Below are 72,089 nucleotides of genomic sequence, written 5' to 3' on the forward strand. Positions count from 1 at the left end.
TATATTATTTTAAGCATATTACTTTGTTTAAGCCCATATATGTATCGGCCCATGTTCATTTATGTTGTTATTATTTTTAGAAGATAGGCTTAAGTTAATTGATTCAACTGATGTGGTAGCCATTGTTACATCTTTCCCATTGATTCAACTGATGTGGTTTCCATTGTTACACCTTTCCTATTGATTCAACTGATGTGGTAGCCATTGTTACACCTTTCCTTTTGCGTCTTCTTTTCGTTTATAAAATTCTTGACGAATCTTCCTTGATTCTCTGATCTTCATTCTTTATCTGTTTAACATTGAGTAACGAGGCTTGATTTAATGGCGAATTTGAAAGTTAATAAAAGAAATTCCGTTGCCAGGACTTGAACCCGGGTAAAAGAAATTTCGTTGCCGAGACTTGAATCCGGGTCTCTCGGGTGAGAGCCGAGTATCCTGACAAACTAAATTACAACCGATTTGTTTATCAATCGAAATCGTATTTTATTTATTGCCACGTAAAATACAATAGTTTATATCAACATCAACAAAATTAATAAGTTGTTACTTCGAACTTAATATCTTCTAGAATTGGTGGAGTAAACGAAAGTTAAATATTTTATCTTAGGTTAATATTTCATTTTTTAAAAATAAGAGTAAACTAACTACTCGGGTGCTGTAGCGAAACTGATTGCAAAAGAGGGTAAATCAGCAACATTAAAAACACCTTTTGAGAGGTCCGTTTGATATCAAAAAACTGCTCAGCAACATGCGAACAAGTAGGGAATGTCGGGGTAAACCTGAAAAGTTTGGGCAGAGCCGGAGCTAAACATTGGCGAGGCAAGCGTGCGGTAGTAAGAGGGGTAGTTATGAACCCTGTAGACTATCCACATGGGGGTGGTGAAGGGAGGGCGCCAATTGGTAGAAAAATCCCCTCAACTCCTTGGGGTTATACTGCACTTGGAAGAAGAACTAGAAAAATGAATAAATATAGTGATAATTTGGTTCTTCATCGCTGTAGTAAATAGTCAGTGGAGCGTAGAAAAAATAGAATTTGTTTCTTTGTCTTTACAAAAGAAAAGAGCAATTTACTATGACATTATATGATTTTCTTTTTTTAGAGATTCTACATTTTATTTTAAAAATTTTGAAATATAAATATAAGAGAAAAAATTCACTTTTTTACAAATTATAAGAGGAATAATTAACAACTATGACACGTTCACGAAAAAAAATCCTTTTGTAGAGAATCATTTATTAAGAAAAATAAAGAAGCTTAATACAAAAGAAGAAAAGGCAATAATAAAAACGTGGTCCAGAAAATCTACCATTTTACCTATGATGATTGGGCATACCATTGCTATCCATAATGGAAAAGAGCATTTATGAGTTAATATAACACATCGTATGGTGGGCCATAAATTGGTAGAATTTTCACCTACTCTAAACTTCGGAGGATTTGCGAAAAATGATAATTAATCTCGTCGTTAAGATTTCTATTACCCTACCACATTCATTTGAAGTTACAAAATTCATATTCATAATTTTTCAATCGGAGGATCAAAAATGATAATATTTACCTACCGTTACCATTCATTGAGTGACTGATTCGGTGGTTCTCAATCAACAACAAGTGTCGACCTATATGTCCTTATCATCCATTGAATCTTCCTTGATTCTCCTTTATTCATTCTTTATCCGTTGAATGATAAATGAGGCTTGATTTAATGGCGAATTTGAAATTTAATAAAAATAAATTCTGTTGCCAGGACTTGAACCCGGGTCTCTCGGGTGAGAGCCGAGTATCCTGACCAACTAGACTACAACGGATTTGTTTTTCAGTCGAAATCTTATTTTATTTATTGCCACGTTAAATACAATAGTTTATATCAACATCAACAAAATTAATAAGTTGTTACTTCGAATTTAATATCTTGTAGAATTGGTGGAGTAATCGAAAGTTAAAATTTTTATCTTAGGTTAATATTTCATTTTTTTAAATAAGAGTAAACTACAAAAGTCATCTCAAATCAAATAAGACCAAGTAAAAAAGAAAATAATTACTTAAGATTAAATGACAATAAACAAGATAAAAGTAAAATAATGAAAAAACTTCGTTCAATCAATAATACAAATACTAACTACAATTTAATGATTTCGTGACATTTTTCTTCTTTCTGCCGTATATTAATTATATTTTTTTAGTGAATGAGTATGTTGATTCTAAAATTTGTAAGTTACGATAAAATTAATCTTTACATTTTTTGAAAAATAGCTAAATAGGTTTTTAATTTATATTATTTTAAGCGTATTACTTTGTTTAAGCCCATATATGTATCGTCCCATGTTCATTTATGTTGTTATTTTTTTTAGAAGATAGGCTTAAGTTAATTGATTCAACTGATGTGGTAGCCATTGTTACATCTTTCCCATTGATTCAACTGATGTGGTTTCCATTGTTACACCTTTCCTATTGATTCAACTGATGTGGTAGCCATTGTTACACCTTTCCTTTTGCGTCTTCTTTTCGTTTATAAAATTCTTGACGAATCTTCCTTGATTCTCTGATCTTCATTCTTTATCTGTTTAACATTGAGTAACGAGGCTTGATTTAATGGCGAATTTGAAAGTTAATAAAAGAAATTCCGTTGCCAGGACTTGAACCCGGGTAAAAGAAATTTCGTTGCCGAGACTTGAATCCGGGTCTCTCGGGTGAGAGCCGAGTATCCTGACAAACTAAATTACAACCGATTTGTTTATCAATCGAAATCGTATTTTATTTATTGCCACGTAAAATACAATAGTTTATATCAACATCAACAAAATTAATAAGTTGTTACTTCGAACTTAATATCTTCTAGAATTGGTGGAGTAAACGAAAGTTAAATATTTTATCTTAGGTTAATGTCGCATCGCGCGAAAAACCGGCGGGAAAAGAAAGAAACAACAGAGCCGCCACCGTGCGTTATTTATCCCAAAAGAGGGAAAGGAAACGCTCGAAGTAAACCTAGGAAAGAACATGGTCTCGCGACCAAAGAGGATGGGTTCGGGAGTCGGTTATGCGAAGGGAAGGTGTTAGGCACCCTACGCATCCGTAGTACTCTACGGGATCCACGCACAAAAGGAAGGAAAATTGGTTGCTAAACACTGCTCAAACACACACACACTGGCTGAAAGAGACAAAAGAGACTGACTGAAACTGACTCGGCAGGATATCGCATCCTGGGCCTACTTAGTCTATCAGGCATAGACATCAGAGTCAAAGTAGTTCGGACCGGGGAAAACAACACATGCTCGCTAGGATGTCGCATCCTATGCATACGTATCTCCTTTGGACGAAGGAGAATCAGAGCATTCGTAGCTCGGCTAACACGCACACAAACAAACGCAGGCAAAGGCAAACGTGGAGCCTGAATGCCAATCATTGGACTTATATCAGCATCCGAACCAAAACGCACTCAAAAGGGCAAACATGGAGCCCGACTGCCAATCACTGGACTTACGTCGGCATCCGAACCAAACACACGCACACTGGAACCCGAATGCCACTCGATGGACTTACATCAGCTTCCAAGCACACAACAAGACACAGGATGTGGAATGCCAATCGCTGGGCTTACATCAGCATCCGAACCGAACGAACTCACACTGGAACCCGAATGCCACTCGATGGACTTACATCAGCTTCCAAGCACACAACAAGAAGAAGGGTCTCGATTGCAACTAGGGCAAGAGAAAGGGGAGGTCTCAATCGCAACGAGGGCGAGAGAAAAGAATTAGTGTTAGTGGTTAGTCAAACTCGACAAGACATCGCATCTCGTGCCTACGTATCTCATCTGGACATGAGAATCAGAGTTGCCGTAGTTCGGCTAAACTATTCCTGTTGGTTTGTGTTTTTTAAGTGGATAACGTCACTACGCAATCTACCGGATGCTCGACCTTTGGAGACTTACTCACCTGTGGTAGAAGGAGTTGACGTATCCTTAAGAGGGGATAATGTTTGTTTGTGTTTTAGGAAAGCTCAAGCAAGAAAGGAAGTCCTATACGAAGGAACCGTGCTACCTTAATTGACATGCAAACGAGACTACGCGGAGTCTAGCAAACCTAGGGGATACAATCACACCACACAAACATATACAGCATGAAATAAACACACCAACAAGGGGCTCAAACATCAGGGTTAGGCTTTAGTCGAGGGGTCATATCAACCTCAACAAACAAGCCTCTGTATCGGGGTCAGGTTAGCTCTTAACCTTGCCATTGAGGGGCTAAGGTGAAGCTAGATGAAAGGTGATGAGGGGTGTGCCTCATTGCTTCTATCTCAAGTCAGAGAGAGCATCAGACAAGGGAGCGTGGGTCCAGAATGGGGGGACCCTTCTACGCTCAGGACATAGACTCGACTGTACAATGTACAAGATCTTGGGCTTGGATCTCAATGCTACAACCATGTAATGGGAGCAAGGAGAAGACTCACAGAATAGTGGGGGATAGATTGCTTATCCCTACCTTCCACCAATTGCCTCAAATGAGGACTTTTCCTGCTTGGGACAAATATAAACATACACAAGCATTGCCTCTTAAGGAGGACTTCAGACAGTTTTGCCCGGCCCGGTAACAGCCGGGTCTCCAGACTACATGAAGAAGAAAGTTCTATACCTCAATGCCAATTGCTTATGCAAAGCAATGCAAGTTCTTAAGAGAACTGAGCAACTAAAGGGTACCTGTACAAAAGTCAAACAGAATCAGTATCTACTTCCACAAACAGACAACAATATAATGATCAATTAACAATCACAATGATGTGCATAGCACAAAGCTCAAGGCTCAAACACCCTACAAAACAAACACATTAGTTTATAGGCCAAGCAACACAATCCCAAATGTGAAACAAATGCCTTAATCCTTAACTTCTTAACCTGAAAAGCCACAATCACATTCAAATGTAAGTAACATGACCACTAGGACTAGCCTAGGGTCAAAAAGATGGAAAAATGTTAAAACAGCAACCAATTCATGATCAAAGTCAAGCTATTTCAACAACAAAGGGATCCCAATTGGTCCCATATCCAAACTATGCACACATTTTAATTTATGCAACATATAAGGCAAAAGGTGCAAATATGAGTCACATACAAGCAACCAGCAAGATCACATCCAAATAAATGCCAAAAAGGATCCAAAAAATCCACAAAAATTACATTCTAACCAGAAGACATTCAATAAGCCACATGTCAATTTCAAGTCATTTGGACTAGTAGATCAATAGGAATTAATTAAACATATCGGAACATGCAAAAACAACATCAAATGAAGTATACAAATGTGCATCAACTTCAATTAGATGGTAAACAGCAATGGTACATTAGAAATACATGGGACCAAAGCTAAAAGATAGCTACAGGGGTTAAGAACCATCCTATCAATTTTCAAGGTCATTGGATTAATTATGAGAATATGGCAACATACTAAAAAATGTGACACTAGCTAGGTTCAAAAATTGTTAGGCAGCAAGCAAAATTCTTAATCAAATTGAAAATGGATTGTAAAAATCCACAAAAATTCATAGGGGATGTTAACATGTCAAACAAGCTTCATGCAAAAATTCAAGGCCATTGGCCAGAGGGAAGCATGGTAAATAATTAGGGGAATACAGCATGTCACAAGGTGTCACATATTTCCACACTCAAGTTCAATAAATCATAGCTAAAAAACCAGAAGTCCAAAAATTATAAAACCTATGTCAAAAATTCCAGGGAAGTGTTAAGAATTAATATCTAAAATTTCATTTAATTTGGATTATGCATGGTGATTATATAATTAAAATGGTACAGCATGTGGAAATGGCATACATTGTAAAGATTTCTATGTCACTTAATTTTTCTACCAAGCACTATTTTATTTTTTGATTCTATAAAAAAGTAGATTAAAAATGGAGTCCATCAAAAAAAGTCTCAAATTATTTGGATTAATATTGATGATTTTGTGATTTTTAGAAGTTTCTTGAATTATTGAAATAATTATTGAAATGTTTATTTAGGATTTACAAAGAATTAATTAATTAATTTATGAATGAATGGCAACACAGTAAGTAACGTAGCCAAGCCAAAAACGCTGTAGTTTCAATTTAATGCGTTGTCGCTCCATGAGTGGATGAATCCGGCGGTAAACAGGTTTTGAAATTGGAAACGTGGTTCAGCGGATCAAACAGCTACCGGTCCAGAAAATTTCTTCTTCTTCGCATGAATGTTCTTCGTCACCTGCAAACTCGGTTTCGAGCAAACGTCCACCAAATTTCACGAGCCTTACGCCGTTGGAATCGTCTCACTGAGTACAACAACAATATGCCAACGAAAATTCCTAGTTCCTATCGTACCGCACAGATCGAGCGAAAGAAGATTTCGCATCAAAGTGTAAATTCAAGATTGCTCTCTCTAAACTTAACGGTTTTCGATTCCATAAAGTGCTGCATGATCTACAAGGTGTACTCTACAAGAACCACAACACGATTTTGAGAATGGCGAGAATTGATTCCTAACCTTCTTGAGGAGCAGTACGCGATTCGTGCGTTTTTTGGCCGTTATTCAATGAAACAGGTGGAGCACATCCGTTAGGAAGATGATCGGTGAAGAGATTTCAGCTCACAAGTGCACGATCATGGAGAAACTTCCGATTGCCATTGAAGAAGGAAGCTTGGACAGTTGGAGATCTTCGCGTTTCTTGATCCAATACCTGAAAACAGAGCTCCACAAACACATACAAAGGATGAATTCACCAAGAACTAGCATGAAATTTGAAGAATTGTTGATGAAAAATTGGAAAATGTCAATATGCTATGTGTAAAAAGTGAGAGAAAAATGAGAGAGTTCTTGAGATTTTTTGTTGAATTTGTGAATTATGATTAGTGTTTGCAATTCTGTTAGAGATTATCTATATATACCAAGCTCCTAATCCAACTATAAACATGATTAATGAAAAAATGGTAATTAGTGAAAATTGGCTTATGTGTGAATTTGGCCCTTATGCCCTCCCTTATAACAGTCCAAATTGCAGCCCAAATATGGTTTCAACATGTCCAAAATACCACTTGTAATGTGTAGAAACAATTCCCACCTCAATTGGATGCCTATTGTGCAATTTCACCATTTGATGGAAAAAGTCCAATTTGTGCACTTTCATTTTTCGAGCCAAAACTCAAATTATGAGGCCTAGCCATGAAATGAGGATTCAAACACATTCTAAATTTCATTCCTGAGGTGTTACAAAAGGTCCCACTCAAAAATTCCAAATATTTTGACGTTTGGACGATTTTGCCCCTGGTCCAATTCAGCTGTCCAGTTGAAAAGTGACTTTTTGCCTTGGCCATTTTTGGAAAAATCCAATGATGCACCCTTGAAGTACATGTCAAATGGAGTTTGTGCATATAAAGAACTTGCAATTTGGACAAAGTATGTGGTAGTTATGGCCTCCTGATTACGGGTCTTTTCTGAAATTCACTGAGCCATATCTTGCAAACCGTACATTGGATTTTCAAGTTCTTGGACTTTTTGGAAAGGTGAGAGCAAGATCTACAACTGTCATGTTGAACAATTTTTCATTTGAAGCTTCCTTGGACTTCTGTTTTTGAGGTCAAAAACTTTCCATTTTTGGAAACTTCAGTTACAGGTCACCTGCTATTTTTGGCAGTTTTTGTCCTGACTTCAATTCCTTCAACCTTGGTCTTTGATATGCCAAATGAGACTTATATGGACATGAATGAGGCCTTTCAAGCCATTTCCCACCTTCCAATCCATAAAATCGGGCACAGTTGACCACAGTTGACCACAGTTGACTTTCTAGGGTTTCTGGCTGAATGAACAAGGACTGGTGACTTCTGAGCATCCAATCTTTGGCCAAACCACTTCAAAATGATCCTTGGACCATATGAGCTTGAAAAATCAACCCTGGGGCTTTGTCTTAATGCAAATGGCACTTGCTTGCTTGATTGATTGATGCTCCTGATCAGTTGGTCCTGATTCATCAACTGAGCTTGCACTCGGGCACATGGACAATGCAATGTTATGCAGTGGACATTGTTAATGCTATGACCTAATATGCAATGAATATTCACAATGGTAGGGTGCAAATTTGAGGTGCTACAGCTGCCCCTATTCAATCAACTGGGAACCCGAATGGATGAGAGCAACGGCTGTCAGACTTTCAGGGTAAACAGGGATTGAATACCGAGTACCGTAGAAATTTGCACACTGCCGGGACTTATTTCTCTATTTTCCTTTTTTCCGAGGTACAACCACATCCAGACATCGACACACGATGAATGGGATCAGAAATCATCTCAACTAGATGCCAACGGACAACTAGGAAAAACTCAACGTTTACCAAGACCAACGGAGAGGTATGTCAACTCTACTGGGACGACCAGGAAAGGATACAACCACACGTCAGCGGACGTATCGGGAAAAACTCAACGTTTACCGAAACCAACGGAGAGGTAAATCCACGTGGGGATAGGTACAACTAGACGTCATAGGACGCATAGGGAAAAACTCAGCGTTTATCGAAACCAACGGAGAAGGAGGAAACTCAGCCAGACGTCATAGGACGAAAGGGAGAAGCTCGACGTTTATCGACACCAACGGAGAAGGAGAAAACTCAGCCAGACGTCATAGGACGAAAGGGAGAAGGAGAAAACTCAGCCAGACGTCATAGGACGAAAGGGAGACTCAATGTTTATCGACACCAACGGAGAGGAGGAAACTCTGAGGGGAATCATCTGGTATTACCAAATGATCTGTGGGGAATAAGCAACTATACGTCATAGGACGCATAGGAAAAACTCGACGTTTATCGACACCAACGGAGAGGAGAAATCTTCTGGGGACGACCCTGTGGGGAAAGATATCAACTATACGCCAACGGACGCATAGGAAAAACTCGACGTTTATCGACACCAACGGAGAGGAGGAAACTTCACTAGGGAAGAGGAGGACGCAACCAAATCATCAACGGATGATAGGGAAAAACTCGACGTTTATCGACACCAACGGAGAGGAGGAAACTCTTCTAGGGAGAGTGAGAACACAACCAAATTATCATCGAATAATTGGGAAAAACTCGACATTTATCGACACCAACGGAGAGGAGTAAACTCTTCTAGGGAGAGCGAACACAACCAAATCATCAACGGATAATTGGGAAAAACTCGACGTTTATCGACACCAACGGAGAGGAGTAAACTCTTCTAGGGAAGGGACGACGTTACGAACATCGAAAGATGATGTTTACAGACACCAAAGAATACCAGACACTACGCATGACTGGGAAAGCACCGAAAGATGGTGTTTACCGACACCAAAGAAACAACACACGCGGGTGCTGACAGGATACTGACATCTACAAGATGACAGGGCAAGGCCACATACTGGCAGGGGGTCTCACTGGGGAGAAACATGCTTTCTTTTCACCAACGGATGAGGAAATAAACCTCTGTGGGGATCATTAATCCTGAATGCTGTCAGGAGCAACTGTAGCAAACGTGCTGTACAAGTTAAACGAACATCCGCCTCTGCCGGGGATACGGTCTGACAGGTTTCGGAACACATGAATGCATATGTTTGAATTTTTCTATGGCGTAATGCTCCACATTGAATGGAAATGCTACGCGTCTTGAGGATGCAATGATTACTACATGCAAAATGCAAATGCACCCTGGCTACGGAGCCAAAAGATCGGGTACTCCAACTCTGCGGGGATATTCTGGCTGAGGAATACTCTGCGGGGAGAGCCTTCATTTGGGGATGCTTTGCGGAGAAAGCACCGACTCCTCACTCATGCTGGAGAAACAAAACTGTTGCCGGGAACGGGATAGGCCTCGCTGGGGACATCCTTCACAGGACTCCACTCCGCTAGGGGATTCCACTTGGGAAGCAAACACTACTCAGCTGGGGAAGCTGACACTAAGCAGCTCTTCAGGGATGATACTCATTGAGGAGTAACAAGATCACTTTACCAGAGATTGATAAAGCGACTTCACTGGGGAAGACTTAACCAAACCTCAGGTAGGACCACTCTGCTTTGGGGAATAACCACTACTCCCCTGGGGACGATCCACCCAATCCACAGGTAGACTAAGCTCAGTTGGGGATGCCAATACTGATCTGCCGCGGGAACCCGTCCAATCCACAAGTAGGATGAACTCTGCTGGAGAAATATTTCTTTGAAACCCGCTCCACTCGGGGAACTTGCTGAAGAACAAACCCACACCATCTGCCGAGGAGAACAACTCTGGTGGGGATGATAACACATTATATCATACTGGAGATAGACCTTCACAACCCTGCTGGGAGAAACACTCACGGCCGTGCTGGGGATAACATATCACAAACCCAACTGCTGGAGAACAACATTCTCATGACCAACTCCGCCGGGGGAACTCCTGGGGAAACGTCTGCCAGGCACTCAGTGGGGATCTCAGCTGGGGAACCTGCCAACACAAGCCTGCTGGAGGTATGCAGTCCTTACATCTGCTGAGGAAAGAAGATACCATCCACAGACACCTCTGCAGGGGAATACAGCTCGGACAGCTATCAAACTTGCTCCGAGAATACCTTGCTGGGGAGATGATCACAGAAGGCGACCTGCAATACAGCACAACACAATGCCCCAAGGGTACATGGACAAGATATGCCCAAGTGTCCTCAACATTCAAAATGATTTTCAAATGTTTTATCCTTCTGCAAGTTATTGTGAAGCCTTCATGTTTTATTATATGCAATGTTTATCAAAAATTCGGACGTTTTTGCAAACAAAACAGTAAAAATAAAAACAAGAGAGCTATTTATCTGAATAACAACTTTTATTGATTGAAAATGTGTCCGAAAAGGCAAATACATTGGGAAGCAATCCCTAGAAAGAGGTAATCGCGCACAAAAGGAAAATAAACTATCCTAATGGCAATGTGAATACGGCATCCACTATTTCCCAATTCTGTTATAACCCACAGATCGTCAGTTTTCCTCCCAACTCCTTGCTTTCTGAGAAGAATGACTGGACCGATCACATCTTTCGAGATGGCAGCCGACAAAGCTTGATGATGTACAGATAACTCAGCCTGTAGCCTTCGCTTTAATCCCTCTTTTGGCTGGATCGCCCTTTCAGGTTTTCAATCCACCAGGATACCCATTTTTGCCTAAGTCGCCCTTGCGGGTTTTCGACTTACCGGGTGTACCAATTCTTTTCATTTATATCCCTAATTTTTGCCCGAACCTTTTCTTTCTGTTTTTTGGTTCGCCGGGATGCCCTTTTTTGCCTGGACTTCTTTTGTTCTTTTTGTCCAGCGGGTCAATTTACGCGAAGTATTTTTTGACTACATCTGAGTTAACAGGGGACGGAAAATCTTCACCGTCCATTGTTGTAAGCATCAAGGCTCCACCGGAGAAAACCTTCTTCACAACATATGGACCTTCATAATTAGGAGTCCACTTGCCCCTGTTATCTGTACCGGGAGGAAGGATCCTCTTCAAAACTAGATCACCAGTTTGAAATGTCCGAGGACGCACTTTCTGATCAAAGGCTCGCTTCATCCTTCTCTGATATAACTGCCCATGGCACACAGCTGCTAGCCGTCTCTCTTCGATAAGGCTTAACTCATTAAACCTTGTACGAATCCACTCGGCTTCGTCCAGCTTGACGTCCAATAACACCCTCAGAGAAGGGATCTCCACTTCAACTGGTAGGACTGCTTCCATACCATACACGAGGGAGTAAGGGGTTGCCCCGGTCGACGTACGCACTGAGGTACGGTACCCATGCAAAGCGAAAGGTAGCATCTCATGCCAATCCTTGTACGTCACGACCATCTTTTGCACAATCTTCTTGATATTCTTGTTAGCTGCCTCTACAGCACCATTCATCTTTGGTCTGTAAGGAGAAGAATTGTGATGTTCGATCTTGAAATCTCTGCAAAGCTCTTTCATCATCTTGTTATTGAGATTCGAACCATTGTCAGTAATGATTCTCTCGGGAACTCCGTAACGACAGATGATCTCCTTCTTGATGAACCGGGCAACCACTTGTTTGGTAACATTGGCATAGGAAGCTGCCTCCACCCATTTGGTGAAGTAATCAATCGCAACCAAGATGAAGCGATGTCCATTCGAAGCAGTAGGCTCAATCTTCCCAATCATGTCAATGCCCCACATGGCAAACGGCCAAGGCGAGTTCATGACATTCGACGGACTTGGTGGTACATGCACCTTATCAGCATAGATTTGGCACTTATGGCATTTCCGAGCGTACTTGAAGCAATCGGATTCCATAGTCATCCAGTAATAACCGGCTCTCAATAATTTCTTCGACATTGCATGACCACCAGCATGGGTACCAAACGAACCCTCGTGCACTTCTTGCGTCAACATGTCTGCTTCGTGTCTATCCACGCATCTGAGCAAGACCATGTCAAAGTTCCTCTTGTACAACACGTCATCCTGATTCAGATAAAAGCTTCCAGCTAGCCTTCTCAGGGTTTTCTTATCATTCTTTGATGCACCTTCAGGATACTCCTGAGTCTTGAGGAAGTTCTTGATGTCATAATACCACGGCTTATCATCAATAGCATTCACAGACTCGGCTGCAAACACATACGCAGGCCTCTCGAGTCGACTCACCTCAATATGTGGCACATGATTCCACCAATGAACTTTTATCATGGACGATAAAGTAGCCAAAGCGTCGGCCATCTGATTCTCGTCCCGGGGGACATGGTACAATTTCACCTTCTTGAAGAACGTCAGTATTCTTCTGGTATAATCTCTATACGGAATCAGATGCGGCTGGTTCGTATTCCAATCTCCATTGACCTGATTGATCACTAGAGCTGAATCTCCAAATATGTCAAGTGTTTTGATCCTCAGATCAATGGCTTCTTCTATCCCCATGATACAAGCCTCATACTCAGCTTCGTTGCTGGTGACATCAAACGTCAATCTGGCAGAAAAAGGTATATGAGCACCTTTAGGATTGATCAGCACCGCACCAACACCATTACCATTCACATTTACAGCCCCATCAAACATCAAGGTCCACTTGTCATCAGGATCCGGTCCTTCCTCGACAAGAGGCTCGTCACAATCTTTCATCTTTAGATACATGATGTCTTCATCAGGGAATTCAAATATCATAGGCTGATAGTCGTCGATCGGTTGTTCGGCGAGATAGTCTGACAAAACACTACCTTTGATAGCCTTCTGAGACGTGTACTGGATATCATACTCAGTTAAGATCATCTGCCAACGGGCAACACGTCCGGTGAGAGCCGGCTTCTCAAAGATGTATTTGACTGGGTCCATCTTAGAAATCAACAAGGTAGTATGGTTCAGCATATACTGCCTCAGTCGGCGAGTAGCCCAGGCCAAAGCACAGCAAGTTTTCTCGAGCAGTGAATATCTTGTTTCACAGTCGGTAAACTTTTTGCTAAGGTAGTATATGGCATGCTCTTTTCGACCAGACTCGTCATGCTGCCCCAATACACACCCCATCGAAGTCTCTGTGACTGAAAGGTACATGATCAGTGGTCTCCCTGGAACTGGAGGGATCAGGATTGGGGGTTTCTGTAGATACTCTTTAATCTTGTCAAAAGCTTTCTGGCAATCATCATTCCACTTGATCGCCTGATTCTTTCTAAGCAATTTGAATATAGGTTCACACGTGGCAGTTAGGTGAGATACGAACCTTGCAATGTAGTTCAATCTCCCTAAGAACCCACGAACCTGCTTTTCTGTTCTCGGTTCAGGCATCTCCTGAATAGCTTTGACTTTAGCTGGGTCAACCTCAATCCCTTTCTCACTGACGATGAAGCCTAACAGCTTCCCTGATCTTACACCAAACGTACACTTGTTTGGATTCAGCCTCAGTTTGAACTTGACCAACCTGTCAAACAACTTCTGCAGATTTACCAGGTGCTCCTCTTCGGTCTGCGACTTCGCAATCATATCATCCACGTACACTTCAATCTCTTTGTGCATCATGTCATGAAAGAGAGTCGTCATTGCCCTCTGATAGGTAGCACCGGCATTCTTCAGCCCAAATGGCATCACCTTATAGCAGAACGTGCCCCAAGGTGTAATGAATGTCGTCTTTTCCATGTCCTCTGGCGCCATCTTGATCTGATTACAGCCCGAGAAACCGTCCATGAAAGAGAATACCGAGGATTGAGCCGTATTATCAACCAATACGTCAATGTGAGGTAATGGGAAATCATCTTTCGGACTTGCTCTGTTCAGATCCCGGTAATCGACACACATCCTGACTTTGCCATCCTTCTTTGGCACAGGAACGATGTTGGCTACCCACGGCGGGTAGGTTGTTACTGACAAGAAACCAGCATCGAACTGCTTCTGAACCTCTTCCTTGATCTTCACTGCCATATCAGGACTCGTTCTACGAAGCTTCTGCTTGACCGAAGGACAATCATCTTTGAGAGGTAGTCTATGAACCACAATATCAGTATTCAGCCCTGGCATATCTTGATAAGACCAGGCGAATATCTCCATGTACTCTCTCAGCATCTCAATCAACCTGTTCTTGACCTCAGGTTTCAAAGCAGCCCCAATTTTGATCTCCCTTCTGGCGTCCTCAGTACCAAGATTCACAATCTCCAATTCCTCCTGATGAGGTTGGATGACCCTTTCCTCCTGCTTCAACAATCTAGCCAATTCTTTCGGGAGTTCACTGTCTTCATCACTCTCCTCTTCGGCTTGGTAGATAGGATTGTCGAAATCATACTGAGCCATAACAGATTTGTTCATAGTGGATGCCATAAGATCATTTCTGCATGTTGATGCTTTATTTTAGAAAAAGAGTTCAAGAAAATCATAAAAACAAAAACATTGCCATTTTTATTTTTTTGAAAAGTGAAAAACAAAAGAGAAAGACAGGGATCACAACATTGTTTGCAAAACGTCCTTTATTAATGATAAACAATGAAAACATATGGCCCTACAATGAACCACTACGTCTTGGGCAGAACGTAGGGTTTTGTGCAGAATGAAAAAACAAAAGAAAATTACTCTGTCTGAAGAGTAACTTGGACCATATCCTCGGCAGTCCAGTTGTTAATCACTTCCCCTGGCGCACTTGGGCGGACCCAGCAGTCGAGATCACAGTCGCTGTCGACATCTTCACCCTCGGTAGCAAAGACATCACCATGATTCATCAGCCCAGCGCTGGTGAAGGTACTTGGACCTGCTGCCCCCTGCTCTGCTCGGAGAGGCTCATAACCGATGCCAAACTTATCTTCTTTGACAGGCAAGTCCACCATCTTGCCCCAGCCTTCGGCCTTACCCGAGTCCACAACCTCCTTAGCTTGCTTGTAGGAAGTGATAGAGGCACCTGGCTTCTTCTGCTCAGCGTAGGCCACCTTCTCAATAGCCACCGTCTCGAACGCCTGGCACAATGTTTCGTGGATCTCGCCATCCACCTCAACATATTTGAATGAGGACAGATGACTCACCAGAATGTCCTCTTCGCCACACACGGTCACAATCTGACCGTTCCAGACGTATTTGAGCTTCTGGTGGAGAGTCGACGAGACCGCTCCTGCTGCATGTATCCATGGACGTCCCAGAAGACAACTGTAAGCAGGCTGGATGTCCATGACATAGAAGACAATGTCAAACTCCTCCGGACCTATCCTTATAGGCAAAGTGATTTCACCAAAGACAGAACGCTTGGATCCATCAAATGCACGAACCACTAGGTCACTTGGCGTCAGTACAACCCCTTCAACCGGTATCTTCTTCAGGATTTGCTTCGGCAGCACGTTCAACGAAGAACCGGTGTCCACCAGAACATGAGACAGCACAGCCCCCTTGCACTCCATGGTGATGTGCAAGGCCTTGTTGTGATTCCGCCCCTCAGGTGTCAAATCAAGATCTGTGAACCCTACACCGTGTCGGGTAGTCACATTAGCGATTACACCTTCCAGTTGATTGACCGAAATCTCCTGAGGTACATACGCCATATTTAACATCTTCAGCAAGGCGTCTCTATGTGCCTCAGAGCACAACAGCAGAGAAAGGATAGAGATTTTGGAGGGAGTTTGATTGAGCTGATCTACAATCTTGTAGTCACTCTTCTTTATTATCCGCATGAATTCCTCCACATCCTTCTCGAACGAGCCACCAGGCACATTCGCTTGAGTAGGAACTTCATCGACCACGGCTTGTTTGCCCTTTGCTTTAACAGATGCCTCAGCATTGGCATCCCTCAACTGTTGAGGCGCAAACAACCGACCGCTACGGGTAAAGCCTCCGGGTCCACCCACGTTGTCCACAGCAGGACTCACAACGGCCGGAGCCTTACTAGCAGGTGCGTATATCGTTACAGGCGCTTGATTTGAAGGCTTGACCCTATTCTCAGCCCTCCTGTTGCTTCGGTAGGCATTGTCATACCTCCAAGGCACAGCATTATTATTCTCGGCCCTTCTAACCGGAGCGACGATGGTTGTAGGAATATTGGTGGAAACTGGTGTGGAGATGGTAACTGGATTACCACTGGTTGTAGGCGCACGCCCTTCAGATGGCTTGAAAAAGATGGTGACAGTAGACACTGCCCCATGATCTCCGTCATCGGCCCTACCAAACTGAACATGGCCCTGATCCATCAAACCCTGGATACCAGCCCTCAGTAGATCACAACCGCTCTCGGCCTCTGCACAACCCACACAGTCTCTGTCACAGCCCGGATGAACACCACTATTCAGCAGACGGTCTTTAACTACCAGCAAAGAAGTCTGAATCTCTTCAACACTGATCACCAAATCCTTGGATTCAGCCCCTTCAATATAATTTACCCTATGAGCACCATGCGCAGGCATAGGGTTGTTCACAACATTCGGCACAGGGGAGAAATTGATCGTCTTGGAATCAATCAAATCTTGGACTTTATGCTGAAAAGCCTGACATTTCTCAATATTATGTCCTGGTGCTCCAGAGTGGAAATCGCACCGGACATTTGCATCATACCCTGGTGGCAACACAGTTGGTGGAGCCATCGTTCTCAATTCTACGAAACCCAATCTGAGCAACTCAGGCAGGAGCTCCGCATATGTCATGGGCAACGGGTCAAACCTTCTGTCAGGCTGCAGCCTCTGCCTTGGCTGATAGGGACGTTGTTGCTGTTGTTGTTGTTGCCTTGGTTGTTGAGGAGGTGGACGTTGTTGCGGTGCAGGGATGGTCACTGCAGCAACCTGCCTGTATTGATGCTGATTTCTGTTCGGCCCTCGGCGATGCTGAACAGCACTGGCTTCACCTTCTTTACGGCGAGGTGCCCCAGAGAAAGGTTTCTTTGATGAAGAGGAACCCACATCGTTGATCCTTCCAGCTTTGATCAAACTCTCGGTTCTTTCACCGCAGATAACAACATCAGAAAAGCTCCCGAATGGGCAACTCCCCATCCGGTCCATGAACACTCCCTGCAGTGTGCCAATGAACATATCAGTCAACTCCCTCTCCAGCATAGGGGGTTGAACTCTGGCAGCAAGCTCACGCCACCTCTGGGCGTATTCTTTGAAGCTTTCATTATTCTTCTAGCACAGACTCTGCAGCTGAGTCCTGCTCGGTGCCATATCCATATTGTGTTTATATTGTCTGAGAAAAGCTTCTCCCAGATCCCTCCAACATCGGATAGAATCTCGCTTGAGTTCCATGTACCAATCCAGAGATGCCCCAGATAGGCTATCTTGAAAGAAGTACATCCACATTTTCTCGTCATCTGTATATGCCGAGATCTTCCGATAGTAGGCCTGCACATGAGTGCGAGGGCAAGAAGTACCATTGTACTTGTCAAAGGTGGGCGCTTTGAATTTGTGGGGAATCCTCAGACCTTCCACTAACCCCATATTCGTGACATCGAACCCAAGAGAGTTCTGGCATTCCATCGCCCGGATCTTTTCAGCCAGGGCATCGACCTTACGATCCCTATCTTCATTTCTAGCAACATCACCATCGTCTTCACCCATCATTGTGAACATGTCCTCTTGTCTATCAACAAAAGGAGCTGGATGACGCGCTGGAGCCCTGGTAGCTCTGGCGTTGACCTCTGCAGCAAGAGGCTGACCATCAACCCTTATACCCCTGAGTTCTTCTCCAGTGGCGTAACCATAACCAGGAGCAGCAGCAACGTTGGCATTTTCGAAACCAGGGGGAGCAATAGGCGAACCATGGTTAGACGCCTGAATAACCGTTTCCTGTCTCTGAACCAAAGCACGGAGCTCCTCCTGACCCTGAGCAACCCCTTGCATCATCGTCAAAAATTGGGCCATGTTCGCCCTCATCTCCGCCATCTCAGCCTGAACCTGATCCATGCTTCTTCGCTGATTTAGTCTCGTAGAATACCGGTGCGGTCTCTGATCAGCTATCCTGCCTGACACAGGAACCAGAGTGAGAAGTCCGAACCAGAACACCTGTTATGCAACATGTTATGATTATGATGCTAATGCATATGATGCACATGATAATGATCATTTCTCAGGCCTTCAAAGAGTCTGATTCATCTTCGAAAAAAAGCAATCTGCAGCAACGGCACAGTATACAAGAGCAATGAGTACCGAGTGAAACCAACAATTTCATCTGTAAATGATCACCCGGATCTATCAGTGCACAGACTCTGGAATGTACCTGAGAAATGATATGCATGCAGGGATCATTTTCTCTTCTCTTTTTTTTTCAATTTTTTTTTTATTGATTCTTTTTTTTGTTGATTGCGTTTCTTTTGAAAAATAAACATGCTATGATGCACATGATGCAGACACGAGTGGCAAGCTGTGCATCTCTGAACACAGGATCGAAGCTTCGGCTCGAATTCTGATCACAATCATCTGAAACCCCAAAGTCAACTGGTCAACTGTCATCTGAGCCCAATCTGAAGAACCAAACCTACATCTGTGCAACCTCAAACTCAGCCCAGGGATCCGAAATAAACGGAACCCTCTGATACTGGCCAAGGTCAAACCTCCGGCGTCCAAAAATAGAGATCCATAAATCCGACTTATAAATATGACTCTGATCAACGAAACCACAAGTCACCATCAAAATCACCATCAGAACATGCATCTGTAAGAATCACCCTCCCCTCACAGGTAAATTCTAATCAGGTCATCCTAAGGCGGATAATAGTCTCGACAATCGGGCAGAGATACTCAATGGGTTTGCCCTTTCGGGTGTGCCATTGTAGCTCTCCTGAGATCGTCTAGACCAAAGATCCGGGAAATGATCGGTCACCAGAGTCAACAGCCCAAAAGATAACCCAACCAAAGTGGAAAATCCCACTGGAAGAGCATTTCTCAGATGAACCTCGTCCGGCTTGTGGTATGTCACGTCGCAACATCATGCCCAACCGACATGTGAGCGACGCGAGACCACGCTAATCCTAGGTGTATACTCGGGCCTGGGTTTTAGCCCCACTCAGAACACCCACCCCAAACAGAGGAACCACCTGCACAGAGAACAGCTCAATGATAGTATGATGCATGCAAACATAAATGCAAACAATAAATGCAAACAATAAATGAAATGAATGCAATAAATAACAGCAAAAAGCAACCGAGGCCCTAACCTAGAGAGCGCTAGGAGAGACTCGCTCAGGGAAGAAGGACCAGCACAGGTCAACTTCGCTAGTTGTCCCCAGCAGAGTCGCCAGCTGTCGCATCGCGCGAAAAACCGGCGGGAAAAGAAAGAAACAACAGAGCCGCCACCGTGCGTTATTTATCCCAAAAGAGGGAAAGGAAACGCTCGAAGTAAACCTAGGAAAGAACATGGTCTCGCGACCAAAGAGGATGGGTTCGGGAGTCGGTTATGCGAAGGGAAGGTGTTAGGCACCCTACGCATCCGTAGTACTCTACGGGATCCACGCACAAAAGGAAGGAAAATTGGTTGCTAAACACTGCTCAAACACACACACACTGGCTGAAAGAGACAAAAGAGACTGACTGAAACTGACTCGGCAGGATATCGCATCCTGGGCCTACTTAGTCTATCAGGCATAGACATCAGAGTCAAAGTAGTTCGGACCGGGGAAAACAACACATGCTCGCTAGGATGTCGCATCCTATGCATACGTATCTCCTTTGGACGAAGGAGAATCAGAGCATTCGTAGCTCGGCTAACACGCACACAAACAAACGCAGGCAAAGGCAAACGTGGAGCCTGAATGCCAATCATTGGACTTATATCAGCATCCGAACCAAAACGCACTCAAAAGGGCAAACATGGAGCCCGACTGCCAATCACTGGACTTACGTCGGAATCCGAACCAAACACACGCACACTGGAACCCGAATGCCACTCGATGGACTTACATCAGCTTCCAAGCACACAACAAGACACAGGATGTGGAATGCCAATCGCTGGGCTTACATCAGCATCCGAACCGAACGAACTCACACTGGAACCCGAATGCCACTCGATGGACTTACATCAGCTTCCAAGCACACAACAAGAAGAAGGGTCTCGATTGCAACTAGGGCAAGAGAAAGGGGAGGTCTCAATCGCAACGAGGGCGAGAGAAAAGAATTAGTGTTAGTGGTTAGTCAAACTCGACAAGACATCGCATCTCGTGCCTACGTATCTCATCTGGACATGAGAATCAGAGTTGCCGTAGTTCGGCTAAACTATTCCTGTTGGTTTGTGTTTTTTAAGTGGATAACGTCACTACGCAATCTACCGGATGCTCGACCTTTGGAGACTTACTCACCTGTGGTAGAAGGAGTTGACGTATCCTTAAGAGGGGATAATGTTTGTTTGTGTTTTAGGAAAGCTCAAGCAAGAAAGGAAGTCCTATACGAAGGAACCGTGCTACCTTAATTGACATGCAAACGAGACTACGCGGAGTCTAGCAAACCTAGGGGATACAATCACACCACACAAACATATACAGCATGAAATAAACACACCAACAAGGGGCTCAAACATCAGGGTTAGGCTTTAGTCGAGGGGTCATATCAACCTCAACAAACAAGCCTCTGTATCGGGGTCAGGTTAGCTCTTAACCTTGCCATTGAGGGGCTAAGGTGAAGCTAGATGAAAGGTGATGAGGGGTGTGCCTCATTGCTTCTATCTCAAGTCAGAGAGAGCATCAGACAAGGGAGCGTGGGTCCAGAATGGGGGGACCCTTCTACGCTCAGGACATAGACTCGACTGTACAATGTACAAGATCTTGGGCTTGGATCTCAATGCTACAACCATGTAATGGGAGCAAGGAGAAGACTCACAGAATAGTGGGGGATAGATTGCTTATCCCTACCTTCCACCAATTGCCTCAAATGAGGACTTTTCCTGCTTGGGACAAATATAAACATACACAAGCATTGCCTCTTAAGGAGGACTTCAGACAGTTTTGCCCGGCCCGGTAACAGCCGGGTCTCCAGACTACATGAAGAAGAAAGTTCTATACCTCAATGCCAATTGCTTATGCAAAGCAATGCAAGTTCTTAAGAGAACTGAGCAACTAAAGGGTACCTGTACAAAAGTCAAACAGAATCAGTATCTACTTCCACAAACAGACAACAATATAATGATCAATTAACAATCACAATGATGTGCATAGCACAAAGCTCAAGGCTCAAACACCCTACAAAACAAACACATTAGTTTATAGGCCAAGCAACACAATCCCAAATGTGAAACAAATGCCTTAATCCTTAACTTCTTAACCTGAAAAGCCACAATCACATTCAAATGTAAGTAACATGACCACTAGGACTAGCCTAGGGTCAAAAAGATGGAAAAATGTTAAAACAGCAACCAATTCATGATCAAAGTCAAGCTATTTCAACAACAAAGGGATCCCAATTGGTCCCATATCCAAACTATGCACACATTTTAATTTATGCAACATATAAGGCAAAAGGTGCAAATATGAGTCACATACAAGCAACCAGCAAGATCACATCCAAATAAATGCCAAAAAGGATCCAAAAAATCCACAAAAATTACATTCTAACCAGAAGACATTCAATAAGCCACATGTCAATTTTCAAGTCATTTGGACTAGTAGATCAATAGGAATTAATTAAACATATCGGAACATGCAAAAACAACATCAAATGAAGTATACAAATGTGCATCAACTTCAATTAGATGGTAAACAGCAATGGTACATTAGAAATACATGGGACCAAAGCTAAAAGATAGCTACAGGGGTTAAGAACCATCCTATCAATTTTCAAGGTCATTGGATTAATTATGAGAATATGGCAACATACTAAAAAATGTGACACTAGCTAGGTTCAAAAATTGTTAGGCAGCAAGCAAAATTCTTAATCAAATTGAAAATGGATTGTAAAAATCCACAAAAATTCATAGGGGATGTTAACATGTCAAACAAGCTTCATGCAAAAATTCAAGGCCATTGGCCAGAGGGAAGCATGGTAAATAATTAGGGGAATACAGCATGTCACAAGGTGTCACATATTTCCACACTCAAGTTCAATAAATCATAGCTAAAAAACCAGAAGTCCAAAAATTATAAAACCTATGTCAAAAATTCCAGGGAAGTGTTAAGAATTAATATCTAAAATTTCATTTAATTTGGATTATGCATGGTGATTATATAATTAAAATGGTACAGTATGTGGAAATGGCATACATTGTAAAGATTTCTATGTCACTTAATTTTTCTACCAAGCACTATTTTATTTTTTGATTCTATAAAAAAGTAGATTAAAATGGAGTCCATCAAAAAAAGTCTCAAATTATTTGGATTAATATTGATGATTTTGTGATTTTTAGAAGTTTCTTGAATTATTGAAATAATTATTGAAATGTTTATTTAGGATTTACAAAGAATTAATTAATTAATTTATGAATGAATGGCAACACAGTAAGTAACGTAGCCAAGCCAAAAACGCTGTAGTTTCAATTTAATGCGTTGTCGCTCCATGAGTGGATGAATCCGGCGGTAAACAGGTTTTGAAATTGGAAACGTGGTTCAGCGGATCAAACAGCTACCGGTCCAGAAAATTTCTTCTTCTTCGCATGAATGTTCTTCGTCACCTGCAAACTCGGTTTCGAGCAAACGTCCACCAAATTTCACGAGCCTTACGCCGTTGGAATTGTCTCACTGAGTACAACAACAATATGCCAACGAAAATTCCTAGTTCCTATCGTACCGCACAGATCGAGCGAAAGAAGATTTCGCATCAAAGTGTAAATTCAAGATTGCTCTCTCTAAACTTAACGGTTTTCGATTCCATAAAGTGCTGCATGATCTACAAGGTGTACTCTACAAGAACCACAACACGATTTTGAGAATGGCGAGAATTGATTCCTAACCTTCTTGAGGAGCAGTACGCGATTCGTGCGTTTTTTGGCCGTTATTCAATGAAACAGGTGGAGCACATCCGTTAGGAAGATGATCGGTGAAGAGATTTCAGCTCACAAGTGCACGATCATGGAGAAACTTCCGATTGCCATTGAAGAAGGAAGCTTGGACAGTTGGAGATCTTCGCGTTTCTTGATCCAATACCTGAAAACAGAGCTCCACAAACACATACAAAGGATGAATTCACCAAGAACTAGCATGAAATTTGAAGAATTGTTGATGAAAAATTGGAAAATGTCAATATGCTATGTGTAAAAAGTGAGAGAAAAATGAGAGAGTTCTTGAGATTTTTTGTTGAATTTGTGAATTATGATTAGTGTTTGCAATTCTGTTAGAGATTATCTATATATACCAAGCTCCTAATCCAACTATAAACATGATTAATGAAAAAATGGTAATTAGTGAAAATTGGCTTATGTGTGAATTTGGCCCTTATGCCCTCCCTTATAACAGTCCAAATTGCAGCCCAAATATGGTTTCAACATGTCCAAAATACCACTTGTAATGTGTAGAAACAATTCCCACCTCAATTGGATGCCTATTGTGCAATTTCACCATTTGATGGAAAAAGTCCAATTTGTGCACTTTCATTTTTCGAGCCAAAACTCAAATTATGAGGCCTAGCCATGAAATGAGGATTCAAACACATTCTAAATTTCATTCCTGAGGTGTTACAAAAGGTCCCACTCAAAAATTCCAAATATTTTGACGTTTGGACGATTTTGCCCCTGGTCCAATTCAGCTGTCCAGTTGAAAAGTGACTTTTTGCCTTGGCCATTTTTGGAAAAATCCAATGATGCACCCTTGAAGTACATGTCAAATGGAGTTTGTGCATATAAAGAACTTGCAATTTGGACAAAGTATGTGGTAGTTATGGCCTCCTGATTACGGGTCTTTTCTGAAATTCACTGAGCCATATCTTGCAAACCGTACATTGGATTTTCAAGTTCTTGGACTTTTTGGAAAGGTGAGAGCAAGATCTACAACTGTCATGTTGAACAATTTTTCATTTGAAGCTTCCTTGGACTTCTGTTTTTGAGGTCAAAAACTTTCCATTTTTGGAAACTTCAGTTACAGGTCACCTGCTATTTTTGGCAGTTTTTGTCCTGACTTCAATTCCTTCAACCTTGGTCTTTGATATGCCAAATGAGACTTATATGGACATGAATGAGGCCTTTCAAGCCATTTCCCACCTTCCAATCCATAAAATCGGGCACAGTTGACCACAGTTGACCACAGTTGACTTTCTAGGGTTTCTGGCTGAATGAACAAGGACTGGTGACTTCTGAGCATCCAATCTTTGGCCAAACCACTTCAAAATGATCCTTGGACCATATGAGCTTGAAAAATCAACCCTGGGGCTTTGTCTTAATGCAAATGGCACTTGCTTGCTTGATTGATTGATGCTCCTGATCAGTTGGTCCTGATTCATCAACTGAGCTTGCACTCGGGCACATGGACAATGCAATGTTATGCAGTGGACATTGTTAATGCTATGACCTAATATGCAATGAATATTCACAATGGTAGGGTGCAAATTTGAGGTGCTACAGTTAATATTTCATTTTTTAAAAATAAGAGTAAACTAACTACTCGGGTGCTGTAGCGAAACTGATTGCAAAAGAGGGTAAATCAGCAACATTAAAAACACCTTTTGAGAGGTCCGTTTGATATCAAAAAACTGCTCAGCAACATGCGAACAAGTAGGGAATGTCGGGGTAAACCTTAAAAGTTTGGGCAGAGCCGGAGCTAAACATTGGCGAGGCAAGCGTGCGGTAGTAAGAGGGGTAGTTATGAACCCTGTAGACTATCCACATGGGGGTGGTGAAGGGAGGGCGCCAATTGGTAGAAAAAACCCCTCAACTCCTTGGGGTTATACTGCACTTGGAAGAAGAACTAGAAAAATGAATAAATATAGTGATAATTTGGTTCTTCATCGCTGTAGTAAATAGTCAGTGGAGCGTAGAGAAAATAGAATTTGTTTCTTTGTCTTTACAAAAGAAAAGAGCAATTTACTATGACATTATATGATTTTATTTTTTTAGAGATTCTACATTTTATTTTAAAAAATTTGAAATATAAAATATAAGAGAAAAAATTCACTTTTTTACAAATTATAAGAGGAATAATTAACAACTATGACACGTTCACGAAAAAAAAATCTTTTGTAGAGAGATCATTTATTAAGAAAAATAAAGAAGCTTAATACAAAAGAAGAAAAGGCAATAATAAAAACGTGGTCCAGAAACTCTACCATTTTACCTATAATGATTGGGCATACCATTGCTATCCATAATGGAAAAGAGCATTTATGAGTTAATATAACACATCGTATGGTGGGCCATAAATTGGTAGAATTTTCACCTACTCTAAACTTCGGAGGATTTGCGAAAAATGATAATTAATCTCGTCGTTAAGATTTCTATTACCCTACCACATTCATTTGAAGTTACAAAATTCATATTCATAATTTTTCAATCGGAGGATCAAAAATGATAATATTTACCTACCGTTACCATTCATTGAGTGGCTGATTCGGTGGTTCTCAATCAACAACAAGTGTCGACCTATATGTCCTTATCATCCATTGAATCTTCCTTGATTCTCCTTTATTCATTCTTTATCCGTTGAATGATAAATGAGACTTGATTTAATGGCGAATTTGAAATTTAATAAAAATAAATTCCGTTGCCGAGACTTGAACCCGGGTCTCTCGGGTGAGAGCCGAGTATCCTGACCAACTAGACTACAACGGATTTGTTTTTCAGTCGAAATCTTATTTGATTTATTGCCACGTTAAATACAATAGTTTATATCAACATCAACAAAATTAATAAGTTGTTACTTCGAATTTAATATCTTGTAGAATTGGTGGAGTAATCGAAAGTTAAAATTTTTATCTTAGGTTAATATTTCATTTTTTTTAAATAAGAGTAAACTACAAAAGTCATCTCAAATCAAATAAGACCAAGTAAAAAAGAAAATAATTACTTAAGATTAAATGACAATAAACAAGATAAAAGTAAAATAATGAAAAAACTTCGTTCAATCAATAATACAAATACTAACTACAATTTAATGATTTCGTGACATTTTTCTTCTTTCTGCCGTATATTAATTATATTTTTTTAGTGAATGAGTATGTTGATTCTAAAATTTGTAAGTTACGATAAAATTAATCTTTACATTTTTGAAAAATAGCTAAATAGGTTTTTATTTATATTATTTTAAGCATATTACTTTGTTTAAGCCCATATATGTATCGGCCCATGTTCATTTATGTTGTTATTATTTTTAGAAGATAGGCTTAAGTTAATTGATTCAACTGATGTGGTAGCCATTGTTACATCTTTCCCATTGATTCAACTGATGTGGTTTCCATTGTTACACCTTTCCTATTGATTCAACTGATGTGGTAGCCATTGTTACACCTTTCCTTTTGCGTCTTCTTTTCGTTTATAAAATTCTTGACGAATCTTCCTTGATTCTCTGATCTTCATTCTTTATCTGTTTAACATTGAATAACGAGGCTTGATTTAATGGCGAATTTGAAAGTTAATAAAAGAAATTCCGTTGCCAGGACTTGAACCCGGGTAAAAGAAATTTCGTTGCCGAGACTTGAATCCGGGTCTCTCGGGTGAGAGCCGAGTATCCTGACAAACTAAATTACAACCGATTTGTTTATCAATCGAAATCGTATTTTATTTATTGCCACGTAAAATACAATAGTTTATATCAACATCAACAAATTAATAAGTTGTTACTTCGAACTTAATATCTTCTAGAATTGGTGGAGTAAACGAAAGTTAAATATTTTATCTTAGGTTAATATTTCATTTTTTAAAAATAAGAGTAAACTAACTACTCGGGTGCTGTAGCGAAACTGATTGCAAAAGAGGGTAAATCAGCAACATTAAAATCACCTTTTGAGAGGTCCGTTTGATATCAAAAAACTGCTCAGCAACATGCGAACAAGTAGGGAATGTCGGGGTAAACCTGAAAAGTTTGGGCAGAGCCGGAGCTAAACATTGGCGAGGCAAGCGTGCGGTAGTAAGAGGGGTAGTTATGAACCCTGTAGACTATCCACATGGGGGTGGTGAAGGGAGGGCGCCAATTGGTAGAAAAAAACCCTCAACTCCTTGGGGTTATACTGCACTTGGAAGAAGAACTAGAAAAATGAATAAATATAGTGATAATTTGGTTCTTCATCGCTGTAGTAAATAGTCAGTGGAGCGTAGAGAAAATAGAATTTGTTTATTTGTCTTTACAAAAGAAAAGAGCAATTTACTATGACATTATATGATTTTCTTTTTTTAGAGATTCTACATTTTATTTAAAAAATTTGAAATATAAAATATAAGAGAAAAATTCACTTTTTTACAAATTATAAGAGGAATAATTAACAACTATGACACGTTCACGAAAAAAAAATCCTTTTGTAGAGAATCATTTATTAAGAAAAATAAAGAAGCTTAATACAAAAGAAGAAAAGGCAATAATAAAAACGTGGTCCAGAAAATCTACCATTTTACCTATAATGATTGGGCATACCATTGCTATCCATAATGGAAAAGAGCATTTATGAGTTAATATAACACATCGTATGGTGGACCATAAATTGGTAGAATTTTCACCTACTCTAAACTTCGGAGGATTTGCGAAAAATGATAATTAATCTCGTCGTTAAGATTTCTATTACCCTACCACATTCATTTGAAGTTACAAAATTCATATTCATAACTTTTCAATCGGAGGATCAAAAATGATAATATTTACCTACCGTTACCATTCATTGAGTGGCTGATTCGGTGGTTCTCAATCAACAACAAGTGTCGACCTATATGTCCTTATCATCCATTGAATCTTCCTTGATTCTCCTTTATTCATTCTTTATCCGTTGAATGATAAATGAGGCTTGATTTAATGGCGAATTTGAAATTTAATAAAAATAAATTCCGTTGCCGGGACTTGAACCCGGGTCTCTCGGGTGAGAGCCGAGTATCCTAACCAACTAGACTACAACGGATTTGTTTTTCAGTCGAAATCTTATTTTATTTATTGCCACGTTAAATACAATAGTTTATATCAACATCAACAAAATTAATAAGTTGTTACTTCGAATTTAATATCTTGTAGAATTGGTGGAGTCATCGAAAGTTAAAATTTTTATCTTAGGTTAATATTTCATTTTTTTTAAATAAGAGTAAACTACAAAAGTCATCTCAAATCAAAGGAGACCAAGTAAAAAAGAAAATAATTACTTAAGATTAAATGACAATAAACAAGATAAAAGAAAATAATGAAAAAACTTCGTTCAATCAATAATACAAATACTAACTACAATTTAATGACTTCGTGACATTTTTCTTCTTTCTGCCGTATATTAATTATATTTTTTAGTGAATGAGTATGTTGATTCTAAAATTGTAAGTTACGATAAAATTAATCTTTACATTTTTTGAAAATAGCTAAATAGGTTTTTAATTTATATTATTTTAAGCATATTACTTTGTTTAAGCCCATATATGTATCGGCCCATGTTCATTTATGTTGTTATTATTTTTAGAAGATAGGCTTAAGTTAATTGATTCAACTGATGTGGTAGCCATTGTTACATCTTTCCCATTGATTCAACTGATGTGGTTTCCATTGTTACACCTTTCCTATTGATTCAACTGATGTGGTAGCCATTGTTACACCTTTCCTTTTGCGTCTTCTTTTCGTTTATAAAATTCTTGACGAATCTTCCTTGATTCTCTGATCTTCATTCTTTATCTGTTTAACATTGAATAACGATGCTTGATTTAATGGCGAATTTGAAAGTTAATAAAAGAAATTCCGTTGCCAGGACTTGAACCCGGGTAAAAGAAATTCCGTTGCCGGGACTTGAACCCAGGTCTCTCGGGTGAGAGCCGAGTATCCTGACCAACTAGACTACAACGGATTTCTTTTTCAATCGAAATCTTATTTTATTTATTGCCACGTTAAATACAATAGTTTATATCAACATCAACAAAATTAATAAGTTGTTACTTCGAATTTAATATCTTGTAGAATTGGTGGAGTAATCGAAAGTTAAAATTTTTATCTTAGGTTAATATTTCATTTTTTTTAAATAAGAGTAAACTACAAAAGTCATCTCAAATCAAATAAGACCAAGTAAAAAAGAAAATAATTACTTAAGATTAAATGACAATAAACAAGATAAAAGTAAAATAATGAAAAAACTTCGTTCAATCAATAATACAAATACTAACTACAATTAATGATTTCGTGACATTTTTCTTCTTTCTGCCGTATATTAATTATTTTTTTAGTGAATGAGTATGTTGATTCTAAAATTTGTAAGTTATGATAAAATTAATCTTTACATTTTTTGAAAAATAGCTAAATAGGTTTTTAATTTATATTATTTTAAGCATATTACTTTGTTTAAGCCCATATATGTATCGACCCATGTTCATTTATGTTCTTATTATTTTTAGAAGATAGGCTTAAGTTAATTGATTCAACTGATGTGGTAGTCATTGTTACATCTTTCCCATTGATTCAACTTATGTGGTTTCCATTGTTACACCTTTCCTATTGATTCAACTGATGTGGTAGCCATTGTTACACCTTTCCTTTTGCGTCTTCTTTTCGTTTATAAAATTCTTGACGAATCTTCCTTGATTCTCTGATCTTCATTCTTTATCTGTTTAACATTGAATAACGAGGCTTGATTTAATGGCGAATTTGAAAGTTAATAAAAGAAATTCCGTTGCCAAGACTTGAACCCGGGTAAAAGAAATTTCGTTGCCGAGACTTGAATCCGGGTCTCTCGGGTGAGAGCCGAGTATCCTGACAAACTAAATTACAACCGATTTGTTTATCAATCGAAATCGTATTTTATTTATTGCCACGTAAAATACAATAGTTTATATCAACATCAACAAAATTAATAAGTTGTTACTTCGAACTTAATATCTTCTAGAATTGGTGGAGTAAACGAAAGTTAAATATTTTATCTTAGGTTAATATTTCATTTTTTAAAAATAAGAGTAAACTAACTACTCGGGTGCTGTAGCGAAACTGATTGCAAAAGAGGGTAAATCAGCAACATTAAAATCACCTTTTGAGAGGTCCGTTTGATATCAAAAAACTGCTCAGCAACATGCGAACAAGTAGGGAATGTCGGGGTAAACCTGAAAAGTTTGGGCAGAGCCGGAGCTAAACATTGGCGAGGCAAGCGTGCGGTAGTAAGAGGGGTAGTTATGAACCCTGTAGACTATCCACATGGGGGTGGTGAAGGGAGGGCGCCAATTGGTAGAAAAAAACCCTCAACTCCTTGGGGTTATACTGCACTTGGAAGAAGAACTAGAAAAATGAATAAATATAGTGATAATTTGGTTCTTCATCGCTGTAGTAAATAGTCAGTGGAGCGTAGAGAAAATAGAATTTGTTTATTTGTCTTTACAAAAGAAAAGAGCAATTTACTATGACATTATATGATTTTCTTTTTTTAGAGATTCTACATTTTATTTTAAAAAATTTGAAATATAAAATATAAGAGAAAAAATTCACTTTTTTACAAATTATAAGAGGAATAATTAACAACTATGACACGTTCACGAAAAAAAAATCCTTTTGTAGAGAATCATTTATTAAGAAAAATAAAGAAGCTTAATACAAAAGAAGAAAAGGCAATAATAAAAACGTGGTCCAGAAAATCTACCATTTTACCTATAATGATTGGGCATACCATTGCTATCCATAATGGAAAAGAGCATTTATGAGTTAATATAACACATCGTATGGTGGGCCATAAATTGGTAGAATTTTCACCTACTCTAAACTTCGGAGGATTTGCGAAAAATGATAATTAATCTTGTCGTTAAGATTTCTATTACCCTACCACATTCATTTGAAGTTACAAAATTCATATTCATAATTTTTCAATCGGAGAATCAAAAATGATAATATTTACCTACTGTTACCATTCATTGAGTGGCTGATTCGGTGGTTCTCAATCAACAACAAGTGTCGACCTATATGTCCTTATCATCCATTGAATCTTCCTTGATTCTCCTTTATTCATTCTTTATCCGTTGAATGATAAATGAGGCTTGATTTAATGGCGAATTTGAAATTTAATAAAAATAAATTCCGTTGCCGGGACTTGAACCCGGGTCTCTCGGGTGAGAGCCGAGTATCCTGACCAACTAGACTACAACGGATTTGTTTTTCAGTCGAAATCTTATTTTATTTATTGCCACGTTAAATACAATAGTTTATATCAACATCAACAAAAATAATAAGTTGTTACTTCGAATTTAATATCTTGTAGAATTGGTGGAGTAATCGAAAGTTAAAATTCTTATCTTAGGTTAATATTTCATTTTTTTTAAATAAGAGTAAACTACAAAAGTCATCTCAAATCAAATAAGACCAAGTAAAAAAGAAAATAATTACTTAAGATTAAATGACAATAAACAAGATAAAAGTAAAATAATGAAAAAACTTCGTTCAATCAATAATACAAATACTAACTACAATTTAATGACTTCGTGACATTTTTCTTCTTTCTGCCGTATATTAATTATATTTTTTTAGTGAATGAGTATGTTGATTCTAAAATTTGTAAGTTACGATAAAATTAATCTTTACATTTTTTGAAAAATAGCTAAATAGGTTTTTAATTTATATTATTTTAAGCATATTACTTTGTTTAAGCCCATATACGTATCGGCCCATGTTCATTTATGTTGTTATTATTTTTAGAAGATAGGCTTAAGTTAATTGATTCAACTGATGTGGTAGCCATTGTTACATCTTTCCCATTGATTCAACTGATGTGGTTTCCATTGTTACACCTTTCCTATTGATTCAACTGATGTGGTAGCCATTGTTACACCTTTCCTTTTGCGTCTTCTTTTCGTTTATAAAATTCTTGACGAATCTTCCTTGATTCTCTGATCTTCATTCTTTATCTGTTTAACATTGAATAACGAGGCCTGATTTAATGGCGAATTTGAAAGTTAATAAAAGAAATTCCGTTGCCAGGACTTGAACCCGGGTAACAGAAATTCCGTTGCCGGGACTTGAACCCGGGTCTCTCGGGTGAGAGCCGAGTATCTTGACCAACTAGACTACAACGGATTTGTTTTTCAGTCGAAATCTTATTTTATTTATTGCCACGTTAAATACAATAGTTTATATCAACATCAACAAAATTAATAAGTTGTTACTTCGAATTTAATATCTTGTAGAATTTGTGGAGTAATCGAAAGTTAAAATTTTTATCTTAGGTTTATATTTCATTTTTTTTAAATAAGAGTAAACTACAAAAGTCATCTCAAATCAAATAAGACCAAGTAAAAAAGAAAATAATTACTTAAGATTAAATGACAATAAACAAGATAAAAGTAAAATAATGAAAAAACTTCGTTCAATCAATAATACAAATACTAACTACAATTTAATGATTTCGTGACATTTTTCTTCTTTCTGCCGTATATTAATTATATTTTTTTAGTGAATGAGTATGTTGATTCTAAAATTTGTAAGTTATGATAAAATTAATCTTTACATTTTTTGAAAAATAGCTAAATAGGTTTTTAATTTATATTATTTTAAGCATATTACTTTGTTTAAGCCCATATATGTATCGGCCCATGTTCATTTATGTTGTTATTATTTTTAGAAGATAGGCTTAAGTTAATTGATTCAACTGATGTGGTAGTCATTGTTACATCTTTCCCATTGATTCAACTGATGTGGTTTCCATTGTTACACCTTTCCTATTGATTCAACTGATGTGGTAGCCATTGTTACACCTTTCCTTTTGCGTCTTCTTTTCGTTTATAAAATTCTTGACGAATCTTCCTTGATTCTCTGATCTTCATTCTTTATCTGTTTAACATTGAGTAACGAGGCTTGATTTAATGGCGAATTTGAAAGTTAATAAAAGAAATTCCGTTGCCAGGACTTGAACCCGGGTAAAAGAAATTTCGTTGCCGAGACTTGAATCCGGGTCTCTCGGGTGAGAGCCGAGTATCCTGACAAACTAAATTACAACCGATTTGTTTATCAATCGAAATCGTATTTTATTTATTGCCACGTAAAATACAATAGTTTATATCAACATCAACAAAATTAATAAGTTGTTACTTCGAACTTAATATCTTCTAGAATTGGTGGAGTAAACGAAAGTTAAATATTTTATCTTAGGTTAATATTTCATTTTTTTAAAATAAGAGTAAACTAACTACTCGGGTGCTGTAGCGAAACTGATTGCAAAAGAGGGTAAATCAGCAACATTAAAATCACCTTTTGAGAGGTCCGTTTGATATCAAAAAACTGCTCAGCAACATGCGAACAAGTAGGGAATGTCGGGGTAAACCTGAAAAGTTTGGGCAGAGCCGGAGCTAAACATTGGCGAGGCATGCGTGCGGTAGTAAGAGGGGTAGTTATGAACCCTGTAGACTATCCACATGGGGGTGGTGAAGGGAGGGCGCCAATTGGTAGAAAAAAACCCTCAACTCCTTGGGGTTATACTGCACTTGGAAGAAGAACTAGAAAAATGAATAAATATAGTGATAATTTGGTTCTTCATCGCTGTAGTAAATAGTCAGTGGAGCGTAGAGAAAATAGAATTTGTTTATTTGTCTTTACAAAAGAAAAGAGCAATTTACTATGACATTATATGATTTTCTTTTTTTAGAGATTCTACATTTTATTTTAAAAAATTTGAAATATAAAATATAAGAGAAAAAATTCACTTTTTTACAAATTATAAGAGGAATAATTAACAACTATGACACGTTCACGAAAAAAAAATCCTTTTGTAGAGAATCATTTATTAAGAAAAATAAAGAAGCTTAATACAAAAGAAGAAAAGGCAATAATAAAAACGTGGTCCAGAAAATCTACCATTTTACCTATAATGATTGGGCATACCATTGCTATCCATAATGGAAAAGAGCATTTATGAGTTAATATAACACATCGTATGGTGGGCCATAAATTGGTTCTCAATCAACAACAAGTGTCGACCTATATGTCCTTATCATCCATTGAATCTTCCTTGATTCTCCTTTATTCATGCTTTATCCGTTGAATGATAAATGAGGCTTGATTTAATGGCGAATTTGAAATTTAATAAAAATAAATTCCGTTGCCGGGACTTGAACCCGGATCTCTCGGGTGAGAGCCGGGTATCCTGACCAACTAGACTACAACGGATTTGTTTTTCAGTCGAAATCTTATTTTATTTATTTCCACGTTAAATACAATAGTTTATATCAACATCAACAAAATTAATAAGTTGTTACTTCGAATTTAATATCTTGTAGAATTGGTGGAGTAATCGAAAGTTAAAATTTTTATCTTAGGTTAATATTTCATTTTTTTAAAATAAGAGTAAACTACAAAAGTCATCTCAAATCAAATAAGACCAAGTAAAAAAGAAAATAATTACTTAAGATTAAATGACAATAAACAAGATAAAAGTAAAATAATGAAAAAACTTCGTTCAATCAATAATACAAATACTAACTACAATTTAATGACTTCGTAACATTTTTCTTCTTTCTGCCGTATATTAATTATATTTTTTTAGTGAATGAGTATGTTGATTCTAAAATTTGTAAGTTACGATAAAATTAATCTTTACATTTTTTGAAAAATAGCTAAATAGGTTTTTAATTTATATTATTTTAAGCATATTACTTTGTTTAAGCCCATATATGTATCGGCCCATGTTCATTTATGTTGTTATTATTTTTAGAAGATAGGCTTAAGTTAATTGATTCAACTGATGTGGTAGCCATTGTTACATCTTTCCCATTGATTCAACTGATGTGGTTTCCATTGTTACACCTTTCCTATTGATTCAACTGATGTGGTAGCCATTGTTACACCTTTCCTTTTGCGTCTTCTTTTCGTTTATAAAATTCTTGACGAATCTTCCTTGATTCTCTGATCTTCATTCTTTATCTGTTTAACATTGAATAACGAGGCTTGATTTAATGGCGAATTTGAAAGTTAATACAAAAAATTCCGTTGCCAGGACTTGAACCCGGGTAAAAGAAATTCCGTTGCCGGGACTTGAACCCGGGTCTCTCGGGTGAGAGCCGAGTATCCTGACCAACTAGACTACAACGGATTTGTTTTTCAGTCAAAATCTTATTTTATTTATTGCCACGTTAAATACAATAGTTTATATCAACATCAACAAAATTAATAACTTGTTACTTCGAATTTAATATCTTGTAGAATTGGTGGAGTAATCGAAAGTTAAAATTTTTATCTTAGGTTAATATTTCATTTTTTTTAAATAAGAGTAAACTACAAAAGTCATCTCAAATCAAATAAGACCAAGTAAAAAAGAAAATAATTACTTAAGATTAAATGACAATAAACAAGATAAAAGTAAAATAATGAAAAAACTTCGTTCAATCAATAATACAAATACTAACTACAATTTAATGATTTCGTGACATTTTTCTTCTTTCTGCCGTATATTAATTATATTTTTTTAGTGAATGAGTATGTTGATTCTAAAATTTGTAAGTTATGATAAAATTAATCTTTACATTTTTTGAAAAATAGCTAAATAGGTTTTTAATTTATATTATTTTAAGCATATTACTTTGTTTAAGCCCATATATGTATCGGCCCATGTTCATTTATGTTGTTATTATTTTTAGAAGATAGGCTTAAGTTAATTGATTCAACTGATGTGGTAGCCATTGTTACATCTTTCCCATTGATTCAACTGATGTGGTTTCCATTGTTACACCTTTCCTATTGATTCAACTGATGTGGTAGCCATTGTTACACCTTTCCTTTTGCGTCTTCTTTTCGTTTATAAAATTCTTGATGAATCTTCCTTGATTCTCTGATCTTCATTCTTTATCTGTTTAACATTGAGTAACGAGGCTTGATTTAATGGCGAATTTGAAAGTTAATAAAAGAAATTCCGTTGCCAGGACTTGAACCCGGGTAAAAGAAATTTCGTTGCCGAGACTTGAATCCGGGTCTCTCGGGTGAGAGCCGAGTATCCTGACAAACTAAATTACAACCGATTTGTTTATCAATCGAAATCGTATTTTATTTATTGCCACGTAAAATACAATAGTTTATATCAACATCAACAAAATTAATAAGTTGTTACTTCGAACTTAATATCTTCTAGAATTGGTGGAGTAAACGAAAGTTAAATATTTTATCTTAGGTTAATATTTCATTTTTTAAAAATAAGAGTAAACTAACTACTCGGGTGCTGTAGCGAAACTGATTGCAAAAGAGGGTAAATCAGCAACATTAAAAACACCTTTTGAGAGGTCCGTTTGATATCAAAAAACTGCTCAGCAACATGCGAACAAGTAGGGAATGTCGGGGTAAACCTGAAAAGTTTGGGCAGAGCCGGAGCTAAACATTGGCGAGGCAAGCGTGCGGTAGTAAGAGGGGTAGTTATGAACCCTGTAGACTATCCACATGGGGGTGGTGAAGGGAGGGCGCCAATTGGTAGAAAAACCCCCTCAACTCCTTGGGGTTATACTGCACTTGGAAGAAGAACTAGAAAAATGAATAAATATAGTGATAATTTGGTTCTTCATCGCTGTAGTAAATAGTCAGTGGAGCGTAGAGAAAATAGAATTTGTTTCTTTGTCTTTACAAAAGAAAAGAGCAATTTACTATGACATTATATGATTTTCTTTTTTTAGAGATTCTACATTTTCTTTTAAAAAATTTGAAATATAAAATATAAGAGAAAAAATACACTTTTTTACAAATTATAAGAGGAATAATTAACAACTATGACACGTTCACGAAAAAAAAATCCTTTTGTAGAGAATCATTTATTAAGAAAAATAAAGAAGCTTAATACAAAAGAAGAAAAGGCAATAATAAAAACGTGGTCCAGAAAATCTACCATTTTACCTATAATGATTGGGCATACCATTGCTATCCATAATGGAAAAGAGCATTTATGAGTTAATATAACACATCGTATGGTGGGCCATAAATTGGTAGAATTTTCACCTACTCTAAACTTCGGAGGATTTCCGAAAAATGATAATTAATCTCGTCGTTAAGATTTCTATTACCCTACCACATTCATTTGAAGTTACAAAATTCATATTCATAATTTTTCAATCGGAGGATCAAAAATGATAATATTTACCTACCGTTACCATTCATTGAGTGGCTGATTCGGTGGTTCTCAATCAACAACAAGTGTCGACCTATATGTCCTTATCATCCATTGAATCTTCCTTGATTCTCCTTTATTCATTCTTTATCCGTTGAATGATAAATGAGGCTTGATTTAATGGCGAATTTGAAATTTAATAAAAATAAATTCCGTTGCCGGGACTTGAACCCGGGTCTCTCGGGTGAGAGCCGAGTATCCTGACCAACTAGACTACAACGGATTTGTTTTTCAGTCGAAATCTTATTTGATTTATTGCCACGTTAAATACAATAGTTTATATCAACATCAACAAAATTAATAAGTTGTTACTTCGAATTTAATATCTTGTAGAATTGGTGGAGTAATCGAAAGTTAAAATTTTTATCTTAGGTTAATATTTCATTTTTTTAAAATAAGAGTAAACTACAAAAGTCATCTCAAATCAAATAAGACCAAGTAAAAAAGAAAATAATTACTTAAGATTAAATGACAATAAACAAGATAAAAGTAAAATAATGAAAAAACTTCGTTCAATCAATAATACAAATACTAACTACAATTTAATGATTTCGTGACATTTTTCTTCTTTCTGCCGTATATTAATTATATTTTTTAGTGAATGAGTATGTTGATTCTAAATTTGTAAGTTATGATAAAATTAATCTTTACATTTTTTGAAAAATAGCTAAATAGGTTTTTAATTTATATTATTTTAAGCGTATTACTTTGTTTAAGCCCATATATGTATCCTCCCATGTTCATTTATGTTGTTATTATTTTTAGAAGATAGGCTTAAGTTAATTGATTCAACTGATGTGGTAGCCATTGTTACATCTTTCCCATTGATTCAACTGATGTGGTTTCCATTGTTACACCTTTCCTATTGATTCAACTGATGTGGTAGCCATTGTTACACCTTTCCTTTTGCGTCTTCTTTTCGTTTATAAAATTCTTGACGAATCTTCCTTGATTCTCTGATCTTCATTCTTTATCTGTTTAACATTGAGTAACGAGGCTTGATTTAATGGCGAATTTGAAAGTTAATAAAAGAAATTCCGTTGCCAGGACTTGAACCCGGGTAAAAGAAATTTCGTTGCCGAGACTTGAATCCGGGTCTCTCGGGTGAGAGCCGAGTATCCTGACAAACTAAATTACAACCGATTTGTTTATCAATCGAAATCGTATTTTATTTATTGCCACGTAAAATACAATAGTTTATATCAACATCAACAAAATTAATAAGTTGTTACTTCGAACTTAATATCTTCTAGAATTGGTGGAGTAAATGAAAGTTAAATATTTTATCTTAGGTTAATATTTCATTTTTTAAAAATAAGAGTAAACTAACTACTCGGGTGCTGTAGCGAAACTGATTGCAAAAGAGGGTAAATCAGCAACATTAAAAACACCTTTTGAGAGGTCCGTTTGATATCAAAAAACTGCTCAGCAACATGCGAACAAGTAGGGAATGTCGGGGTAAACCTGAAAAGTTTGGGCAGAGCCGGAGCTAAACATTGGCGAGGCAAGCGTGCGGTAGGAAGAGGGGTAGTTATGAACCCTGTAGACTATCCACATGGGGGTGGTGAAGGGAGGGCGCCAATTGGTAGAAAAAACCCCTCAACTCCTTGGGGTTATACTGCACTTGGAAGAAGAACTAAAAAAATGAATAAATATAGTGATAATTTGGTTCTTCATCGCTGTAGTAAATAGTCAGTGGAGCGTAGAGAAAATAGAATTTGTTTCTTTGTCTTTAGAAAAGAAAAGAGCAATTTACTATGACATTATATGATTTTCTTTTTTTAGAGATTCTACATTTTATTTTAAAAAATTTGAAATATAAAATATAAGAGAAAAAATACACTTTTTTACAAATTATAAGAGGAATAATTAACAACTATGACACGTTCACGAAAAAAAATCCTTTTGTAGAGAATCATTTATTAAGAAAAATAAAGAAGCTTAATACAAAAGAAGAAAAGGCAATAATAAAAACGTGGTCCAGAAAATCTACCATTTTACTTATAATGATTGGGCATACCATTGCTATCCATAATGGAAAAGAGCATTTATGAGTTAATATAACACATCGTATGGTGGGCCATAAATTGGTAGAATTTTCACCTACTCTAAACTTCGGAGGATTTGCGAAAAATGATAATTAATCTCGTCGTTAAGATTTCTATTACCCTACCACATTCATTTGAAGTTACAAAATTCATATTCATAATTTTTCAATCGGAGGATCAAAAATGATAATATTTACCTACCGTTACCATTCATTGAGTGGCTGATTCGGTGGTTCTCAATCAACAACAAGTGTCGACCTATATGTCCTTATCATCCATTGAATCTTCCTTGATTCTCCTTTATTCATTCTTTATCCGTTGAATGATAAATGAGGCTTGATTTAATGGCGAATTTGAAATTTAATAAAAATAAATTCCGTTGCCGGGACTTGAACCCGGGTCTCTCGGGTGAGAGCCGAGTATCCTGACCAACAAGACTACAACGGATTTGTTTTTCAGTCGAAATCTTATTTTATTTATTGCCACGTTAAATACAATAGTTTATATCAACATCAACAAAATTAATAAGTTGTTACTTCGAATTTAATATCTTGTAGAATTGGTGGAGTAATCGAAAGTTAAAATTTTTATCTTAGGTTAATATTTCATTTTTTTAAAATAAGAGTAAACTACAAAAGTCATCTCAAATCAAATAAGACCAAGTAAAAAAGAAAATAATTCCTTAAGATTAAATGACAATAAACAAGATAAAACTAAAATAATGAAAAAACTTCGTTCAATCAATAATACAAATACTAACTACAATTTAATGATTTCGTGACATTTTTCTTCTTTCTGCCGTATATTAATTATATTTTTTTAGTGAATGAGTATGTTGATTCTAAAATTTGTAAGTTACGATAAAATTAATCTTTACATTTGTTGAAAAATAGCTAAATAGGTTTTTAATTTATATTATTTTAAGCATATTACTTTGTTTAAGCCCATATATGTATCGGCCCATGTTCCTTTATGTTGTTATTATTTTTAGAAGATAGGCTTAAGTTAATTGATTCAACTGATGTGGTAGCCATTGTTACATCTTTCCCATTGATTCAACTGATGTGGTTTCCATTGTTACACCTTTCCTATTGATTCAACTGATGTGGTAGCCATTGTTACACCTTTCCTTTTGCGTCTTCTTTTCGTTTATAAAATTCTTGACGAATCTTCCTTGATTCTCTGATCTTTATTCTTTATCTGTTTAACATTGAATAACGAGGCTTGATTTAATGGCGAATTTGAAAGTTAATAAAAGAAATTCCGTTGCCAGGACTTGAACCCGGGTAAAAGAAATTTCGTTGCCGAGACTTGAATCCGGGTCTCTCGGGTGAGAGCCGAGTATCCTGACAAACTAAATTACAACCGATTTGTTTATCAATCGAAATTGTATTTTATTTATTGCCACGTAAAATATGATAGTTTATATCAACATCAACAAAATTAATAAGTTGTTACTTCGAACTTAATATCTTCTAGAATTGGTGGAGTAAACGAAAGTTAAATATTTTATCTTAGGTTAATATTTCATTTTTTTAAAATAAGAGTAAACTAACTACTCGGGTGCTGTAGCGAAACTAATTGCAAAAGAGGGTAAATCAGCAACATTAAAAACACCTTTTGAGCGGTCCGTTTGATATCAAAAAACTGCTTAGCAACATGCGAACAAGTAGGGAATGTGTCATGAAAAAGAGATTGAAGTATATGTCGATGACATGATTGCTAAATCAATCGATGAAGAGGAACATGTTGAGCATTTATTGAATTTATTGAAGTGTACTTTTGGTGTTCGTTCTAGTAAGTTGATGGGCTTTATCGTCAACGAGAAGGGTATTGAAGTTGATCCTTCCAAGGTCAAAGCAATACAAGAGATGTTTGCGCCCAAAACTGAGAAGCAAGTCAGAGGTTTTCTCGACCGCTTGAATTATATCTCAAGATTCATTTCACACATGACTGCCACATGTGCGCCTATATTCAAGCTTCTTCGGAAAGATCAGTCTTGTGATTGGACCGAAGATTACCAAAAAGCTTTTGATAGTATCAAGGAATATCTGCTTGAGCCTCCAATTTTGTCTCCACCTGTTGAAGGAAGACCGTTGATCATGTATTTGAATGTGCTCGAAGATAGTATGGGTTGTGTTCTTGGTTAGCAAGATGAGACTGGAAAGAAAGAATTTGCAATTTACTACCTCAATAAGAAGTTCACCGACTGTGAGACTCGGTATTCTATGCTAGAGAAGACTTGTTGCGCATTGGCTTGGGCTGCTAAGCGCCTACGTTAGTATATGTTGAATCATACCACTTGGTTGATATCCAAAATGGATCCAATCAAGTATATATTTGAGAAGCCTGCTTTAACTGGGAGAATTTCCCGTTGGCAGATGTTGTTATCAGAGTATGATATTGAATATCGATCTCAGAAAGCGATCAAAGGTAGTATCTTGGCTGACCATTTGGCTCACCAACCAATTGAAGATTATCAGTCAGTGCAGTATGATTTTCCTGATGAAGAGATCTTGTACTTGAAAATGAAAGATTGTGATGAACCATTGCTTGAATAAGGGTCAGAACCTGGGTCCCGTTGGGGCATGGTATTTGATGGAGTTGTTAATCAATATGGTAATGGCATTAGGGCAGTGATTATTACTCCTCAAGGCACACATTTTCCACTTACATCTAGATTGACTTTCAAGTGTACAAACAATATGGCAGAATATGAAGCTTGCATTATGGGGCTTGAAGAGGCCAATAATCTCAGAATAAAATATCTTGATGTCTATGGAGATTCAGCTTTGGTTGTGAATCAAATCAAAGGTGAATGGGAGACGAATCAACCCGGTTTGATACCATATAGAGATTATGCGAGGAGGATATAAACTTTCTTTACAAAGGTTGAGTTTCATCACATCCCTCGAGATGAAAACCGGATGGCAGATGCTCTTGCAACATTGGCATCAATGATTATAGTGAAGTATTGGAATGAAGTTCCCAATTTGACTGTGATGCGTCTTGATAGGCCAGCTCATGTGTTTGCTATTGAAGAGATCAAAGATGAGAAGTCGTGGTATTTTGACATCAAGTGTTTCCTCAAAAGTCAGGTTTACCCGCATGGGGCATCTCTGAAAGATAAGAACACTTTGAGAATATTAGCCGACAATTTTTACCTGAATGGTGATGTGTTGTACAAGAGAAACTTCGACGTGGTTTTGCTCAGATGCATGGATAGATACGAAGCAGACTTATTGATGACTGAAGTCCATGAAGGTTCCTTTGGTACTCATTCCAATGGACATGCAATGGTGAAGAAGATGTTGTGAGCAGGTTTCTATTGGATGACAATGGAATCTGATTGTTGCAAGTTCGTAAAGAAGTGCCACAAGTGTCAAATCTATGCGGATAAGATTCATGTTCCTCCGACACTATTGAACGTTATTTCTTCCCCATGGCCCTTATCCATGTGGGGAATTGATATGATTGGCATGATTGATCCCAAAGCTTCAAATGGACATCGTTTCATTTTGGTGGCAATTGACTATTTCACGAAATGGGTTGAAGCGTCATCTTATGAAAATGTAACCAAGCAAGTTGTTGTAAGGTTTATCAAGAATCAGATCATATGCCGTTATGGTGTGCCAAGTAAGATCATTATTGATAATGGATCAAACTTGAATAATAACATGGTGGAAGCTCTTTGCAAAGACTTCAAGATTGCACACCATAATTATTCTCCCTACAGACCCAAGATGAATGGGGTTGTTGAAGCTGCAAATAAGAACATCAAGAAGATTATTCAGAAGATGATTGTAACATATAAGGATTGGCATGAGATGCTCCTATTTTCTTTGCACGGGTATCGTACATCCATCCGCATTTCAACAGGGGAAACCTTTTTCTCTCTTGTATATGGTATGGAAGCAGTGCTCCCTATAGAGGTTGAGATTCCGTCATTACATGTGCTCATGGAAGCCAAGTTGACTGAGGCTGAATGGTGTCCGGCCAGGTATGATCAGCTAAATTTAATTAAAGAGAAGAGATTAACTGCCATGTGTCATGGTCAGTTGTATCAGCAGAGAAGGAAGAAAGTTTTTGATAAGAAAGTCAGACCTCGTGTGTTCAGAAAAGGTGACCTTGTGCTCAAGAAGATTCTATTTTTCAAACCAGATTCTAAGGGCAAATGAACTCCTAATTATGAAGGTCCATATGTTGTTAAGAGAGCCTTTTCAGGCGGTGCTTTGATTCTTACAACTATGGATGGTGAAGAGTTCACTCGTCCTGTGAACGCAAATGCAGTCAAGAAATACTTCGCCTAAAAAGAAAAGAACAGCTCGCTAAGTTGAAAACCCGAAAGGGCGACTTAGGAAAAAATGAGCGTCTCGGTGGATTAAAAACCCGAAAGGGCGATCCAGGAAAAATTTAGAAACATAAAATAGAAAGAATTATCCCGATAAATTGAGTCCCCCACCTTCGGGAAATTTATGCAAAAATTAGGGATTATGGCAAGTAACTGCATCCTACTGATCTTCAGTATTAGAAGACTTTGTTGAGCACAACGGTCGACAGTGATTCATCATCCCCAGCAGCAGCCAAAAGCACAGTGAATATCAAAAGTTGGTGGAAGGATTAGTGGTCATTTGTATTCAATGTAACCCTTTCCCATGTAAATTACCATTTTCAACTTTGTAAAGATCTATGGAGTCTTATCATTTACAAACTACCATTCTATTAAATAAAGTTGAGCTTTTATCCAACTGTTTCTGCTCTTGTTTATTTCAGCCAAATAGTTTTAAACTTTATTATGATCATTTTTTAAATTAAAATTTTTAAATCAAAATCATTTTTACACATATAAAAGCATGAATTTTAAGCAATTAAAAGGAATGTCAACAGTGGTTCGAAAGCAGTAAGCCCTAAGTGTGGAGCGTTATTGGTTCTCCCAAGCAGTAGGCGCAATTTCTCTTTCATCCCTGACGGCATTATTTAGCACTCAGCATTTGTTGATTTCCCCAAACAATTAATTCTCCGTTATCCCCAGCCGAGTTGACGTTTATTCCCCAGCGGAATTGATGATTATTACCCAGCCAATTTTGGTCTCTAGTGGAGTAAGGATAGTTTCCTCAACAGTTCCCTTGGTTACAGTAGAACTTTGGTTTCCCCACCAATCGCCATCCGATTCGCTCCCAGTCAGAGTTTCCTCCTGGTTTTTGAGTAGCTATTTGTGTTTATCCTCTGCAAGGTTGTCTCCCATTTGATATGGTGTTGACCTAAAATTCCTCGCAGACTCGATAATAGTTTTTCTCAGCAAATCTCCTCTTTCCCCAGCTAGGTTTGAGCCTTTGGGATGTTGATCTCTCTTTTCTCCAGCACTTGTCTCCCTCTTTTTGTGGATTGACCGAGAATTGTACCGATGAATCAAATTTGCGACACCTTTGTATCCTTTGCGATTGTTTTATCAGCATAATCATCACATATACATATACATATACACTCATATAATTATATTATTGCATCATCATTATTGATTCATTCATTCTTGTGATTCTTATCAGCAGTTATGGCGGTACTTTATCCCCATACAAATTTGGCGTCTGTCCTCCCTCAATTGTAGAGTGTCAGCCCCTTAAGTAGAAAGATTTTAACCTTTCTCCTTTCCCCACTAAGTTATTTCCTTGTGGGTGATTATTGTTTCAGTTTCCTCCCTAGTTGATTATCTGGATGGAATCACTCCCCTTAAGTTATATCCTCATTAGGTCGAGTCTTGATTGACCGTTTCTTTCTAGATCTTACCTAGATAGATGCTTTGGGTCCCCTAAGAGTTTATTACCTAGTAACTGGTAATATTCTTCTTAGTTTGCAGTTTGTTCCTTCTTGCCCAATACCCGACAAAAGTACCCCTATTTTTTTCCTCAGTGGAGTCCCCTGCGGATTCATTTTTTATGTTTCCCAGGAAGTATATTCTTGATATGTTTATCCTAGCCGATGACAGATATTTTCTTCCCTTGTTTTGAGTTTATCCTTGATATGTTCATCCTAACCGATGACGGATACTCTCATATTTTGTATTCTACCCAGTAAAAAGGTTGTTGTAATCCCTATTTTGTTTCCCAGAAAGTTAATCCTTGATATGTTCATCCTAACCGGTGACGGGTTTTCTTCCTTTTGCGGTCTTCTGCCCAGTAATCAGTAGTTGTAAATCCTGTTTTTTGTTTCCCCTGGTAGAGTTTATCCTTGATATGTTCATTTTAACCGGTGACAGATACTCTCTCTTGTGGTATTCTATCCAGTAACTAATAAATGTAATTCCTATTTTCTTCCTCGCGGAGTCTATCCTTGATATGTTCATCCTAACCGGTGACAGATTTTCTCCTTGATGGTATTCTATCCAGCATTCGATAGATGTAATTCCTACTTTTTGTTCAGTTGGTTTATCCTTGATATGTTCATCTTAACCGATGACGGATATCCTCCTTGACATCCCCAGGCAAGTCTATCCTTGATATGTTCATCTTAACCGATGACAGATTTTCTTTCCTTTGAGTCTATCCTTGATATGTTCACCCTAACCGATGACAGATATTCTCATCCTTGGTCTTCTGCCTAGTAACTGGTAGTTGTAAATCCTATTTCTCCAGTTTTCCCCAGCAAGGCTATTCTTACCCAGTAACTGGTAATGAATACTCCCTTATGGCGGTTCCCAATGAGTCATCCTTGATATGTTCATCCTAACTGGTGACGGGTGTCCACTCTATCATATTTTTATTATCTCCTTACCCAGTAACAGGTAATGGATAATAAATTTATGCTCCTCCTGTATTGAAGTTTACTTCTCCCCCAGTTGAGTTGAGTGTGCTTTTCCTCAATGAAATCGCTTTTCCTACATTGATTCAAGTACGTCAATTTTATCCTGATCTACTCGTATCCCCATAGATGTTTTGTTTCCCCGGTCGAGTCTTTCCATTCTTATGGAACTCCTCTTCCAGCAGTTTTTAAGTCGTAGCCTGGCCTACACATAACCCTTTTTACTCCCCTCAGAGTCTCTGTATCCCCAGTGAGTTTTCCTTATGGAATGTGTTATGCTCCTGCAGATATTCGATCTCTCTGATTTCTTTTCCTTTGTGGCAATATTTCCCCACAGAGATTTCTCTTTTAGATTCATATCATATGCATCATGAGGTCCCTTAGGGACCAAAATTTGTTTCTATATGTTGTTATTTAAGCCCATTCTACTGAGTCGATACAAATATTTTAACCTTCACCTCCTCAGTTAGAATGTCCTTAAATAGGGGCAACTGTAAGACCCCAATTTTGACCATAAGATCCCTCATGCAATTTCATCATATGCATTAGCATTGGGATCATACCTTGGCATTCTCCTTACCCCTCTTTCATTGGGTTTGTTTTGGGAGAGATCACCAAGCACCATGTGATTGCATCAAACTTGTATATTATCATTTTACTAACCAAAATACCAAAAATATGTCTTTGTATTTGCCTAACTCTTTTTGTAGGTAGGGCATGATCCCATTGATTCATCAAGTTCATATTTAGGGTTTAAGACCCTCGTGGTTAAGAGCACAACCAAGAAATGATCCACAATGTCTCTAAGAATCATATATGAGTCCCAATGATCTTTGTTGAGACAGTTTTTAAGTGTCGGGTTTTTGTTATCGTATCCACAGAGATTGTAAGAGATCACTGCCGTTCAATGGTTGAATTAATCTTAACTTAATGTAACACTAGGGTTTTGGTTTTAATCAAGTTATCTTGCATACAAAGTAATTAATTGCGGTAAAAGTTACGTTTTGATTAATATGAGAAATATTGTCAAAGTTAGGTTTCAATGATTACATTTGCTTTGCATGTATTTGCTCAGTCAACAATCTTATAAACTCCTTTAGATGATAAATAATTTCACAAAGTCCTCTCAATGCGTTTCTCTCGAACACCCATTGTGAGTTTTGTCATTTTGATCCATTATTTCTCTCGAACACAATCTATCAAAAAGACAACGTTTTGGTTCAACCTTATGGTGAACAAAATCATTCGTTACTATCTCTAGCTAACAAACAAGTTTGGATGAAAACCTAGGTCAAGAATCGGTAAACATCTCTCGATCAAATACCAACACAAAGAGTTTTAAATAGAAACAAAGTTTTCATCATATATTTACCGTTAAAGAGTTTACATATGAGGATCCTTACATTTACACACAAAGCTAGCAATCACCTACATCTAACCTTGACAAATGGAAGACTTAGCTACTCATTTTCATGGTAGCTTGGTCGGCAAGTAAGGAAAGAGGGTTGATCAACATCCAAGTCGAATAATCGAAGTTGGATGGGAATCCACCTTCTTTTTGTGGAAGATGGTTGCTAGATGAAGAGAAATGAAATTAGGGCATAAAATCTCCCACAAAGCAATGCTGTAAAATATCTAGGAGAAAGTACAAAAAATGGAAAAGTTGGTAAAAATGAGGTATGGTGCCCAAAAGTGGCACCTGCTACTTATAGACAAGTGCAGAACTGTCATGTTCGCTAGGCGAGCATAATAGCTCGCCTAGCGAGGTCCTAAAATGGGCACAAAAACCCCCTGCGCCCAGAGCAAACAGGGCCTGCTAAACTGTCATGTTCGCCTAGCGAACATACCTTCGCCTAGCGAAGGAAACGCTTCAAGCTCGCCCCCAGCGAGGTTGAGAGGTTTTGCTACTGGAATGCTCGCTGGGGACTCGCTAGAGCCTCGCCTAGCGAGTGAGTGCTGGCTGCACTTTTTCACCAAAACAGAATGAATTCGCTGCAGACTTCGCCATGAGCTCGCCTAGCGAATTAATTTGCTAATTTACTGGAGCTGTTCGCCAGGAGCTCGCCTAGCGAACCCATTCTTCGCCACAGCCTCGCCTAGCGAGCAGGCAGATGAAATGCTCCTTTGCTTTGGTTCCTTTGCCAATTCTCTTGTGTCTTTATTATCAATTAATTCATGCCTTTCCTGCACAATAACAAACACATCAAAGGCACCAAGCTTGTTTATCAATGTACGCATTCCATGTAAAATAAATGTGATTTTGACAATTTTAGCAAGGCAAAAGAGTGAAAGATGCCCACATATGATAGCTCAAATAAGCACTTTTGGGCATCTAACAACTCTCCCCAACTAGATTCTTGCTTGTCCTCAAGCAAAGTATGCCTCTTGAAAGACAAGAGGATTTGCATAAAGAAACGGTTTCTCCGAAGTTGGATAAACGGCTCAAACACAAGCGAAATTCGCATATACAAGTTCCCAACGGTTTGAATAAAATAATACCTAGGAACTTAAACTTAAATAGCAATGCAAAATATTTATCTATCTACAACAATACTCTTCTGAATGAATCATCCTATCTCTCCTCTTCGAATCAGGAATGAAGATTTTGCGCGTTTGCAACCGCGGGACTAATCTCGCTCTCTAACAAATAATGAAGAAATCAAACAGATTCATACAATGTCTAATCAATTAAAAATGGTACTGTGGAAGCATAAAGATCACTAAGGGCTTTTCGGTTGAAGCTTGGTCAGGTTAACAAACAAGGGTCATTTCTAAGGCCATTGAAACGAAAGTGCCGATGCAAAAGAGACATTCACAGTATTATTCACACTACTCGACTTGTTTCATCTGTTTCTTATTTGTAACCTTCACAACACATATTCCACAACTCAACTCTTATTTTTCACTATTTTTCTTCCAAGCAAGCATTCATTTTCATTCTTTATATTTTTGTTCTTTTCTTTCACATCAAATGTACAAAACAAATGTTTCTTTTCTATATTTTCTATACATATATTTTTCTATGCTTGCTCGGTTTTTCTTTTCTTTTTCAAGAGTTGTGGTGCTTACCAATTCTTTTTCGTTCTCCCCAACTTATTTCTTCCACACCCTAAGTGAATGCTCTTACCTTTTTACGGCAAAAGAACAATAATCAATATTTTCCGGGTTGTAAAAAAAAAAAAGATTTTTGAGATCTCGCTTTATTTCAAGCCGAGATTCAACTGTTTAGGCTCAAAGGGGTTAACAAATACTCTCTCTGCTCACAGGTAAGTTGTTTTTGGATGTAGTTGTGCTCGAAAGAAAACAAGTGCCTTGATCATTTCTAATTGCTTCCACAATTTCACAATAATAACAGACAAATAATGAATCACATGAATCAACAAAACTTATTAGAATCCAGCATTTAAGTGAACAATGGAGGTTTCCTCACACTTTGTGGTTTTAGGTTCTAGATGAAACATTCATTCAATTATGTTGCACAAAGACAATATTCAATTTACCAAAAAGAGTAAAGTTCCTAATGCATTCTAAAATTCTAGCCGACGGTAACCATGTACCTTAGCTTCATTCACTTGTTATTCTTATCATTGCCATCCAAGCTCGGATGCACCTTCATTGGGTACTTCTTGAGGAGCAACCAATCTAGAAGGGTTTGCCACTCATTCAACCAAAAATTATTAAACACACAAAATTAACAACAAACATAAATAACATTAACTGAAAAATAAAATTTTGTTCGTGGGGGACAAAACACCCCAATAGTACAACCCATGGTCAAAATACAAAATTCGAAAGTACAAATAAAAATGACATAATAAAAACTGAAATACAAATACTCAAAAACTTAACCCACAAAGGGCTCAAGACTCCTCTTCACTACCGGCTTCAGAACCGGTAGCCTCATCATCAATATCCTCATCATCAGCTTCAGCTCCCTCCCCCTCACCATAGACTGGCCTGTCCACAGGCCAATTAGCGTTGAGCATAAACTGCTCACGCGCTAACAATGCTCGAGCACCGGAGGGGTCATTACCTTGCAGCTCCAACCTCTGCATACTGTTGTGCATGTCAATCATAGCTCGTTGGGATGCTGCCATCCACTCAAAACTGTAGTCACAAACAGCCCTCAGGTACGGATCAAGTCCGGGAGAAGAAGCACTAGGACCATCAGCAGCCCGGGTACTTCCCGAGGCCGCACTGCCAGCGGTAGTCTTAGCTCTACAATACTTAGCTACATACCGATCATCAATTGGAGCCGGGATCCTAACCTGTCCACGAGACGGAAGTCTCACCCTAGCCTGAATACATAAGCTCATAATCAAACACGGGAAGGCCAGTGGGCAATTCACACGAGCCCCCGATTTCAGCCCACTCTCAACCACAGTCTTCAGCTCATTGGCGATTATCCTCGCCACATCAATCTCAACATTAGTGAGGATGGAATGGACTAAATGTGCCACTGGGATCGGCACAGTAGAGGTGTGTGATTTGGGTTGGATGTTGGTTAAAACCAGAAGTAGAATCAGCTGAGCCATGGGAGTCATGTCCTCCCGGTGATATCTCACAGGAACCCCAGATGGGTTCGGCTCAACCGATCTCCCAGCCAAAAGCAGGTCGGTGGTAATGGCAGCGACGTCTCGATGAAGTCTGAGGTCGGTGTGGTACTGGTCTCTCTGATCAGCTCCCAGCTGGAGCGGTTCCCCTAGGATTCTGTTGATCGCATCCCGGTCAAAAGGAATAGTACGCCCGGCAACTCTAGAAACCCAAGTGAAGGGCTCGTCGTCGTCGGGCAGTGCGTTAGCATAAAACTCCCGCACTGTACCAATGTCATAATGCTCCAAGGGACTTATCAACCTATCCCACTTCTTGGCGTCTATCAACCCGACGAAAGTTCGGTAAGTGCCCTGCGGGTTGATCAGAAAACGCCTCTCAGGAAGGATTTTTCGCTTCTCCAAAGCGATGTAACGTGCCGCTTGTTTCGGGCCTACAAACTTGTCGTGGTCGAATTGAATCGGCACGGTCCTGGAAGTAGTTGCATCTCCTTTTCTCTTCTTACCAGCTCCAGATCTAGACTCCATTCTGCAAAATATACAAAGAAACAATACACACCAACAAACAGATTAGCCATTAAAACAAAATTCAAAATACTGTCATGTTCGCTGCTGCTTCGCCTAGCGAAGTTGCAGCGAACGTTCGCCCCAGGTCGCCTAGCGAGCTGCTAGCGAACCTTACGGGTTTTGGGATTTTCTGCATTTTCAAAGATGTTTCTCCCAATACCCGTACTCTATGGTTCCTACACAGAACCTAATGATTTCTAATGACAATGAGTCGTTCTATGCTATTGGGGATTGGCTAATTGCATGCAAAACCTAAAATAGATGAAATCCCCAATTTGAAAACCTAAACGACCTAACATTGCAAACTCCACAATATCTCATGCAACCTCCATGTTTCCCATACCAAATTTATCCTATTTGCTATGCATATTTGGAATTTTAAGAGTAAACAAAAAGAAAAAGAAGTGGGGCAAACCTTTGGTAAACGGATTTGGAAAAGAGAAGTGGGGAGAGTTTGCAATTGGCGAAAGAAGCACGTGTCGGTGATAAAGATGCAACAGAGGGATTTTGAGAAGCCACGCACGAAATCCTCAGCAGAGCCGTTCAGACAAATTTTTGAAGGTAGGGCAAAAATGGCTCTGCTGAAGTGTTTAAATAGAAAACAGTACTGCAGCGCTCGCTGCTGCCTCGCCTAGCGAGCAGCTTGCGAGCATGCTCGCTTCTGCCTCGCCTAGCGAGCTGCAAGCGAGCATGACAGCAAATGCATTTGCAAATGCAGCACTTGCAAGTCATCCAGCCTTGTTTCGCACACTGTAACAGAATTCAACATGATACATAAAACAATAAATACTTACAAATGTTGGGGTGCCTCCCAACTAGCGCTTGTTTAACGTCGGCTAAGCTCGACGGTGCGATGCTCACAGGGGAGCATCGAGCGGCTGAGCACAACTCTCGCGATCCACATGACCGCCGAGATACACTTTCAATCGTTGGCCGTTCACGGTCCAACTGTCTTTCTCGTCCATGTCTTCAATGATAATGGCCCCGTACTCTTTTACTTCTTTCACCCGAAATGGCCCGGACCATTTCGATTTCAACTTCCCGGGAAACAACTTCAACCGGGAGTTGAACAATAGGACCAATTGTCCGGGCACAAATTCTTTGGTACGGATCTTCTTGTCATGATACTTCTTTGCTTTTTCCTTGTACAACCAACTTGAGTGGTATGCGGCATTGCGCATCTCCTCCAACTCAAGTAGTTGTACTTTCCTTTTGTTACCGGCCAGCTCATGTTCAAAATTTAGAAATTTTAGGGCCCACAAGGCCTTGTGCTCCAATTCAACCGGCAAATGGCAAGTTTTACCAAATACCAATTGAAACGGAGTTAGGCCAATTGGAGCTTTAAAGGCCGTACGGTAGGCCCATAATGCTTCGTCCAATTTTTGGGACCACTCTTTTTTAGAATTAGACACGGTTTTTTCTAGGATTCTCTTAATCTCTCGATTAGAGACCTCCGCTTGCCCGTTAGCCTGAGGGTGGTACGGAGTTGTCACCCTATGCGACACACCATAATGTTTTAGAATTGTTTCCAAAGGTGCATTGCAAAAGTGTGACCCTCCGTCACTTATCAACACTCGGGGTGTTCCAAAACGGGAAAAGATGTTTTTCTTTAAAAATTTTATCACCGTTTTGGCATCCGCCCGAGGTGAGGCAATCGCCTCAACCCACTTAGAGACATAATCAACAGCTACAAGCATGTACTCATTCCCGTAAGAGGGTGGGAAAGGTCCAACAAAATCTATGCCCCAACAATCGAACACTTCCACTTCTTGGATATTTTGGAGAGGCATCTCATCTCTCTTACCTATCCCACCACTTCTTTGGCAACTGTCACAACTTTGCGCATGGGTATGTGCGTCTTTGAAAATAGTTGGCCAATAAAATCCCGATTGAAGAATTTTGTGGCCGTTCTAACCCCATTATAATGTCCGCCATAAGGCGAGTTGTGACAATGCCAAAGGATGCTTTGGGCTTCATCACCAGTTACGCATCTCCTTAACAGGTTATCGCTACCCAACTTAAACAAGTATGGGTCATCCCAAACACAATACTTCGCATCCGAAAGGAACTTCCTCTTTTGGTTCGAAGTTAGGTCGGCCGGCACACAACCACTAGCCTTGTGGTTTGCAAAGTCTGCAAACCACGGCCTAACTTGAACCTTAAACAATTTTTCATCAGGAAATTCTTCCCGGATTTCCTTTTCAGATGCGGTAACCTCGACATTCACCAAGCGGGATAAATGATCCGCTACCAAGTTTTCCGACCCCTTCTTGTCTTTAATTTCGACATCGAATTCTTGTAACAAGAGGATCCAACGGATGAGCCTTTGCTTCGAATCCGGCTTGGTCAGCAGATATTTAATCGCCGCGTGGTCGGTGTACACCACGACTTTAGACCCTATAAGATAGGACCTAAACTTTTCTAGCGCATACACTATTGCGAGTAGTTCTTTTTCCGTTGTGGCATAATTTATTTGAGCCTCGTTAAGAACCTTACTCGCATAATGTATAGCATGAAAAGTTTTGTCCTTTCTTTGGCCAAGTACCGCTCCAACGGCATAGTCACTCGCGTCACACATTAGTTCAAAATTTTCATTCTAATCGGGAGCGACTATTATTGGAGCGGTAACCAATTTTTCTTTTAAAACCTCGAAAGCTTGCAAACAATCGTCAGTGAAGAGAAATACCTGATCTTTGGCGAGTAAATTGCTCAAAGGTTTAGCCACCTTTGAGAAGTCCTTGATGAAGCGCCGGTAGAACCCCGCGTGCCCCAAAAAACTACGGATGCCCTTCACATTGACCGGAGGGGGTAATTTTTCAATTACATCAACCTTAGCTCTATCCACTTCAAGCCCCCTTTTAGAGACTTTGTGGCCTAGCACAATCCCCTCGGTCACCATAAAGTGACACTTTTCCCAATTTAGCACCAAATTAGTCTTCACACACCTTTCCAACACCGTCTTCAAATTTGCCAAGCATAGACTAAACGTCCCACCAAACACCGAGAAGTCATCCATGAAGACTTCCATTGTTTTCTCTATTAGATCGGCAAAAATAGCTTGGACACATCGTTGGAATGTCGCCGGCGCATTGCAAAGCCCAAAAGGCATTTTTCTGTATGCGAACACTCCAAACGGACACGTGAAAGCCGTCTTTTCATGATCAACCGGGTCAACCGCAATTTGGTTGTACCCGGAGTAGCCGTCTAAAAAACAGTAGTATTGTTGGCCCGATAGTCTTTCAAGCATTTGATCCATAAATGGGAGTGGAAAATGGTCCTTACGAGTCGCGGTATTCAACCGTCTATAATCTATACACATTCTCCACCCCGTTGCTACTTTAGTCGGGATCAATTCGTCTTTGTCATTACGGATTACGGTCATTCCACCCTTCTTCGGAACCACGTGCACGGGACTAACCCACGGACTATCCGAGATCGGGTAAATCATTCCCGCATCCAAAAGCTTCACCACTTCCTTTCTTACAACCTCTTTCATTGTAGGATTTAAGCGGCGTTGTGGTTGAGCCACCGGCTTGAAATCCTCCTCCATCAAAATCTTGTGCATACAATAGGATGGACTAATTCCTTTAAGATCGGAAAGAGTCCAACCCATAGCTTCTTGATTGGTTTTAGCACAATGATTAGACGGGCTTCTTCTTCTTTTGTCAAAAGGTTGCTTATGATGACCGGCTTTGCCTCGGTCTCATCTAGGAACACATATTTCAAAGTCGAAGGTAACTCTTTTAATTCAATTGGCGCTTTCTCGTCAATTACCTCCTTCTTCAAATTTTCTTCCTCTACTTCCCACGGTTGTAGGTCTTCCAAGCTATCAAGTTCCTTCAAACATTCCTCAAGAGCTAGCTCCTCTTCAACAGTGAAAACCTCCAATGAGTCGTCGAGAGCTAACTCCATAGGAGATATCTCGTGAATATGCTTTGAAACTTCCATAATAGCGTCTTCGATCGCATCGATGCGAAAGCTATCATTTCTATCCTTGGAATGCTTCATCGCCTCGAATAGATCAAAGGTGACCTCCTCATTTTGAACACGCACCTTCATTAAACCGTCATCAACATCAATCATCATTCTTGCGGTCTTCATGAATGGTCGGCCCAATATGAGCGGAGCATCATCATCTTCCTCCATATCAATTACAATAAAATCCACCGGGAAAAAGAATTTGTCGACCTTCACCAACACATCTTGGGCTACGCCATGAGGATGGGTCGTCGACTTATCCGCCAATTGTAATGTCATTCGGATGGACTTAATCTCGATGTTGCCAAGCCTCTTGATAATTGACAAAGGTATAAGATTTATGCTCGACCCCAAGTCAATAAGTCCCTTTCCGACATACACATCACCAATTTTAACCGGCAATGTAACTCTTCCCGGATCAACCTCTTTCTTAGGAAGCGTCCTTTGAATGATGGCACTACAGCTCGCATCAAGGACGATGGTCTCCGGTTCCGTATACCTCCGCTTTTTGGTTAGTATGTCCTTCATGAACTTGGCATACTTTGGCATTTGTTCCAAAGCTTCAGCAAACGGAATGCTTATTTGTAATTGCTTAAAAATATCCATGAACCGGGCGTAATGCCGTTCATTTTCCCTTTTGGAAGGGGCATGAGGGTAAGGAAGATTTTGGACCGGAGTAGCGCTCACTACCTCCTTTCCCTTTGCAATTCTAGCACTTTTCCATCTAGGCTTCTTCGCTACCTCCCTTATCACCTCATCATTTTTATTTTCCTCAATCTCCACACTTTTTCTTGTTCAACTTCACCATTATTTTTATTATTTTCAACTACTTCCTCATCACTCCATACTCCTACTTCACCGTCAACATTTTCTTCCACTATTTCCTCCTCAATCTCCTTCTCTTCTCTCTTTTTTCACTCTCCACTCTTTTTTCATTTTCACTACCCAACTCCCTTCCACTTCTCGTCATAATCGCCTTACAATGCTCCTTAGGATTTGTTTGCGTATTAGCCGAAAAAGAAGGACCGGTTGTTGTTCAGCGAGTTGCTTGGCAAGTTGCCCAACTTGAGTTTCAAGATTTTTTATGGCCGCGTCATTACTCTTTTGATTGGCCATTGACATTTGCATGAATTGCGTCAATGTCTCTTCCAATTTAGAATTGACTACCGGCGGTTGTTGAGATTGATACGGATTTTGGGGAGGATTTTGACGGCTAGAAGAACCACCTCCATAACCTTGGTTATGATAATAGTTGCTTCTAGGTTGGAACCCTTGGTTCCCTTGGAATTGTTGTTGTTGTTGTTGTTGAGGGTGCGGTTGATAAGGTTGTTGTTGTCTTGGTTGATAGTCCCGTTGATTGGCCATGTAATTTACTTCGTCAAAACCGGGAGGTGGACAAAATCCAGTGTCATGTTCACCTTTACAAAGTTCACAACAAGCTATTTGTTTAGCTTTTGACGGTTCTCTTAACTCTTTGATTTGTTGCGTTAAAAGTTCCACTTGTTGTGAGATGAGCTTGTTTTGGGCAAGTATGGCATCATTCGTCCCTAACTCAAGCACTCCCGCCTTCTTCAAAGAATTTCCACGACTTTGACTTTGAAGATCATTCAAAGCCATACGGTTGATAATGTTTGTGGCTTCTTCGGCACTCTTTGACATCAACGAGCCACCCGAGGTGGCATCCAACAACGTCTTACAGTTTGGTTGAAGTCCATTTCTGAAGATATGGATTTGAGTTAATTCATCAAATCCATGCCCTTTGCATTTCCTTAGCATGGACTTGAATCTCTCCCACGCTTCATTCAACGATTCACTGGTTCCTTGAGAAAACACCGAGATGGCCGTCTTTGATTCCATGAATCGGTTATGAGAGAAAAATCTTTCAATGAATTTCTCCTCTAACACATTCCAATCTGTCATTACGGCAGGTGTTTGATCGAGATACCAATCCTTTGCTTTACCGAGCAAAGCGTGAGGAAATAAACGTCTGAACAACGGAAGCTCCTGAGCCTGATCCACTCCGGCAGCCAATGCTATCTCATAGAATTTTGTGAGAAAAGCAAATGGGTCTTCATGGTCCATTCCGGTGAATGGACTCCCATACAATAAATTCAGAGTTCCCGTCTTCATCTCAGCTTGCCTTCCAGTTTGGTTGGCAAACTGAGCGGTGTTCCTTGGACTGTTGATACATGGAGTAGAAATCGGTGGTGGTGGTTGTGGCTCCATGTTTGGTACGAATGGGTGTGGATTTGTGGTTGAAGAACTTTCTCCTTGCTCTTGGCGTTGCCTAGCCTGTTGCCTCCTACGTCTTGTTTTGCTATTGAGCCTCCTTGCGGTTCTCTCGATCTCAGGATCAAAAAGAAGTTCGTCCACGGGTGTCCACTCTATCATATTTTTATTATCTCCTTACCCAGTAACAGGTAATGGATAATAAATTTATGCTCCTCCTGTATTGAAGTTTACTTCTCCCCCAGTTGAGTTGAGTGTGCTTTTCCTCAATGAAATCGCTTTTCCTACATTGATTCAAGTACGTCAATTTTATCCTGATCTACTCGTATCCCCATAGATGTTTTGTTTCCCCGGTCGAGTCTTTCCATTCTTATGGAACTCCTCTTCCAGCAGTTTTTAAGTCGTAGCCTGGCCTACACATAACCCTTTTTACTCCCCTCAGAGTCTCTGTATCCCCAGTGAGTTTTCCTTATGGAATGTGTTATGCTCCTGCAGATATTCGATCTCTCTGATTTCTTTTCCTTGTGGCAATATTTCCCCACAGAGATTTCTCTTTTAGATTCATATCATATGCATCATGAGGTCCCTTAGGGACCAAAATTTGTTTCTATATGTTGTTATTTAAGCCCATTCTACTGAGTCGATACAAATATTTTAACCTTCACCTCCTCAGTTAGAATGTCCTTAAATAGGGGCAACTGTAAGACCCCAATTTTGACCATAAGATCCCTCATGCAATTTCATCATATGCATTAGCATTGGGATCATACCTTGGCATTCTCCTTACCCCTCTTTCATTGGGTTTGTTTTGGGAGAGATCACCAAGCACCATGTGATTGCATCAAACTTGTATATTATCATTTTACTAACCAAAATACCAAAAATATGTCTTTGTATTTGCCTAACTCTTTTTGTAGGTAGGGCATGATCCCATTGATTCATCAAGTTCATATTTAGGGTTTAAGACCCTCGTGGTTAAGAGCACAACCAAGAAATGATCCACAATGTCTCTAAGAATCATATATGAGTCCCAATGATCTTTGTTGAGACAGTTTTTAAGTGTCGGGTTTTTGTTATCGTATCCACAGAGATTGTAAGAGATCACTGCCGTTCAATGGTTGAATTAATCTTAACTTAATGTAACACTAGGGTTTTGGTTTTAATCAAGTTATCTTGCATACAAAGTAATTAATTGCGGTAAAAGTTACGTTTTGATTAATATGAGAAATATTGTCAAAGTTAGGTTTCAATGATTACATTTGCTTTGCATGTATTTGCTCAGTCAACAATCTTATAAACTCCTTTAGATGATAAATATTTCACAAAGTCCTCTCAATGCGTTTCTCTCGAACACCCATTGTGAGTTTTGTCATTTGATCCATTATTTCTCTCGAACACAATCTATCAAAAAGACAACGTTTTGGTTCAACCTTATGGTGAACAAAATCATTCGTTACTATCTCTAGCTAACAAACAAGTTTGGATGAAAACCTAGGTCAAGAATCGGTAAACATCTCTCGATCAAATACCAACACAAAGAGTTTTAAATAGAAACAAAGTTTTCATCATATATTTACCGTTAAAGAGTTTACATATGAGGATCCTTACATTTACACACAAAGCTAGCAATCACCTACATCTAACCTTGACAAATGGAAGACTTAGCTACTCATTTTCATGGTAGCTTGGTCGGCAAGTAAGGAAAGAGGGTTGATCAACATCCAAGTCGAATAATCGAAGTTGGATGGGAATCCACCTTCTTTTTGTGGAAGATGGTTGCTAGATGAAGAGAAATGAAATTAGGGCATAAAATCTCCCACAAAGCAATGCTGTAAAATATCTAGGAGAAAGTACAAAAAATGGAAAAGTTGGTAAAAATGAGGTATGGTGCCCAAAAGTGGCACCTGCTACTTATAGACAAGTGCAGAACTGTCATGTTCGCTAGGCGAGCATAATAGCTCGCCTAGCGAGGTCCTAAAATGGGCACAAAAAACCCCCTGCGCCCAGAGCAAACAGGGCCTGCTAAACTGTCATGTTCGCCTAGCGAACATACCTTCGCCTAGCGAAGGAAACGCTTCAAGCTCGCCCCCAGCGAGGTTGAGAGGTTTTGCTACTGGAATGCTCGCTGGGGACTCGCTAGAGCCTCGCCTAGCGAGTGAGTGCTGGCTGCACTTTTTCACCAAAACAGAATGAATTCGCTGCAGACTTCGCCATGAGCTCGCCTAGCGAATTAATTTGCTAATTTACTGGAGCTGTTCGCCAGGAGCTCGCCTAGCGAACCCATTCTTCGCCACAGCCTCGCCTAGCGAGCAGGCAGATGAAATGCTCCTTTGCTTTGGTTCCTTTGCCAATTCTCTTGTGTCTTTATTATCAATTAATTCATGCCTTTCCTGCACAATAACAAACACATCAAAGGCACCAAGCTTGTTTATCAATGTACGCATTCCATGTAAAATAAATGTGATTTTGACAATTTTAGCAAGGCAAAAGAGTGAAAGATGCCCACATATGATAGCTCAAATAAGCACTTTTGGGCATCTAACAATCTTTACATGTTATTTTGATCAAGATTGCTTCAAGATTTTGGGGTTGGTTTGCCTTGGAAATCCTAGTTTGTCAGGGTATCTTAAGTAACTTCTACAACAAGCTTCTTCACCAATTGATCAAATTTCTCAGGAGACACATCAAATTTCATCAACTATGCATATATTATCTAACATGAGCCTAAAAAGTCAAGAGAATTGAAAGTTAGCAAGTTGGTTGATGGTGGTTGGCCAGATGGATTCATCTGATCAAAGTCGGGTCTCCCTAGACCCTATCTCCTATAATTTTCACCATATGAAAATGATTCCAAGAGAAAAGTTACTCTAAATTATATTCCAAACAACTTTCATGTTGTGACCTAGATCTGGTTTTGACTGGAAAATCATTTCCTATGTTGGAACACTATAGGTCATTTTGTCTAAACCATAATTTGAAAGTCAACTTCCCAAGGCCATAACTTGCTCAATTTTTATGATATTAAAGATTTACAAGTTTCACAATCAACTTCAAGAGGTCTAATTAAACTTTTATGTTTGGAGTGAAAGCTAAATCAACTTTTATGAGCATGTGATATGAGGATACATTATAGGTCATTTTGGACCAATACCATTGAACAAGTGATTTTCCTCAACTTCAAAAATGCATAACTCTATCATTATAAATCCAAATGATGTGAAATTGGTGAACATTTTGAATGTATTTGAAAGATATACAACTTTAATGAATACACTTTTCTCATTTGGAGCTCACATGAAAAGTTAAGCAAGGTGGAATATTGAAGTATATGACTTAACACTTAGAAAAATGTTCAACATGTTGAAATTTCCAAACTTCCACCTCAAAATTCACCATGATACAAGTTCCAAATGGAAAAGTGTTCAACATGAGAATTGTTCCTCTTGATCTAAGCTTTCCAAAGAGTCTTATTTCATTCATTATGGACAAGGTTTGTTAGGGCTGCGCATGGTGTTAATAGACCTGCATCAAGTGGAAAAATCAAAAGTTAAAATGATCACATTACATTGCCTTGCCATTCAAGCTTCATTTCAATCTCATTTCAGATGCATTTCGACCTAAATGGATTGCTTCATGGGCCTGTACATGCCCATGCAAGCTTGTGCATGACATTGCCAAATTTGGAAGAAACTTGAAGTGTGCAATTGACACTTCCAAATGCTATAAATAGAGGCCCTGTGAGCTCATTTGAAAGGACCTTTGCATGCCAACTTTGCCCCCTCTCTTCAAACCCTCACAATTCAAAGGAAAACCTGGTAATTTTCCCTTGAAATTTGAGTTTGAATCTCACTGTTTGGAGATTCAAAAACTCCAGGATCCAAAGCTTTGTACCAATCCTAAACGACTTCTGCAAGCTTCCCGAGTGTGATCAAGCAAGAATTGAAGCAAGCAAGAGCAAGTTCTGCACATTATTGAAGGTATTTTCCAGAAATTTTCTTCTCTTCGATTCCCACTAAATTCTCATCAATTCTATTAGATCTTTGGTTGTCTGAAGTCCTATCAATATAGGCAAGAAGATTGAGTTGCTTTGAGGTCAAATCGAAGCAACTCAGTTGACAAACCTCAAAATTTAACTCCTCATATCTTTCTATATATGTAGAGTTAGTTAAAATTGAGGTCGGATTCGTGCTCTACGTCATTTTTTCTTTCAGATCATGCCCTCTGTAGCGGTGTATTCGTCGCTATAGAGTCGCCACCGCACTTTTATTTATCCTAAGGACTGGCTAAAAAGCGAACAAAAGCCTAAGAAGTTTTACTCGTAGAAAACTAATGGAAAAGATCAGAGATCGGGTAAGGGGTAAATTACGCAATGGGAAGGTGTTAGGCACCCAATGCGTCCTAGGTACTCCTAGGGAACCTTTTTCACACTTTGTTGTTTGAAAATTATTATTTGTCATGACATAAGTATTGTGCAAACATGATTGGGATGAGGAGAAAAGAATGTACATGTTAATTATTTTTGTGTTCGAACGGATGAACCCGTTGCCTACGTACCTTCCATCAAAGGTAAGGATCAAAACGCCGTAGTTCGGCTAAAAATTTCCAAAAGTTAGTGGATTCAATTTTAAAACACAAGCTCAAAGGTATTACGTTACCCACGGGAGAAAACTCAACCTTAAGAAACAACAAGTCCACCATGTGAGAAAAGCTTCAACTTGCTAGAGAGGGGTTAACCCTATAATAAGCAAGGAAGACTTACAATTCAATCAACTAAGGACAAATAGGTGAGATTAATATCAACCAACTAGGGTAAATCAAACCTATAGCTGATGTATGAAAACTTAACAAACATGGACAAAGCCACAAAATCATTTGAATGGGTGAAGTTATTTGGATTATTTACAAAAAGTCAAAGTATGATTAAAGTCAATTCAAAATGAAGTATTTACAAAAAATGAAGTTTGGAAAATCATGGACTTAAGGTCCAAGTTTCTAATTTGGGAAAGAAGGTGAGAATGTTTGCACAACACTTACTTCAAGTTTTTAAAAGTATGTGTGAAAAGGTTTAGGACACAATGGGATGAATGGATAAACGTTGCCAACAATGTCATCACTTCTCCTTTTGGCATGGGAGAAGGGTTTTGAACAAAGTGAACAAATCACGCTGACTTATGAATGACCGTAGGAACATCCACAGCGACCCAATTGTGGCAGACACCACCAGGTATAACGAAGTTGTTCACATCCTCTGCATCCTCTTCCAGGATAGCAGCAGCTTCTTCCGGTTGATCATCATGGATGAATCCTCCACTCTTGAACAAGCCTTGCTCATTATATGCCCCAGAACAGTAGCCAATGCCAGCCCGGGATCTGCTGGCCAGGAATAAATCCATCAACAACACTTAGTCTGGCGAATATCTCTCTGAGTTCACAGCTCTCTTGCTCAGGATGATCCATCAATCTGGCAGAGATGGCTCTGGTATAGTACCGGCGAAGTGCGTCTTCAAAATAAATGAAGATCGCAGGGTCAGACCACAGGACGGGAGACCGGAACAAAACACCTGCTTATGCAAATGATGCATGAAGTGTTTATGCATATGCTTGTTTTTTATTTCAAAGGAACTCGAGGGTTCTATTTGCAAACTTTGAAATTTTAACATTTTGATCATATATGAGAATATCTCATCAGATATATCAGGTGAAAAAATTTTCCCGGTTTTTTCATGTTTGAAATTTTTTGCAAATAAACTCCTTTGAGTTCCTTGAAAATCTTCTTTTTTTCTGATGATATGCATGCGGATGAATGCGTGAATGCATGAATGCAACAATCACACTCAAGGATCAAGCAAAGCACACCAAACAAAGGTCGTGGGAAAGCTCATTGTATCCCTAATATCAATCATCCATTTTGGTGGATTTAGGTTTTCACCTTATCGACACCCAAGTTCCATTGATATTAACGGTACATGAACCGGTTCTGACATCCTTAATATCAATCATCCATTTTGGTAGATTTAGGTTTTACACCTTATCAATACCCAAGTTCCATTGATATTAACGATGTTTGAACGACTCAACCACGAATCACGGGTTTGCTGAGAGTCACGAGCATGGAGTCTCGGTTAAGAACCACCCAAAGGGAGTGTACTAGGGTTTAAACCTGCCAGACATGTTCTATCAGAGGTTCCCATAATCATCGTCCCATCTCTCGGATATTATCGGAGGAACGAATACTCGTATTCCAAAAATATTCTCAAGAGAGACTCTTATGAGTGTAGTATCGCGTAACAATCGCATCAGATCTTACATCTGAACGACCTCCGCACTACGTCCTAAAAATAGGCCAAGATGGGTTTGGTAAACTAAGGTCCTTGGCTTCTAAGGCACATGATTGAACGAATAATGCCTAACCACAAATAACTTGTGTGACATTATTAATCCAACATGACCTCCACCAAGTGAATGGACTCGCAAGTCAACTGGCTAAGGAATACTCCACACCAGTCGACAAGACTACGCCATTCTCCTATCCTAGAGTACACTCGAATTCGGGTATAGAACTCATCTCACAGATCACCAAAGCAAACAGCAATTGTATATCAAGCAATTCAAACATTACAATCAATACAGTTATCCCAAATTGTACAAAAATATGTCAAATAACACATAAACAATATCATACAACAAGGGTGAAAAGTAGGCAATACCGCCAGGGAAGGTCTAAGTTCCTCCCCAGCAGAGTCGCCACTTTTCTGTAGCGGTGTATTCGTCGCTATATGATCTATCAATTAAATCATAAGCAAAGCATACAATGAATATAGAGTCGCCACCGCACTTTTATTTATCCTAAGGACTGGCTAAAAAGAGAACAAAAGCCTAAGAAGTTTTACTCGTAGAAAACTAATGGAAAAGATCAGAGATCGGGTAAGGGGTAAATTACGCAATGGGAAGGTGTTAGGCACCCAATGCGTCCTAGGTACTCCTAGGGAACCTTTTTCACACTTTGTTGTTTGAAAATTATTATTTGTCATGACATAAGTATTGTGCAAACATGATTGGGATGATGAGAAAAGAATGTACATGTTAATTTTTGTGTTCGAACGGATGAACCCGTTGCCTACGTACCTTCCATCAAAGGTAAGGATCAAAACGCCGTAGTTCGGCTAAAAATTTCCAAAAGTTAGTGGATTCAATTTTAAAACACAAGCTCAAAGGTCTTACGTTACCCACGGGAGAAAACTCAACCTTAAGAAACAACAAGTCCACCATGTGAGAAAAGCTTCAACTTGCTAGAGAGGGGTTAACCCTATAATAAGCAAGGAAGACTTATAATTCAATCAACTAAGGACAAATAGGTGAGATTAATATCAACCAACTAGGGTAAATCAAACCTATAGCTGATGTATGAAAACTTAACAAACATGGACAAAGCCACAAAATCATTTGAATGGGTGAAGTTATTTGGATTATTTACAAAAAGTCAAAGTATGATTAAAGTCAATTCAAAATGAAGTATTTACAAAAAATGAAGTTTGGAAAATCATGGACTTAAGGTCCAAGTTTCTAATTTGGGAAAGAAGGTGAGAATGTTTGCACAACACTTACTTCAAGTTTTTAAAAGTATGTGTGAAAAGGTTTAGGACACAATGGGATGAATGGATAATGGTGGAGTGTAAAACTTCTTAGAAGGGTCCACCTCTTGAAATCATATATAAGATGATTCAAGTGGGTCCTTAGGAATAGGCTACAAATGAGCAATAAACATGGTAACAGATGAAAGTAAATAAAAGCGGATACTGGATGCCACTCAATGGTCTTATACCTGTCTCCTAAAACAAGTAAGGATATCAGAAGCCACTCTATGGACTTACACTAATCTCCATCAGAATAAAACAAAAAAAACAAAACAGGGAAATCAACTGCCAATCCATCTGGACTTATGTTAACCTCCACAGTATGATCCTAGGAGTACAAATGCCACATCACAGGGACTTACAATGAATCCTCACATACAACAACAATGCTCAAACAAAGAGCAAAGAAGATATGAGTGACTAGTGAGGTCTTACACTCTATCTCTTCCATGTCATAGGAACAAAAGCCAATCAATATGGACTTACAATTGTCCTCAATGGGAAAACATCAATGTCACAAGGACAAAAGAGATGATCATGCACTGATGGCAAACAAAGATGATAAATGCACAACGGCAATCAAGTAATCATGTATAAATGAATCAAGTAATCAAATCACATAAATTCAAGTAGCACACACTATAACCATTCAATTAGGCTCAAGCAATGGGTGAGGCATTAAAGCCAACTGGAATAGGGTTAAAGTTGCTCTTAACCTTGCCATTGAGGGGCTAAGGTGAAGCAGATGAAAGGATATGAGGGGTGTGCCTCATCACTCTTATCTCTGGTCAGAGAGAGTATTGAATATCAGAAGGTGTGGGAGTTCAGAAAGATGGAACTCTCTCCACAAATTAGACTCGATAGATCTTGGGTTTGGATCTCAATGCTACAACCATGTAATGGGAGCAAGGAGAAGACTCACAGAATAGTGGGAGATAGGCTACATATCTCTTATATCCACCAATTGCCTCAAATGAGGACTTTTCCTGCTTGGGACAAACATAAACAATCACAAACATCGCCTCTTAAGGAGGACTTCAGACAGTTGCCTGGCTAAATAACAAGCCAGGTCTTCCAGACTACATGGAGACAAGAGAGTCTACCTCAATGCAAATTGCTATTTAAGCAAAGCAATGCAAGTTCTTAAGAGAACTGAGCAACTAAGGGTACCTGAAATCAGTCAAATATAATCAGCATCCCAACATAAACAGAACAACAACAATAAGAATTAATCAACAATCAAACAATGATGTGCATAGCACCAAGTCCATGTGAACCAAGCACCCTACAACACAAACAAATTAGTATACAATGATCAAAGTAAACAACTCAATTATGAATCAACCTCCTTAAGGCATTAGCTTTTTAACCTGAAAAGTCAAAGTCAAGCTCAAACATAAGTAACAAGACCACTAGGCCAAGCCTAGGGTCCAAAGGAGGGAAAAATCTTAAAACAGCAAGTAAAACATGATCAATGTCAAGATAATTCAAATAAGAAGAGATCCCAAGTGGTCTCACATCCAAACTATGCACTAATCTCATTTTATGCACAAATTAAGACAAAGTAAGCAATGTTGAATCACATATGAACAACCAGAATGATTTCAATCAAAAAAATATCAAAACAGCACAGAAAATTCCACAAAAATTATATCCTAAACAGAGGACATTCAACAAGCTACATATCAATTTTCATGCCATTTGGACTAGTGGAGCTATGTCAATTAAATCAACATGTTAAAACATGCAAAAACACAACCAAATGAGGTCACAAAATGTACACCAACTTCAATCAAATGGTAAACAATGATATTAAATGGGAAATGGATGGGACCAAAGCCAAGTGAAAGCTACACATGTTAGAAACTACTCCACCAAGTTTCATATTCATAGGGTTAGGGATGAGGATTTGGCAACATATGTAAAAATGTTACACAAGCAAAGCCCTAAAAATGCTAAGCAGCAAACAAAAATTCTAATCAAATAGAAAATAGATCAATTAAATCCACAAAAATTCATGTTGAAACCTAACACATACATTGTATCTCATGCAAAAATTCAGGGCCATAGGCCTAGGGGAAGCATGGAAAAATAAATCAGGAACTCAGCATCTCATAGTGTGACACATATTGTCACACTCAAATAGAATAAATCATATCTAGCAAACCAGAGGTCCAAAAATCACAAATGATGCATCAAAATCTCCAGGCATGAGTCAAGAATCATCATATAAATTTTCAATTAATTTGGAGCTAGCATGATTATTTTATGATTAAAGTGGTGAAACACATAAAAATAGCACACATGACAAAGATCCCTAAACCAATCTAAAAAATTACCAGGCACAACTTATATCACTATGCCTAAAAAATTCTAGAGAAAAAATGGGATCTAACAAAAAAAGTCCCAAATTATTTGGACTAAGTATGATTAATCTATGATTTTTTAAAGATTTGATTAATTATGAAATAATTATTTAAAGTGAAATATGAATTTAATTAACATGGATGGCAGTTTCGTAATAAGCGTGGCCAAGATGCAAAACGCATCGTTCCATTTTAATTGCTGGCGCCACGTGATTGGCTGCTTTCAGCGGGAAACGCCAATTTGAATGGCCAGGCGCGGACGATGGATCAAACCGAGCAATTTCCAGAAATTCTGCAGAACTTCATCAAGTTCTTCAATGTTCATCCGTTCCAGAATTTGTTTTAAGCATTTTTCAACCAAATCGGACAAATCATATACCGTTGGAATCAGCACGCAACGTAGGACATGAATCTAGCGAGTAATCATCCTAACTCTAAACATACATCACGGATCGAGCCAAGAAAGTTTAGCATAGCAAAATTCAAATCGCGATAACTCATTCAATTCCTCATGGAAATTCAAGATCTAAAGTTCTGCATAATCTACACACTAAGACCTACAAGATCCACATGGCAATTGCTTGAATTAAAGATTGCGAAATCTCACCTCTTGAAGATCACAACGCGGAATCTTGGTGTATTTAGCTCCAATTCAATGAAACAGATCAAGGATGTTGATTAGGAAGGTGTATAGTGATGGTCTTTCAGCTCAAGGACGCACAGATCATCGAGATTCACCAACTGCCATTGATGTTCAAGGCTTTGCAACAGCTGGAATTGGCCATGATTTTGCTTCGATCTTCACCAACAGAAGTTCAATATCACCCGCAGGTTATGAATCAACAGAGAAATCGCACAAAGATTGATAAGATCTTGATGAAATGATCAAAAAAGTGTGTTGTGGAAATTGGAGAAAAATGAGGGAATTTGAGAGTTTTTGCTTTGATCTGAAAAAAATGATTAGTGTTGTGAGTTTCTGTTACAATTAGGCTTATATATGGTTGCTTAATCCCAACTTTAATCAAGATTAGCACAAAAATGGTGATTAGCAAAATGAGCTTATGTGTGTATTTTGGCATTTTTGCCCTTGGATGGCTATGACCAATGTAACAGTGATTTCTCAACTTGAACAAGTCACAATTTGCATTTGGAAGCTAATGGAATTGGTCCCATGTCCATTGAATGTATATTTCTCAATTTCACTATGTCATGGCACTTTGTTCATTTTTCAAGTTCATTTCAAAAGTGAAATCTCAAACCATGAGGCCTTGGCATGTTATGATGATCCCAACCATTTTCAAATGTCATTTGTGAGGTGTTGCAAAAATCCCCACTCAAAAATTCCCATTATTTCTCAAGTTGGACAATTTTGCCCCTGGATCTTTAACTGTACACTTGAAATTTGACTTTTTGCATTGACCATTTTTGAAGAAATCCAATTATGCACCATGAAAGTACATGTCAAATGGAGTTTGTGCATGAAAAGATCACCCAATTTGGACACTCCATGTGGAAGTTATGCCCTTCTGATTATGGGTCATTTTTGAAATTGAATGGACCATAACTTGTCAACCACACATGGGAATTGAGTGTTCTTGGACTTTTTAGAATGGTGAGGACAAGATCTTCAACTTTCATGTTGGACAAATTTTGATTTGAAGCTTTCTTGGACACGTAATATTTGGGAGAAAAACTTTCCATTTTGGGCAGGTGAGAATTACAGGTCATTTCCATTTGGGAAACTCTTTGTCTGACTTCAAATCCTTCAACCTTGATCTTTGAAATGCCAAATGAGACTTGTATGGACATGAAAGAGGTATTTCTAACCATCTCACACCCTCCAATCCCTGATTAAATGCACAGTCGACCACAGTTGACTTTTGTTGACTTTTCTTGACTGGGCCATGTTCTGATGAATTCCAAACCTCTTTCAATTGAGATCTTGATTCCAAATTATATCACAAGTTATATGAACTCTTTATGAATGATCATGGTGTCCAAATTCTTCAAGAATGGCCACCATCTATTGCTCCAGGCCTGATTTGACTGATTGACTGATGATTGCTTCAACTGCAAGAAACATGGTTAGATGACAATATTTTTGTACTTTTGGTTAGTGAACATATGAAAAGCAATGATATACAATGCGATACATGCTTGGTGATCAAGAACCACACTCACAAGGTACCCCACCCACTAGGAGGGAAGCAAAGGCATGCACTGATCCTTGAGGCCATGATATGATATGATATGGGCCATGAGGGATCTTAGGGCCAAAATTGGGGTCTTACAGATGCCCCTATTTAAGGTCATTCTATCCGGAGAAGTGAAGTTTAGAAATCTTCATCTCGACGCGGTAGAATGGGCTTAAATAATAGTAATGAGACAAATTTTGGTCCCTAAGAGACCTCATGATGCAGATGTATGCATGCAAAAGCAAATTCTGTGGAGATATATGGTTCACACAGAAGAAAAAAGACGATTCATCGGAGTAATACACTCACCAGGAACAGAGACTCTAATGAGACTCTTATTGGGGGATAGTAAGAAGAATGCGTGAGCAGGACACGACTTTGATTAGTGAAAAGACAAAACTGACACAACGTGCGCAAGACACGACTTTGATTAGGAGATAACAGAAATCAGACTGGAGACCTCACTGGGGAAGAAAAGGACTCCCACCGGGGAATAAAGAATTCTAGAGGAAAATAAATCCATTGGAATGACATAAGCTGACTCAACTATCCAGAAAGGATACTTCGGATAAAAATCCGGACTCGGACCAGGAAAAGATTCACAAAGAACCTCCCCGCCGGGAAATGCATATATTGGGGGAAACGCCCATATAGCAAAAGGGTAAAATCACCAAAGGAAACTCCACAGGGGAATGTCTAACAAAGAGACTATCCTGGGAAAGCAACAAGAAGTGAGGTGTCACCGGTATAAGGGTAACGAGCTCAGGAAGAATGAATATCTAAGACCGGTATAAGGGTGAGAGATATCAATTAACCAACATCTGAGAAAGACCTACAAAGGGTATAATACTCAGGAAAATCTGACTCCACAAGGGACCAAAGTCATAATAGGGAGTAGAAAGGAAGGAACACCAGGGATACCGAGGTATATAATAGGTGACCGACCGAAAGGTGAATTGGTATATGTGCCAAAACACTCATCATCCGAAAGGAAGGCTTGAAAAAGCAAAATCAACTTACTGGATGGACATTCGAATCCACAACGGGAAAACGAATCTTACTCAACTGGGGACACAAACCCAAAGAGTACATGAGATATAATATCCATTACCGGCAGACCGTGGATAAGATACTCGCATGAGACATATTATCTATTACCGTCAGAACGTAGATAATAAACTCGCATGGTAAGAAACACCAGAGATACCGAAGCATATAATAGGTGATCTACCGAAAACGTGAATTGGTATATATGCCAAAACACACATCCGAAACACAACTGGTTAAAGGATGAATATTCGATTCTACAAAGGATACGAATCTTGCTCAGTTGGGGAAAATCAACAAAGGATTCCAACTAAAGAGCGCATGAGACATATCATTCATTACCGGCAGACCGTGAATAATATACTCGAAAGGAAAAGACACCAGAGATACCGAAGTATATAATAGGTGACTACCCAAAAAGAGAGACAATCGTTACCAAGCATCCGGGTAAACGAAAGACAACTCAAGGGGATAAATTGCAAGCATCCGGCAATTACCCAACAACAAGGATATTCGACTCCGCAAAGGGAAACAACGAATCTTACTCGACCAGGGAAACACGAAAGGCTTCAACTGAAGAGTGCATGAGATATATTATCCATTACCGTCAGAACGTGGATAGTATACTCGCATGGAAGATTATCCACAACCGGTATAAAGGTTAATGAAGGATAAATCGTCCGAAAAGAGAGGCATCGGGATACCAAACAGGCATATAATGATGACCAATCAAAGGGAGTAACAACATTACCAACAAAAGGGTAAATGAAAGACTCACTAGGGATAAATTGCAAGCATCCGACAATTATCCGCAAGGCTGGGGATACATTGATAAACAGTCAATGATCCGGGGAACAAATCGCTAGCAAACGGTGAAAGACCCACTGGAGACTTCAAAAGGATAACATTGCAAGCATCCGGCAATGATCCAGGAGACTGCTGGGAATACAAGTGCTTACTCAAGAGCAACTACCCAAAAGCAGGGAGGAATATCAACATCGAATATTGAATGACGATAACCACAAAGGAAATTAGGGTTTACATCTACCGAATACGGGGCAGAAGACCAAAAATCTAGCTGAGGAAACAAGGGGTTTAACAATACCGACTACTGGGTAAGAAACCAAAGAC

The 72,089-nt window shown here is 38.8% G+C and overlaps 10 non-coding genes across 10 annotated transcripts; all 10 read right to left on the reverse strand.

The window, feature by feature from the left end:
* Window positions 1–1,736: 1,736 nt before the first annotated feature.
* On the reverse strand, window positions 1,737–1,809 carry TRNAE-CUC (transfer RNA glutamic acid (anticodon CUC)). The gene has a single exon. It is a non-coding gene; the product is annotated as a tRNA-Glu (tRNA).
* A 24,226-nt stretch (window positions 1,810–26,035) lies between these two features.
* On the reverse strand, window positions 26,036–26,108 carry TRNAE-CUC (transfer RNA glutamic acid (anticodon CUC)). Its single transcript has one exon. It is a non-coding gene; the product is annotated as a tRNA-Glu (tRNA).
* Window positions 26,109–28,305: 2,197 nt separating this feature from the next.
* TRNAE-CUC (transfer RNA glutamic acid (anticodon CUC)) lies at window positions 28,306–28,378 on the reverse strand. Its single transcript has one exon. It is a non-coding gene; the product is annotated as a tRNA-Glu (tRNA).
* Window positions 28,379–29,223: 845 nt separating this feature from the next.
* TRNAE-CUC (transfer RNA glutamic acid (anticodon CUC)) lies at window positions 29,224–29,296 on the reverse strand. The gene has a single exon. It is a non-coding gene; the product is annotated as a tRNA-Glu (tRNA).
* Window positions 29,297–31,495: 2,199 nt separating this feature from the next.
* TRNAE-CUC (transfer RNA glutamic acid (anticodon CUC)) lies at window positions 31,496–31,568 on the reverse strand. Its single transcript has one exon. It is a non-coding gene; the product is annotated as a tRNA-Glu (tRNA).
* An 849-nt stretch (window positions 31,569–32,417) lies between these two features.
* Window positions 32,418–32,490, reverse strand: TRNAE-CUC (transfer RNA glutamic acid (anticodon CUC)). Its single transcript has one exon. It is a non-coding gene; the product is annotated as a tRNA-Glu (tRNA).
* A 2,012-nt stretch (window positions 32,491–34,502) lies between these two features.
* Window positions 34,503–34,575, reverse strand: TRNAE-CUC (transfer RNA glutamic acid (anticodon CUC)). Its single transcript has one exon. It is a non-coding gene; the product is annotated as a tRNA-Glu (tRNA).
* Window positions 34,576–35,424: 849 nt separating this feature from the next.
* Window positions 35,425–35,497, reverse strand: TRNAE-CUC (transfer RNA glutamic acid (anticodon CUC)). Its single transcript has one exon. It is a non-coding gene; the product is annotated as a tRNA-Glu (tRNA).
* Window positions 35,498–37,699: 2,202 nt separating this feature from the next.
* On the reverse strand, window positions 37,700–37,772 carry TRNAE-CUC (transfer RNA glutamic acid (anticodon CUC)). The gene has a single exon. It is a non-coding gene; the product is annotated as a tRNA-Glu (tRNA).
* Window positions 37,773–39,971: 2,199 nt separating this feature from the next.
* TRNAE-CUC (transfer RNA glutamic acid (anticodon CUC)) lies at window positions 39,972–40,044 on the reverse strand. Its single transcript has one exon. It is a non-coding gene; the product is annotated as a tRNA-Glu (tRNA).
* Window positions 40,045–72,089: the final 32,045 nt, after the last annotated feature.

The sequence above is a fragment of the Lathyrus oleraceus genome, chromosome 4 (genome assembly GCF_024323335.1).
Source record: "Lathyrus oleraceus cultivar Zhongwan6 chromosome 4, CAAS_Psat_ZW6_1.0, whole genome shotgun sequence".
NCBI classification, from domain to species: domain Eukaryota; kingdom Viridiplantae; phylum Streptophyta; class Magnoliopsida; order Fabales; family Fabaceae; genus Lathyrus; species Lathyrus oleraceus.